The sequence below is a fragment of the Diadema antillarum genome, unplaced genomic scaffold, assembly GCF_040938485.1.
Source record: "Diadema antillarum isolate AM-2024a unplaced genomic scaffold, OU_Dant_1.0 seq00000945_RagTag, whole genome shotgun sequence".
NCBI lineage: Eukaryota > Metazoa > Echinodermata > Echinoidea > Diadematoida > Diadematidae > Diadema > Diadema antillarum.
Window position 1 is genome coordinate 1,068,425 of NW_027271794.1, and position 72,089 is coordinate 1,140,513.

Consider the following 72,089-nt stretch of genomic DNA (forward strand, 5'->3'; position numbering starts at 1 on the left):
TGTTCTTATAGAGGGTGGCATCTCTCATGTCTTGTAGTAGGGTTCCCTCTCTCCAATATTGGCAGAGGATGTCAAGAAAGGGCAGAAGAAATGTATTTTTACAACACTTGATCAGGTCTGGCGGGATGCCATCGTTGCCAGGTGCCTTTCCACAAGTTAAACTGTCGATAGCCTTGCAGAGCTCCTCCTGTGCTGGATCTACATCAAGCTCCTCCATTACAGGCAGAGGTACAATAGAGTCAAGGACGGAATAGACAACAACGTTTTCTTTGGAGTACAGCTCTGATTTAGTGCTCAACCAATCTCTCCATCTGTTTTCTTTGTCAGTAATTACTTCCCCACTAGCAGATTTGAGGGGCGCCGTCTTGGTCTGTGCTGGGCCTAGCGCACACTTGATTCCCTCATACATCCTTTTGATGTTGCCTGTGGCAGCTGCGGTCTGGATGTCATTACTGAGCTGCTGCCAATATTCGTTAGCACATCTTCTAGCTGTCTGCTGTACTTTGCCCCTGGTAACTCTGAGTGCTTGAAGAGATTTCTCGTTTGGCGAGCGCTTGTTTTCAACGAGGGCAGCAAGCTTTGCATCGATGATGGGCATCATCACATTTGACTTGGCTTCAAACCAGTCGCAGTTCTTCGAGGTCTTCCTTCCGAATGAATGAAGAGCTGTTTTCTGAATGGTCTCCCGAAGGTGGTCCCACTTTTCAGAAGCCGAGTTTCGCTGTTTGTCAGCAGACAAAGCATCCACGAGTGACTTGGCAAACCCCTAAACTTTATCCGGACACTGCATCTTTTTGGTGTCGATGCTCGGCTTCCCCGCTGTCTTTGTTCCGTGGAACTTCTTCGGGTGAAGTCTGAGCTTGCTGTACACCAGTGAATGGTCGGTGTCGCAGCACAGTCTTGAGGCTTGTTCGTCTGACAATGACCAGATCCAGATGATGCCAGTGCTTGGAGCGTGGGTGTCTCCATGACACTCTGTGCTGTGGCTTAGTCTGAAAGTAGGAGTTGGTTGCGCAGAGGCCGTGGAAGGAGCAGAGTTCTAGCAGGTGCTACCCGTTCTCGTTGATCTTACCCACACCGAAGTGCCCCAGGCAGGATGACCAAGAGTCGTGGTCAGCACCCACTCTGGCGTTAAATTCACCAAGAAGGACAAGGTGTTCATTGTCTGGAATGTTCCTGATGACATCGCTGAGGTTACTATAGAACTCGTCCTTGGCCTCTGGCGTGGAGGTCAGAGTTGGTGCATAGGCATTGACAAGGGGGACTGGGCCATTAGAGGTTTGGAGTCGGAGAGTCAGAAGTCGTTCACTACCCTTGTCACCTGGCTCAACCATACTCAGCAAGGAGTTCCTGACTGCAAATCCCACTCCGTATTCTCTGCGCTCCTCTGTGCGCTTTCCTTACCAGGAGAAGATGTAGTCTCTCTCTTTCAATGTGCCTGATCCAAGTAGACGTGTTTCTTTCTTGTAGGGCAGCAATATCAACCTGTAGTCTCAGTAGTTCATCATTAATGGTGGCAGTCTTTCTTGCATCGTTGATGCCTTGAAGGTCAGAATCATGTCCGTGTCCAGGGGTCATTGTTCGAACGTTCCATGATCCAAGTTTGAGAGCTAGTCTCTTGGTTTTCTTTTCTTTCTTTTTGTTTTTGCTTGGTGCAGTAGGTAAAGTCCTCATGATATGCTTTTTCAGCACTTGAAAGGCCAAGGGGTCTTTTGAGGGTGATTTAAATGTAATAAATTGTGATAAAATTTGGCGGAAGAGCGCAGCGAGCGAGCCGAAAATTTTTGTATTTCAGCTTACAAAACGAGAGAGTGAGCCGAAATTAGTATATTTCCGCATCTTCATTACGTTTTGTTCTTATCTTGTTTGATTTGGGTTTTTTCCGCCCCCCCCCCCCCCCACCCCCATGTTCGAAACCGTAGGTGCCCTCTTTTGATCCAATCGGCGATCGCTTCAGAACAAAAGAAATTGCATGCTGCTGCTTCGTGTAACATTTTTGCCTGCTAAATATAAAATAACATGTGTGAACACAATAGACATTGTCATTTTGTCCGCGTCATCATCACGTTTTGTTCTTATCGTCTTTTTTTCTAAAAAATTTTGGCCAACGAGCGCTGAGAGGGAGTCGAAAATTTTTGTATTTCAGCTTACAAAACATGGAATTCTTGTGTGAACACAATAAACATTGTCATTTTGTCCGCGGCATCATCATGTTTTGTTTTTATGTTGTTTGATTTGGTTTTCTGCCCCCCTCCCCCCCCCCCCCCATTCTCTAACTCCCTCCCCCGTCCGGGCGAGATTTTTTCCCGTTTTTTTTTTTGTGTGTGTGTTTTGATTTCGTTTTTTGCCCCTAAGGAATGGCGCCCGGGGCACATGCCCCCCTCGTCCCCCCCCCCCCCCATATGCCACTGTTCATAAGTCACCTCTTTCTGTACTAGTACTCCCCACGGTCACAGGGGCAAAGAAATGGTAGGGAAATGGGACCCAACAACCGTGTACATGTAATACGGGGGATTGTTGAAGGTACATAGGAAATGGAAAATGGGGGAAAGTCATCGGTCAGTACACTATAAAGCGATACATGCAGCTAGATTGATAGCAAGGGAAAAATTACACAAATTCACATACTCGTAGTTATAAATGTTATAATACAAATTGACCCTCGAATTAAACAGCATTATGTAATAAGATGGTTCTTTAACCTATAGTGATGAAGTTGTTAAAATAACTAGCAGCTTAAATTGGGGGTGGCAACTCTTCCCAGATTTGGGGACCAGTAAATCTGACACATTGGGCCGAATGCATAAAACAAGCAATTGCTTGTAGTAAGCAATTGCTTCAAGCAAAAGCACAAGATCGTCTAGCAAAAGGTCTAGCTCAAGCAATTGCTTAAATCCATATGCATAACCTTTTGCTTGTGGTTATACCTTTTGCTTGTCCCGCACAAGCAATTGCTTGCGTTTTCAACAAAGGGGACGTCACGCCTGTGCGAACACAAGAACAAAGGCGAGTGTGGCGGCATTTTTGAAAGGGCATGTGTGTGCGGAAACATTTTCTGACATAGCATGCGAAGAGCTATGTCATAATGACACTCATAAATGCACACACAGACAGACACACACAGTACACACACACGTATTACAGGCTGATTCCCATCACTGCTTACAGTAGCCCGGATCTTCCAGATTGCACGCGGAGAGAGGTCTTCTTGCTCTCCACCGAAGTCAGACATCCTACCTGTTTCTCATCACATTTTACTTGCCAACCACTGGACATTCCCGTTGTTGAAACGAAAAAGTTTCTTACACTACTTAAGGAGTAATTTCTTGTAGATTTATACCACTCCTGCACTAGTGTGGTCTTTCTTTTATCAATATGAAAAATGATACTCAAAAGGGAACGTCCCAGATAAGCAAAAGCTCAAGCTTATTTTACAGAGCTTGGAAAATCGTTAGCAATTGCTAGCAAGAACAAGCAGAAGGTATGCTTTATGCATATGTTTTTAAGCTAATGCTTGATCTCTAAGCAATTGCTTGCGGGCATCAAGCAATTGCTTGTGCTTGCTAGTAAAAGCTTCTGCTCGCAAGCAATTGCTTGTTTTTATGCATACGGATTCAAGTAGAAGGCTAGCACAAGCAATTGCTAGCGTTTATGCATTCGGCCCTGTGTTGATATGAAAGCATACTGTGACATTCAGTAACTACGTAGTATGTGCAGGTGCGAAGATAAAGAGGAAAGGGTGCTTTATTGACAATGAGAGTGAATAGATGAAAACAAACTAGAGAATTGAGTCGGCAGAAGGCCATCGACGCACTGAAAAATAAAGATACCCAGTTGATAATGCCTAAGCTCAGTAACATTAACAAATTTCAATTCCTGATGCCGGGACTTGTGGCGTGCGCCTGTAACCCAGCTACTTTGGAGGCAAGAGTGGGAGTATGGCTCAGTCGGCAGTGCGTCTACCTTCACATCCAGAAGCACCTGGTTTGAGCCCCGAGTCTCACTGAGCAATATTGTGTGTAGGCATTCTGTCCCCCTTAATAACGGACAAAACACTGTCCCTCGGATAGGACGCTAAAATTAATGAAGGTCCCGTGAGTGTGTTAGCCACGACACAAGCACGTGAAAGATCCCGCTTAATTCATTTATCGCAATGAACAGGGTGCCAACCCGGTGAAGTGGTCCCCCTTTGCCCCTCCCAAACGAGAAAACGGGCCAATGATACCGAACCCTCGTGTGTGGCGCGCCATTAGCCTGTATTTTTATCGCCGAAAAACTCAATTATATTATTATTCAGTCGATAAACTAAGTTGTTGCTTTTTCAAGAGAAACTGTGTTTATCGAGCTATAAACTTTTTTTTATCAATTGAAAAACGTAGTTTATGGAGCGATAAACTAGGTTTTTCGTTCGATAAACTTAGTTTATCTACTCACAAACTGAGTTTTCGGCGATAAACACATTTTCTCTCTCGGGGAAAAAACAAAACAAAACTTATACTAGTTTACCGATCATCAGAGTTATTCAAGCCTTGTCAGCAGCTCAACTCAATCACGCGCCTTGAATAGCGCAACAGAAGTCATTCAACGCTCATTTTGCTCGCTGTGTTGCCATGGCCGCGGAAGATACAATTAGTGGGCAGCCAGGGGAGCTGTTAGATCCAGAGCCTATAGAGTTTTGTTGGGTTTTTTTCCCCACCAGGGCCCTGTTTCATAAAGCTGTTCGTAAAGTTACGAACAGCTTACGAGCGACTAGCGATCAGTTCTGATGTGCTGTACTTATCAGAATTTCCAGAACTCAGCACAAGAACTGATCACCAGTTGCTCGTAAGTCGTTCGTAACTTTACGAACAGCTTTATGAAACACCCCCCCCCCCCCCGGGGGTGTTTACCGTCGCGATCACTAACTGGTAATGGGTACTACTGTAGCCGGTAGTACTGTACAGTAGTTTATTGAAAAAAAAAATGTTATCGAGCGAAAAGTTTATCGGGCGAAAAACCAGGTTTATCGAGAAACTCTGTTTATCAAAAAACTCTGTTTAGCCAGTGAAAAATATGTTTATCGTGATAAACTCGATAAGCAGAGTTTCTCTCGAAAAACGTAGTTTATAAACAAAGTAGCTAAACAAAGTTGTGTGTGTTTTTTGGGATAAACTCAGTTTATCGGAATTACGTGTTTTTCCGTACTATGTCAGTATATTAGAATGCAGAATGAGAGCACAATATAACATTTGTAAGACGTTATTCGGCAATATAGGGCCTATATGAAATAAAGATAGGGGAATGACTTGCGTACAGACACCACACAAAAAATAAGAAGGAAAGGATGGAAGTAAGTTTCTTAATGCTAAGTTACTAATATTGTAAAACGTTATGTTGAAAATAACATTTTCAGAATTGTGAGTTTCTTTCAACTTAGACTTCACACGATGAAAGCCGTCTGTAAAATCTGTGTTCAAATTTTAGTACCCGTCCATTCTAATGCGATCTCATTTGCTGTGTGATGCTTAACAAAATGTCAGCTGGACAGCTGTAGGGCTATAAGTCACCTCCTTTCTCTTTTCTTCACAGGCAAAACCCAGGGCTATGATGAAGGTAAATATAATGTAATTTAGTTCATTGATACATATATTTCATTTTGAACAAGATGTCAGCCTTGATCTGATTTGACTTGATATGATTAATTAATTATTTTGAATTGGAAGAAGGAGTGACTTCGGATGGAAGTACCTTTATGCTAAATCTTACAAATTATACAACGTCACGTTGAAAAAAAAGAGAGAATTGTGAGTTTCTATTTAACTAGACTTTACCCGATGAAAGCTGTCTGTAAGATAATCATATCCTATGAAAGGCGAGATGGCAGTCTTGATTTGTTTTCATTTGCTATAACTGGTTTCCGCGTATATCATCTTGATTTAAAATCTTGATTTGCCAAATATTGTACTCTTCCGAACGTTCTTCTTCATTGAAACTGTGAAAAGGTGAAATTATAAAACCGGATTGAATGTTTGTGCAGTAAAATTCCACACTGTCTTTTGGATCGTGTGATTTTACAGATTTATTTTGCACTAATTATTTGGCGTGCTTGTGCTGTTAAGCTTGGCTCGGGAACTTATGTAGCTTTATACATACTGTGTACCCTATTCATTATCGAAAATTCGAAGAGGATTACTACCACTCATTAAAGTTGACCAGTCAAGTTACCTTGTAGTGGAAATGAAAGTATTGAGTTTTACAAATATCTTGGTATAAAGTGGAGAAAATTGTTTCTTTTCCATCATGGCGTTGCCAACGTCCGAAGTGGATGCTTCCTCGAAGAAGCTGGTTGGCGTAATCGAGGCAATAAAGGAAGACATCTTGAAGGAACTCACCAAGTTACAAGGTAAGTTGACTGAACAGGGACAGCGATTGAAGGACATGGAGCTGAACAACAAGTCGCAATCCAAAGAGATTGCACGTATATCTACTTCTGTGGCTGATCAGAAGGCGACAATCACCAATCCGCGTCTATCAGCAGGTGATCTGGAACAGTATTCACTCAGGAAATTTCATTACAGTGCACTCACATTACAACGAACCGGATTAAAACAAAATTCTCGTTACAACGAAATGAAAACTCAGGCCCCTAAATTATCGGGTAAATGTCACGCGACCTACACTCATGAGTCATACAGCCCACGTGTTTAAATAGCCCACAAGTCATATAGCCCATACACGAGTCATACAGCTCACAAGTCATACAGCCCACTAGTTATACAGTCCATGAGTTCGACATCAAGTGAAATAAGACATGTAAGAGATGAGATATACAGCTCATGAGTTCGACACCACGCACAAAAGGCTCACGAGATCGACACTACGCAAAGAAAGCCCACGAGACAGAAACTTAAAACTGACAAGACCGACATTACAATGCTCATGAGACCGACACTACGCAAAGAAAGCTCACGAGACCGACATGATGAACAACGCCACCTAGACCAATTAATAGTACATTGTATAGGGTGTCCAGATAATGGTATAAAGAAGATATGAGAAATGGAAAAGGAGATTTGCTGGGTTGTTACCCGTCAGTTGCCCTCCCTCACCCCCTGAAATGTTCAAGATCTTTAATTGTGCCTACGTGTGTGAGTGTTTGTGAAAAAATAAACAAACTTCAGGAAAAGTGTGCATCAGATCTTTTTACATTCATTGCAAAATGCCAAACGCCCTCATTTCCCTTTCCGCAAAACACATAATCAATCCAAAATCTTTGAGTGATCCTTGAGGTCACTCCAAAATGAGTGAAAATGAACATTTTCACTCAAAATTCACTCCAATTACATTCTAAATTCACTCTTTTTTGAATTCACTCCTTTAGGAGTGAATATTTTCACTCGATTTTTTTAGAGAGTACGTTGCGTAGAAAATGAAATAAGTCTCCATTGGATTTACAATGTGTAACAAAGTGTATTATATTGAGAAGCACATACAATGCACTTTAGACAATGGATACTGTTTGAGTACAGCCTGATTTTTTCTCCAGCCCTTATTGATAAATCGTAAAGACAATAAACACTATGGGAGTGACTTGCAATGCGATATCATAGAAATAAAAAGTGAAAGAACGGATGAAAGTAGCTTTCTGGTGAACCATACAAATTATGCAACCTCATGTGGAAAATAACCTTTTTGGAACTAGGATCCTCTTTTAAATTAATTTACCTGATAAAAGCCGCCGGTAAAATATCAGTTCACATTTCAGAAGCTGTTCATTTTTGTGCGATCGCATGAACTACAAACGCTAAACAATATCAGTTGGTCAGCTGTGTAAGTGACATCCTTTCTCTATTGATGATAGACAAAGGGATAGAGCAGCCCGAGAACATTGATCAAGGTAATCATATTATACGAAAGAATTACATTATTTTCAAATATGGTGGAAGCCTTCAGTTGCTTTGAATTTATTTGAATTATATTGGTTACTACATTAACATTGTTATGAATAGCTTGCACACGTTATTGGTAGCTTTATTATAGTTATATAGACGAAGTTGCGTAGAAAGCAAGACTGTCCCCATTGGATTTACAACGTGTAGCAAAAGTGTATAATATTGTGACGCATGCAATAGATAATAGGCAAGGGTTACACTCGGTTTGTTTGGTTTTCTTCCTACATTTATACATACAGGATACAAAAAGAAAACTAACACTAGGCGAGACTTGTGAAAAATAGGATGGGGGAAAAGAAGGCAATTAATATATTTTGCTAAACTTTACAAATTTACAGCGTGATGTTAAAAAAAAACATTTTAGTAACGATAGGATAGGGAAAAAAGTGAAAAGGGATGGAAGTAGCTCTCTGGCTAACTGTACAAATGCAAGGTCACGTTGGAAATAACATTTTCTCACAATTGTGATCCTCTTTCATCGAGACTTTACTCGATAAATGCCGTCTGTAATATGTCAGTTCAGATTTCAGTATTCATTCTTGTGTAATCTCATGAACTGTATATAAGCTAAAGAAAATATCAGTTTGGCAGCTGTATAAGTCACCTCCATTCTCTATTCCTCACAGCCGAGGGGGGACCACAGCAGGAAGGCAACAATCACGGTAATCATGTTCGTCGGAAGAAGTATATTTCAAATGTGATGAACGCCTTAATTTGATTTGATTTGATTTGATTTGATTTGATTTTTTTTTGGGGGGGGGGTTGCTGCATTTAATATTGATATGTATAGTCCACACATATTATTGGTAGCTTTATTATAATTATCCATGTATATAAGTTGCGTAAGAAATAGAATAAGTCTGAATTGGATTTACAATGTGTAACAAAGTGTTTTAATACTGAGAAGCACATGCAATGAATTTTAGGCAGTGGATACTGTTTGAGTACAGCCTAAGATTTGCTCCAGCCCTAACACACAATACATAAAGACAATAAACTCTAGTAGTGACTTGCAAAATGATAGCATAGGAATAAAAATTGAAGGAACGGATGGAAGCACCTTTCTGGTGAACCGTTCAAATTATGCAACGCCATGTCGAAAATAACATTTTCAGAATTGTGATCCTCTTTCATCTAGACCTGTAGACTTTACTCGATAAATGCCTTCTGTAAAATGACAGCTCAGATTTCAGTAGCTGTTCATTCTTGTGCGATCTCATGAAATGTATATAAGCTAAAGAAAATATCAGTTGGGCAGCTGTATAAGTCACCTCCATTCTCTATTCCTCACAGCCGAGGGGGGACCACAGCAGGAAGGCAACAATCACGGTAATCATGTTCGTCGGAAGAAGTATATTTCAAATGTGATGAACGCCTTAATTTGATTTGATTTGATTTGATTTGATTTGATTTTTTTTTTTTGGGGGGGGTTGCTGCATTTAATATTGATATGTATAGTCCACACATATTATTGGTAGCTTTATTATAATTATCCATGTATATAAGTTGCGTAAGAAATAGAATAAGTCTGAATTGGATTTACAATGTGTAACAAAGTGTTTTAATACTGAGAAGCACATGCAATGAATTTTAGGCAGTGGATACTGTTTGAGTACAGCCTAAGATTTGCTCCAGCCCTAACACACAATACATAAAGACAATAAACTCTAGTAGTGACTTGCAAAATGATAGCATAGGAATAAAAATTGAAGGAACGGATGGAAGCACCTTTCTGGTGAACCGTTCAAATTATGCAACGCCATGTCGAAAATAACATTTTCAGAATTGTGATCCTCTTTCATCTAGACCTGTAGACTTTACTCGATAAATGCCTTCTGTAAAATGACAGCTCAGATTTCAGTAGCTGTTCATTCTTGTGCGATCTCATGAAATGTATATAAGCTAAAGAAAATATCAGTTGGGCAGCTGTATAAGTCACCTCCATTCTCTATTCCTCACAGCCGAGGGGGGACCACAGCAGGAAGGCAACAATCACGGTAATCATGTTCGTCGGAAGAAGTATATTTCAAATGTGATGAACGCCTTAATTTGATTTGATTTGATTTGATTTGATTTGATTTTTTTTTTTTTGGGGGGGGTTGCTTCATTTAATATTGATATGTATAGTCCACACATATTATTGGTAGCTTTATTATAATTATCCATGTATATAAGTTGCGTAAGAAATAGAATAAGTCTGAATTGGATTTACAATGTGTAACAAAGTGTTAAATACTGAGAAGCACATGCAATGAATTTTAGGCAGTGGATACTGTTTGAGTACAGCCTAAGATTTGCTCCAGCCCTACCACACAATACATAAAGACAATAAACTCTAGTAGTGACTTGCAAAATGATAGCATAGGAATAAAAATTGAAGGAACGGATGGAAGCACCTTTCTGGTGAACCGTTCAAATTATGCAACGCCATGTCGAAAATAACATTTTCAGAATTGTGATCCTCTTTCATCTAGACCTGTAGACTTTACTCGATAAATGCCTCCTGTAAAATGACAGCTCAGATTTCAGTAGCTGTTCATTCTTGTGCGATCTCATGAAATGTATATAAGCTAAAGAAAATATCAGTTGGGCAGCTGTATAAGTCACCTCCATTCTCTATTCCTCACAGCCGAGGGGGGACCACAGCAGGAAGGCAACAATCACGGTAATCATGTTCGTCGGAAGAAGTATATTTCAAATGTGATGAACGCCTTAATTTGATTTGATTTGATTTGATTTGATTTGATTTTTTTTTTTTGGGGGGGGGGTTGCTGCATTTAATATTGATATGTATAGTCCACACATATTATTGGTAGCTTTATTATAATTATCCATGTATATAAGTTGCGTAAGAAATAGAATAAGTCTGAATTGGATTTACAATGTGTAACAAAGTGTTTTAATACTGAGAAGCACATGCAATGAATTTTAGGCAGTGGATACTGTTTGAGTACAGCCTAAGATTTGCTCCAGCCCTAACACACAATACATAAAGACAATAAACTCTAGTAGTGACTTGCAAAATGATAGCATAGGAATAAAAATTGAAGGAACGGATGGAAGCACCTTTCTGGTGAACCGTTCAAATTATGCAACGCCATGTCGAAAATAACATTTTCAGAATTGTGATCCTCTTTCATCTAGACCTGTAGACTTTACTCGATAAATGCCTTCTGTAAAATGACAGCTCAGATTTCAGTAGCTGTTCATTCTTGTGCGATCTCATGAAATGTATATAAGCTAAAGAAAATATCAGTTGGGCAGCTGTATAAGTCACCTCCATTCTCTATTCCTCACAGCCGAGGGGGGACCACAGCAGGAAGGCAACAATCACGGTAATCATGTTCGTCGGAAGAAGTATATTTCAAATGTGATGAACGCCTTAATTTGATTTGATTTGATTTGATTTGATTTGATTTGATTTTTTTTTGGGGGGGGGGGTTGCTGCATTTAATATTGATATGTATAGTCCACACATATTATTGGTAGCTTTATTATAATTATCCATGTATATAAGTTGCGTAAGAAATAGAATAAGTCTGAATTGGATTTACAATGTGTAACAAAGTGTTTTAATACTGAGAAGCACATGCAATGAATTTTAGGCAGTGGATACTGTTTGAGTACAGCCTAAGATTTGCTCCAGCCCTAACACACAATACATAAAGACAATAAACTCTAGTAGTGACTTGCAAAATGATAGCATAGGAATAAAAATTGAAGGAACGGATGGAAGCACCTTTCTGGTGAACCGTTCAAATTATGCAACGCCATGTCGAAAATAACATTTTCAGAATTGTGATCCTCTTTCATCTAGACCTGTAGACTTTACTCGATAAATGCCTTCTGTAAAATGACAGCTCAGATTTCAGTAGCTGTTCATTCTTGTGCGATCTCATGAAATGTATATAAGCTAAAGAAAATATCAGTTGGGCAGCTGTATAAGTCACCTCCATTCTCTATTCCTCACAGCCGAGGGGGGACCACAGCAGGAAGGCAACAATCACGGTAATCATGTTCGTCGGAAGAAGTATATTTCAAATGTGATGAACGCCTTAATTTGATTTGATTTGATTTGATTTGATTTGATTTTTTTTTGGGGGGGGGGGTTGCTGCATTTAATATTGATATGTATAGTCCACACATATTATTGGTAGCTTTATTATAATTATCCATGTATATAAGTTGCGTAAGAAATAGAATAAGTCTGAATTGGATTTACAATGTGTAACAAAGTGTTTTAATACTGAGAAGCACATGCAATGAATTTTAGGCAGTGGATACTGTTTGAGTACAGCCTAAGATTTGCTCCAGCCCTAACACACAATACATAAAGACAATAAACTCTAGTAGTGACTTGCAAAATGATAGCATAGGAATAAAAATTGAAGGAACGGATGGAAGCACCTTTCTGGTGAACCGTTCAAATTATGCAACGCCATGTCGAAAATAACATTTTCAGAATTGTGATCCTCTTTCATCTAGACCTGTAGACTTTACTCGATAAATGCCTTCTGTAAAATGACAGCTCAGATTTCAGTAGCTGTTCATTCTTGTGCGATCTCATGAAATGTATATAAGCTAAAGAAAATATCAGTTGGGCAGCTGTATAAGTCACCTCCATTCTCTATTCCTCACAGCCGAGGGGGGACCACAGCAGGAAGGCAACAATCACGGTAATCATGTTCGTCGGAAGAAGTATATTTCAAATGTGATGAACGCCTTAATTTGATTTGATTTGATTTGATTTGATTTGATTTTTTTTTTGGGGGGGGGGTTGCTTCATTTAATATTGATATGTATAGTCCACACATATTATTGGTAGCTTTATTATAATTATCCATGTATATAAGTTGCGTAAGAAATAGAATAAGTCTGAATTGGATTTACAATGTGTAACAAAGTGTTAAATACTGAGAAGCACATGCAATGAATTTTAGGCAGTGGATACTGTTTGAGTACAGCCTAAGATTTGCTCCAGCCCTAACACACAATACATAAAGACAATAAACTCTAGTAGTGACTTGCAAAATGATAGCATAGGAATAAAAATTGAAGGAACGGATGGAAGCACCTTTCTGGTGAACCGTTCAAATTATGCAACGCCATGTCGAAAATAACATTTTCAGAATTGTGATCCTCTTTCATCTAGACCTGTAGACTTTACTCGATAAATGCCTCCTGTAAAATGACAGCTCAGATTTCAGTAGCTGTTCATTCTTGTGCGATCTCATGAAATGTATATAAGCTAAAGAAAATATCAGTTGGGCAGCTGTATAAGTCACCTCCATTCTCTATTCCTCACAGCCGAGGGGGGACCACAGCAGGAAGGCAACAATCACGGTAATCATGTTCGTCGGAAGAAGTATATTTCAAATGTGATGAACGCCTTAATTTGATTTGATTTGATTTGATTTGATTTGATTTTTTTTTTTTTTGGGGGGGGGGGTTGCTGCATTTTATATTGATATGTATAGTCCACACATATTATTGGTAGCTTTATTATAATTATCCATGTATATAAGTTGCGTAAGAAATAGAATAAGTCTGAATTGGATTTACAATGTGTAACAAAGTGTTTTAATACTGAGAAGCACATGCAATGAATTTTAGGCAGTGGATACTGTTTGAGTACAGCCTAAGATTTGCTCCAGCCCTAACACACAATACATAAAGACAATAAACTCTAGTAGTGACTTGCAAAATGATAGCATAGGAATAAAAATTGAAGGAACGGATGGAAGCACCTTTCTGGTGAACCGTTCAAATTATGCAACGCCATGTCGAAAATAACATTTTCAGAATTGTGATCCTCTTTCATCTAGACCTGTAGACTTTACTCGATAAATGCCTTCTGTAAAATGACAGCTCAGATTTCAGTAGCTGTTCATTCTTGTGCGATCTCATGAAATGTATATAAGCTAAAGAAAATATCAGTTGGGCAGCTGTATAAGTCACCTCCATTCTCTATTCCTCACAGCCGAGGGGGGACCACAGCAGGAAGGCAACAATCACGGTAATCATGTTCGTCGGAAGAAGTATATTTCAAATGTGATGAACGCCTTAATTTGATTTGATTTGATTTGATTTGATTTGATTTTTTTTTGGGGGGGGGGGTTGCTGCATTTAATATTGATATGTATAGTCCACACATATTATTGGTAGCTTTATTATAATTATCCATGTATATAAGTTGCGTAAGAAATAGAATAAGTCTGAATTGGATTTACAATGTGTAACAAAGTGTTTTAATACTGAGAAGCACATGCAATGAATTTTAGGCAGTGGATACTGTTTGAGTACAGCCTAAGATTTGCTCCAGCCCTAACACACAATACATAAAGACAATAAACTCTAGTAGTGACTTGCAAAATGATAGCATAGGAATAAAAATTGAAGGAACGGATGGAAGCACCTTTCTGGTGAACCGTTCAAATTATGCAACGCCATGTCGAAAATAACATTTTCAGAATTGTGATCCTCTTTCATCTAGACCTGTAGACTTTACTCGATAAATGCCTTCTGTAAAATGACAGCTCAGATTTCAGTAGCTGTTCATTCTTGTGCGATCTCATGAAATGTATATAAGCTAAAGAAAATATCAGTTGGGCAGCTGTATAAGTCACCTCCATTCTCTATTCCTCACAGCCGAGGGGGGACCACAGCAGGAAGGCAACAATCACGGTAATCATGTTCGTCGGAAGAAGTATATTTCAAATGTGATGAACGCCTTAATTTGATTTGATTTGATTTGATTTGATTTGATTTTTTTTTTTTGGGGGGGGGGGTTGCTGCATTTAATATTGATATGTATAGTCCACACATATTATTGGTAGCTTTATTATAATTATCCATGTATATAAGTTGCGTAAGAAATAGAATAAGTCTGAATTGGATTTACAATGTGTAACAAAGTGTTTTAATACTGAGAAGCACATGCAATGAATTTTAGGCAGTGGATACTGTTTGAGTACAGCCTAAGATTTGCTCCAGCCCTAACACACAATACATAAAGACAATAAACTCTAGTAGTGACTTGCAAAATGATAGCATAGGAATAAAAATTGAAGGAACGGATGGAAGCACCTTTCTGGTGAACCGTTCAAATTATGCAACGCCATGTCGAAAATAACATTTTCAGAATTGTGATCCTCTTTCATCTAGACCTGTAGACTTTACTCGATAAATGCCTTCTGTAAAATGACAGCTCAGATTTCAGTAGCTGTTCATTCTTGTGCGATCTCATGAAATGTATATAAGCTAAAGAAAATATCAGTTGGGCAGCTGTATAAGTCACCTCCATTCTCTATTCCTCACAGCCGAGGGGGGACCACAGCAGGAAGGCAACAATCACGGTAATCATGTTCGTCGGAAGAAGTATATTTCAAATGTGATGAACGCCTTAATTTGATTTGATTTGATTTGATTTGATTTGATTTTTTTTTGGGGGGGGGGGTTGCTGCATTTAATATTGATATGTATAGTCCACACATATTATTGGTAGCTTTATTATAATTATCCATGTATATAAGTTGCGTAAGAAATAGAATAAGTCTGAATTGGATTTACAATGTGTAACAAAGTGTTTTAATACTGAGAAGCACATGCAATGAATTTTAGGCAGTGGATACTGTTTGAGTACAGCCTAAGATTTGCTCCAGCCCTAACACACAATACATAAAGACAATAAACTCTAGTAGTGACTTGCAAAATGATAGCATAGGAATAAAAATTGAAGGAACGGATGGAAGCACCTTTCTGGTGAACCGTTCAAATTATGCAACGCCATGTCGAAAATAACATTTTCAGAATTGTGATCCTCTTTCATCTAGACCTGTAGACTTTACTCGATAAATGCCTTCTGTAAAATGACAGCTCAGATTTCAGTAGCTGTTCATTCTTGTGCGATCTCATGAAATGTATATAAGCTAAAGAAAATATCAGTTGGGCAGCTGTATAAGTCACCTCCATTCTCTATTCCTCACAGCCGAGGGGGGACCACAGCAGGAAGGCAACAATCACGGTAATCATGTTCGTCGGAAGAAGTATATTTCAAATGTGATGAACGCCTTAATTTGATTTGATTTGATTTGATTTGATTTGATTTTTTTTTTGGGGGGGGTTGCTTCATTTAATATTGATATGTATAGTCCACACATATTATTGGTAGCTTTATTATAATTATCCATGTATATAAGTTGCGTAAGAAATAGAATAAGTCTGAATTGGATTTACAATGTGTAACAAAGTGTTAAATACTGAGAAGCACATGCAATGAATTTTAGGCAGTGGATACTGTTTGAGTACAGCCTAAGATTTGCTCCAGCCCTAACACACAATACATAAAGACAATAAACTCTAGTAGTGACTTGCAAAATGATAGCATAGGAATAAAAATTGAAGGAACGGATGGAAGCACCTTTCTGGTGAACCGTTCAAATTATGCAACGCCATGTCGAAAATAACATTTTCAGAATTGTGATCCTCTTTCATCTAGACCTGTAGACTTTACTCGATAAATGCCTCCTGTAAAATGACAGCTCAGATTTCAGTAGCTGTTCATTCTTGTGCGATCTCATGAAATGTATATAAGCTAAAGAAAATATCAGTTGGGCAGCTGTATAAGTCACCTCCATTCTCTATTCCTCACAGCCGAGGGGGGACCACAGCAGGAAGGCAACAATCACGGTAATCATGTTCGTCGGAAGAAGTATATTTCAAATGTGATGAACGCCTTAATTTGATTTGATTTGATTTGATTTGATTTGATTTTTTTTTTTTTTTGGGGGGGGTTGCTGCATTTAATATTGATATGTATAGTCCACACATATTATTGGTAGCTTTATTATAATTATCCATGTATATAAGTTGCGTAAGAAATAGAATAAGTCTGAATTGGATTTACAATGTGTAACAAAGTGTTTTAATACTGAGAAGCACATGCAATGAATTTTAGGCAGTGGATACTGTTTGAGTACAGCCTAAGATTTGCTCCAGCCCTAACACACAATACATAAAGACAATAAACTCTAGTAGTGACTTGCAAAATGATAGCATAGGAATAAAAATTGAAGGAACGGATGGAAGCACCTTTCTGGTGAACCGTTCAAATTATGCAACGCCATGTCGAAAATAACATTTTCAGAATTGTGATCCTCTTTCATCTAGACCTGTAGACTTTACTCGATAAATGCCTTCTGTAAAATGACAGCTCAGATTTCAGTAGCTGTTCATTCTTGTGCGATCTCATGAAATGTATATAAGCTAAAGAAAATATCAGTTGGGCAGCTGTATAAGTCACCTCCATTCTCTATTCCTCACAGCCGAGGGGGGACCACAGCAGGAAGGCAACAATCACGGTAATCATGTTCGTCGGAAGAAGTATATTTCAAATGTGATGAACGCCTTAATTTGATTTGATTTGATTTGATTTGATTTGATTTTTTTTTTTTGGGGGGGGGGTTGCTGCATTTAATATTGATATGTATAGTCCACACATATTATTGGTAGCTTTATTATAATTATCCATGTATATAAGTTGCGTAAGAAATAGAATAAGTCTGAATTGGATTTACAATGTGTAACAAAGTGTTTTAATACTGAGAAGCACATGCAATGAATTTTAGGCAGTGGATACTGTTTGAGTACAGCCTAAGATTTGCTCCAGCCCTAACACACAATACATAAAGACAATAAACTCTAGTAGTGACTTGCAAAATGATAGCATAGGAATAAAAATTGAAGGAACGGATGGAAGCACCTTTCTGGTGAACCGTTCAAATTATGCAACGCCATGTCGAAAATAACATTTTCAGAATTGTGATCCTCTTTCATCTAGACCTGTAGACTTTACTCGATAAATGCCTTCTGTAAAATGACAGCTCAGATTTCAGTAGCTGTTCATTCTTGTGCGATCTCATGAAATGTATATAAGCTAAAGAAAATATCAGTTGGGCAGCTGTATAAGTCACCTCCATTCTCTATTCCTCACAGCCGAGGGGGGACCACAGCAGGAAGGCAACAATCACGGTAATCATGTTCGTCGGAAGAAGTATATTTCAAATGTGATGAACGCCTTAATTTGATTTGATTTGATTTGATTTGATTTGATTTTTTTTTTGGGGGGGGGTTGCTGCATTTAATATTGATATGTATAGTCCACACATATTATTGGTAGCTTTATTATAATTATCCATGTATATAAGTTGCGTAAGAAATAGAATAAGTCTGAATTGGATTTACAATGTGTAACAAAGTGTTAAATACTGAGAAGCACATGCAATGAATTTAGGCAGTGGATACTGTTTGAGTACAGCCTAAGATTTGCTCCAGCCCTAACACACAATACATAAAGACAATAAACTCTAGTAGTGACTTGCAAAATGATAGCATAGGAATAAAAATTGAAGGAACGGATGGAAGCACCTTTCTGGTGAACCGTTCAAATTATGCAACGCCATGTCGAAAATAACATTTTCAGAATTGTGATCCTCTTTCATCTAGACCTGTAGACTTTACTCGATAAATGCCTTCTGTAAAATGACAGCTCAGATTTCAGTAGCTGTTCATTCTTGTGCGATCTCATGAAATGTATATAAGCTAAAGAAAATATCAGTTGGGCAGCTGTATAAGTCACCTCCATTCTCTATTCCTCACAGCCGAGGGGGGACCACAGCAGGAAGGCAACAATCACGGTAATCATGTTCGTCGGAAGAAGTATATTTCAAATGTGATGAACGCCTTAATTTGATTTGATTTGATTTGATTTGATTTGATTTTTTTTTTGGGGGGGGGGTTGCTTCATTTAATATTGATATGTATAGTCCACACATATTATTGGTAGCTTTATTATAATTATCCATGTATATAAGTTGCGTAAGAAATAGAATAAGTCTGAATTGGATTTACAATGTGTAACAAAGTGTTTTAATACTGAGAAGCACATGCAATGAATTTTAGGCAGTGGATACTGTTTGAGTACAGCCTAAGATTTGCTCCAGCCCTAACACACAATACATAAAGACAATAAACTCTAGTAGTGACTTGCAAAATGATAGCATAGGAATAAAAATTGAAGGAACGGATGGAAGCACCTTTCTGGTGAACCGTTCAAATTATGCAACGCCATGTCGAAAATAACATTTTCAGAATTGTGATCCTCTTTCATCTAGACCTGTAGACTTTACTCGATAAATGCCTTCTGTAAAATGACAGCTCAGATTTCAGTAGCTGTTCATTCTTGTGCGATCTCATGAAATGTATATAAGCTAAAGAAAATATCAGTTGGGCAGCTGTATAAGTCACCTCCATTCTCTATTCCTCACAGCCGAGGGGGGACCACAGCAGGAAGGCAACAATCACGGTAATCATGTTCGTCGGAAGAAGTATATTTCAAATGTGATGAACGCCTTAATTTGATTTGATTTGATTTGATTTGATTTGATTTTTTTTTGGGGGGGGTTGCTGCATTTAATATTGATATGTATAGTCCACACATATTATTGGTAGCTTTATTATAATTATCCATGTATATAAGTTGCGTAAGAAATAGAATAAGTCTGAATTGGATTTACAATGTGTAACAAAGTGTTTTAATACTGAGAAGCACATGCAATGAATTTTAGGCAGTGGATACTGTTTGAGTACAGCCTAAGATTTGCTCCAGCCCTAACACACAATACATAAAGACAATAAACTCTAGTAGTGACTTGCAAAATGATAGCATAGGAATAAAAATTGAAGGAACGGATGGAAGCACCTTTCTGGTGAACCGTTCAAATTATGCAACGCCATGTCGAAAATAACATTTTCAGAATTGTGATCCTCTTTCATCTAGACCTGTAGACTTTACTCGATAAATGCCTTCTGTAAAATGACAGCTCAGATTTCAGTAGCTGTTCATTCTTGTGCGATCTCATGAAATGTATATAAGCTAAAGAAAATATCAGTTGGGCAGCTGTATAAGTCACCTCCATTCTCTATTCCTCACAGCCGAGGGGGGACCACAGCAGGAAGGCAACAATCAAGGTAATCATGTTCTACGAAAGACGTACATTTCAAATTTGATGGAAGCCTTGATTTGGTTTGATATGGTTAGATTTTTTTTTTTACTGCAATTTACATTGTTTATGCATAACTTACCCCAATATTGGTAGCTTTATTATGGTTATGGAGAAGTTGCGTTAAAACAAGGAAGATTGTCTCAAATGGATTTACAACGTCCAACAGAAGTGTACAATATTGTGAAACACAAGTAGTACACTGTATTTATACTCCCATCAAGTTTTTAGTAAAGAGGAAATATCACCTTCTTTTTCTACAGATAATAAAGAAACGGCTAACAAGAAACCGAATGGAGACCACTATGAAGCAGCCCAGAATCTCACTGCACAAGATGAAGACGAAGTAACCGACAAGACACCTTTTATACAAAACATTCCAATGACTATACGCTAACGAGTCTTTAGAAAAAAAAGAAAAAAATGGAAAAGTGGCGTTCAGACAAGTATCGGAGGAGTATGCGCATACATAACAGTGGCAGCAGGAAGCTGTCAGAGCGAACTACATGAATACAACAGCTCTGATCGTAATGAAAATCGTTTGTTTTGTGGAGGGGAGAGGGCAAAGATAGGACGATCGATGTTGAAGACGTCCGCCTAAAGCATGTAAAGGACTTGAAACTAACAGTTGCGTTTCACATGTCTTGTTTACGTCTTGTCTGCACTTTTCGTGAAAAGGTCAACTCAGGTGGACGAATTTTACGCGACTCAAAATTTGTTACAGTGTAATACCCTATGCAATACACGAAAGCTCACTAGATTTAAGATGGCATCAAAGGAAATATTTATATTAATGTAATTTTTCATTGAGGAATATAGAGGAAAAAAGACTAATCATGCTAATAGCAATACAAGTTGGTTCAGACTGTAGCCGTCATGTAACTCGCACATCACGCATACAGCGTGCTCGACTGATTCAATGAAAGCTTCCTATAACTTTTCCTGAAAATTGTTTTTTTTTTGTAACTATGAGATGATATAAATAAGCTTATATATATATATATATATATATATATATATAAGCTTCCTATAACTTAATTTTGATTTAAAATCAAGGCAATTGGCATTTAATGCATTCCTCTATTGTGACATTATTATTGCTATATATCATATACGCAAAACTTGCACATAGACGTGGCTGGTGTTGGGTTGCACCCCTTTAATCAAGCTTTCGGGGGAAATGCCCTTCTTCAGGATCTACACAATCAATGACAACAACGTATAGACAAAATCAACCTAGATGTAAAATCATACTAAACTTAACTTACCTTCAATATTATACACCCCAAAATATACTCAACATAACAATGAATACAAAATATACAAAATTACAACACATTGTAACAAAAAAAACAACAACAATTACTTAATACAATCTCGGAACAAAACTTACTGTATTGATGCTGAGTGCGGTGTTGTGATTTTTTTATTAATTTGTTTTGCTAAAAAACATAAATAACCGTAACGCTTTTCGAAAATATATACAAAGAAATATGATATATCAAATTGGTATTCAAAATGGGATACTTGCATGTGAAATGTGGAATTCGTAACTAATCCTTGTATTAGTCATGTATCACCGTGTCGTCCTATTGATGTTTTATAATAATTACCAGATCAGCGAAACAAAATTAAAACAGATGGAGCTCTCTTCCTGGCATCTTGAGGAGAACAAGTCAATGCTTTGTAGTGCAGTTGCGGAGTTAAATTTTTCAACCGTCAGGTGCACACTTAGTGAAATAATATATGCGATTTGTTTGTACTTATAACAAAAAAGTAAAGCTAAATTTTCAGAAACAATGAATTGTGCACGCCTATGTGCTGTACATTGTTATGTAAGCTTGTACTTTCCTCCATTTTAAGAATTAAAAGGCCTACTAGTTTATATGTTTATCTTCAGCATCAATGCTCATAACTGTACATATAGATTAAGTTTGCATATCACAGTATATTATGTTAAAAATGTATTGTTTGTTTGTTTGTTTTTTGTGAGTGATCCATGTTTTACAAGCTCCCTGGTAAAAGCTCCGCTTTTCAGTGGATTACCCTCTCCATATTGTAATAGGGCCTGCAATGTATTTGCTTTTCGTCACCATTACGAAGTGTGCGTTATTTTCTCATTCTATATAATACTCCGTACAAGTATTTGTGTTTTACTTTAAGACCAATTCTTCTTTCATATTATTAAGGAATATGAATTGATGAAAATATGTAACATTTTGTATTATGCAGTTGTTTTACTGAAATAAAGTATAATTGAGTTGAAAAAGCATGAGTGGTTGAATAGTGTTAGACCTATTTATCACTTCTTGATCAGCATGTGCTTCTTAATTCATTTTTTTAATTGAAGTTCAACGATTTTAAGTTGGTTTTCATTCAAAACTATGCCATGCAGTACATCCTCATAAACTAGAGCATGTGCTACAAATATGTCTTAAATCCATAAAGTGGGCAGTTCCATTTTCTCTATAAACATAATATAATATGTGCATTCCTATCGAGTGCCTCTCGGGGAACTGTAAATTCGTATAATTCATGCCCGTTCTGAGAACACGCATGGATAGTGCACTCACAGCACGTATTATACTCATATCTACGTCTTAAGTGTTTAAATGGGCAATCGATGCGGATTACACACTCGACTTTTAAATGACAATGATGATAATAATTATAATAAAGTTAATGAGAGCAAGAGATAATCAAACAAGGGGATGAAGATATTGGGATTGAATTTTTATGCCTCCGCCACAAAGTGGTGCCGGAGGCATTATGTTTTCGGGTTGTCCGTCCGTCCGTCCGTCCGTCCGTCCGTCCGTCCTTCCGTCCGTCCGTCCTTCCGTCCGTCCGTAATGAATTTTGTGGACAGTGTAACTAAAAAACCTTTTGAGGTATCCTAATGAAACTTGGAATGTATGTGTATTAGGGGGTGAAGTTGCGCCTATCAACTTTTGGGTGCACATGCTTAAGGTCAAAGGTCAAAAGGTCACGGTCAAATACGTAAAATTTCACTATTTCCACCATATCTATGCAATGCCTGAAGATATTTTCTTGAAACTTAGTGTATACATGTATTACCCAGTTAAGATTCTCTGGTTAAAGTTTGGGGTCATGAGGTCAAAGGTCAAAAGGTCGAGTGAACATATTAAAACTTCACTTTTTTTCTCCGTACCTTGGAAATTGTCCAAGGTATCTTCATGGAACATAGTACTATAGACCGTATACATGTACTGACTGGCAGTGATTATCTAGAGAATTTAGGGTTCATGGGGTCAAAGGTCAGGGAACAAAGGTCAAGGGCAACACTTCAAAATTTTACTATTTCCCTCATATTTATGCAGTGTCAGCAGGATTATTTTTTTGTTACACTTGGTGTATGCATGTATAACCTAATAGAGATTCTCTGGAAACTTTCTTTTTTTTTCTTCTTCTTTTTTTGTTTGCCTCAAAGGTCAAAAGGTCAAAGATCAAGGGAAAGTGCTGAACTAACTTTTTCCTCCATATCTCTGAAGTGGCTCAAGTTATCTTGAAACTTACTACATATTTGTGCATGTTCTGCCTGGCAGTGATTATCCTATGAATTTTAGGGTCAAAGGCCAGATGAAAATGGTAACAAGGTACTTTTCTATACAGAAGTTGCACTTTTTCTCCATACCTTGAAAATTTCTCAATGCATAAACTTATGAATGGATCAAAGTCAAGTTAAAGTCCTTTAATCCCCAAATACATGCTCTCCTATTCATCCAATTAAACCTAGGTCAAGGAAGGTGAACATTCAACACATTTGTGACAAACTTGTCATTTTGATATTTTGCCAATTTTGTGAAAATGTAGTCACACATTGTCCACACGTACTATAGACCTATTAGGAGAATCATGCATTATGGCGGAGGCATACCAGTCGCCTTAGCGACATTTCTAGTCTTCATTCTGTCTCCGTCTGATGTACAAAAGAAATTTGTTTATGATCTACATTTTTAACAAACCATGTCGGAAGAAAGAAACCAGCGGTAATCAAACGTGTCACCTTTTTCTTATGGGGCATTATTTCATCTGTACATAAGGACGCTAATGGAAAAAAAAAATCATAACCAGACAGACAGATATATTTCTAAGTCATGCACAACAGATGAGATATAAATAATTACATGCATCTATACACTTTATTATCGGAGTGGTTGCATAACAGCAAAACCAGTTGGTTTGAGTGCGAAGAGGTGTTGGGGAGATGGAATAAACATAGGTAGTTGTCGGAGAAATGTGAATGGGAAGTAAAATGTGATGGCCATGCAAGAGAATGCGATGGTGTGTGATACTGAATACTGACTGATATAGAGGGATGGTATAGTATTGGTGGAGATGAGGATTGGGCTGTTAACTTCTTCTTTTTTTGCAAGATACAAAGGAACCACTTATGAAATAGCACAGAGCATGCAATTCAAAGAGGGATTTATTTGATAAAATCGGCCTTGGAATGACTGAGACATCAAAAAAAGTAAAACAAAGCAATCCTAATAAAAGGTGGGTCCTAACTTTTCTCAGAATTACTCTGTTTTGGATATTTCAGCCATTTCAAAGATAATTTTCATCAAATAAACTTTCAAAATAAACTTTCAATTCCTTAGGGAATTACATGCTCTTTCTCAACAATATCTCAACAACAACAAAAAAAAAATGTTAGAAGCCTGAAGTTAGGTCTCAACCAAAACTATACATAATCCCTTTAAAAAGTGCAAGGTGGACATTCTCAGGTCCTCTGCATTCATATCCATATTAGATATTCTGTAGTTTCAATGCGGGGTAATAAGTATAAGACCTGATTTTGTTATCAAATGAAGATAATTTTAAAACATTTCACATGTATGATTATGATTAGTCGAGGCCTTTTCTTCATCTTTACGAAATGGAAGGTTGCGCCTTCAAAGTAAGTCTAAAAGTCATAAATGGATTTAGATGAAATTTTCAGAAAAAAAAGTTAATACTGAGACAAGAAACAAATGATAAAATGTTGGCAGAAATTCATATCATCGTCGAGAGCGAGCAATTCATTCAATTTTTGGAAAGATTTTTTTTTTTTTTTAAATCACAGGTGTTGGAGCCAATTGTGAACGCTAGATGGCGCGATAACTTTTTGCGATCCTCATAGCCAGTGCGCTTTAGAAGTTGGCCAGAAAGGACGGCTGCGAAGACAGCCTGCGACACCTCATCGGCAGTGATCATGGTATACTTCGATGGTTAATGAATCTAGTAATGCATAATGATATGAATTTAATAATGACAATGATGTAGGGTGGCGATAATAACCTATGCGTGAAAATGAACTGCTTGGTGGAGGTCTGCGCTCTCCAAGGCTTTTCTTCTTCTTTTTAGTGTATGTTTAAATTGAATCATATCACAAACATAATCAAATTATCTAAAAATGATTTGCAATGATCGGAGAAACAAATGAATAAAGCACAAAAAAAAAAGAAAAAGGGTGACAAAAAAGTTGAAAATAAACTCCAATATTGAGTAAGTAATGCACGTATACCAAGCCACCGAGATAGAAAATAAACTATATAAACATAAACTTAAACAACTAACTATATTATCACAAAAATGGATTCTTCGAATTGACATCATACTGTCAGCCCTAAACTAAAAATTATAGGAAAACAAAACCTCAAACCATCAAGGGTCAATGAAATCAGGGCTCATTCCACGTAGTGAAACGCATATTCCATACATCATGGAAAACTGGACGTTAAAACCAACTCCGAGGCTTTTCTAGTTGGCATAATACAATCATGCTTTTAAGCAATTTGGTCACCTAGGCTGCATCTTCAGTTCCTACCATTAATCCTTTTCCAAACAGTCCAATCCTTACCTCTTACCAATACTATACCATTCCTTTAATGTGAGCTGGAAAATATGATGCTGCATCTAAGGCTCCTTATCGTACCTTAACAGGTGTTTAATCAAAAAAAAAATAAAGAAAAACGATTACAATGTACAATTGTAGTTAGTATGTGCAAGTGAAATAGTCCATATCCATACCAGTTAAAAGCAGTCTCAGTGAAAGAAACTTAAAAAAAAATCCGAAATAAACATAAAATGAATGTATACATCACAATCGAGTATAATACACAATAAGTGTACAGTCATGCATTCTACGATCATTTAGAAATAAATGGTAGACCGCTCCGTAAAATGAATGACAGTCACCTGTATCACAAAAGAGCGCAAAAAGTAATGTGAACGTGATATAGGTGACACGTTGTGAAACGCGACTGTTCGTTACTCTTTGACCTATTCCTACTATTCAACACAAATAATTATGTGAACCTTAACATCTAATCACTTTCTCGTAAAATTTGGTACTTTTTACAGCCAGTGAGACTTCGAAACGAGTCATTCTGTTACATTCTAATTACATCTTATCAAAGTTAACTTTAACATGGTGTGGAATCGAGCTTTGAAATACGACAAATCGCCCATCCTAAATGAAACTTCTGATACCATTCTGTACAACGTAATACCACTCTTTCCTCACTTGAAATAGAATAAAAATCAAGCAGGACCTATACAGTGCAAATGCAAGTTGACTTCTGTTGATTTATGATGTACGTACATTTAACATCCGTGGCGAAGTGATATCTAAATACATTCCATATACTCAGTATCTTATTGCATTTTTCAACAATATATATATATATTTCAGATTACTGAGATAGGCAAACAAACAAACAAACAAAAAAAACAAATAAACCTTTCAAACCAAGATTCCGAACTGCCCACCATTTCTACAAGGCCTAGGCCCTGGATATGTTTAACAAAAGGCATTGGAACGCACCTCCCCATACATCGAGATTTAACTTCCATGTTTCCCTGCAATGCCGGAGTGGAAGTCATACTAGGAACATAATCATGATGAAACATTTTATATCCCTCCACAGGCCCACTTTTTGTGACCTCTTAATTTCTCCGCTTGCTTTTCTATTCACTGTGACATGAACATGTAAGGCAGTAACTAAAGTGTATGTGTACATACAGAAACAAAAAGTAATCTAGACATAATCACGCAGACATCAGACACACGCACTCGCAAGCTTGCATAAGGAGAAGAAAAGGAAAAAAAAAAATACACCGTTCAAGAAGAAAAATATTTCAGGAAAAGCAGAGCCAAGACAAAAAGAAGAGGACGAATAAGAAGAGTGAGCACGCCGAGGAGTAGGAGGAGAAATCTCACATCACGGGGGCGTTTCATGAAGGAACTTGTCGGATAAAATATCTGACAAGTCTCTTTTATCCGACAAGTTTTGAGAAATTCTTTAGTCTGATTGGCTGATTTCTCTGAACTTGTCGGATATAATTGACTTGTCGGACATTTTATCCGACAAGTTCCTTCATGAAATGCCCCCCAGATTACAAGATGGGGGCAAAGGGGGGTTGTGAGTGGCGGGATGCGTCAATGAGTGGTCCCTGGGACGCTCATGACTGTAGCCCCGCCCACTTCACTTACACGCCCACAAGGTCTGAAACTCAACAAAGGAGGTACCTGTGCATAGTACCCAAACCACGTAGTCCCACCTCCCTGGTTGTACGCTCTTTGATTGTACATATGTACCTGTGTACTACAAGGCGAAGCTCATCTTATGCCTCCCTTCCCGATACCAAGCTGCCATATCGCCGTCGCTTTAAATGGTTCTCGAGGGAAAGGCAAAATATGGACTTCAGACTTGACCCCGAACCAAACTGCCAGCCCCATCGCTAAAAAGGCTCGTATGTGCATGAGCTGGCAGAGGTTTATAGGGTCGTCTCATATTGATAGCTTCTTAGCTTCTTCATGAATGAAGACCGCCAGCTAAACTGAGCGTGCATACTACAATCCTATGTAGAGGGTCGTCAGGTCATAGTACGTCGTTTAACCTACCCGCTATGTTTCGCGCAAAGTCTCTCGTAAAATTAGTGGTGGGGGCAAAACAAATTAGCACGAGCAGCCTACGAATGCAGGAACAGGCATCTAAAGTCATGACGTCTTTCGACAAACGTGGAGAAGTCGCCGTTGTGACTCTAAACAACCCACCACTAAACGTCCTGAGGTATAGTATCTCGATATCGGGGTCCAATGTCACTTTCAGTGTGATAAGATTATTGAGTTATCAACGTAAGACTAGAGTGCATTGTTATCGGGTTTTTTTTTGTCTGAGCCCGACCGATCTTTGCAGATCGAGGCGGGTGTCGAGCTGTACGAACAAGTGGTATACTGGTGGTAGTGGAGTTAACTGGGCGCTTTAATTTTTCGCTGCCGTATACTGTAGTTCACGCAATTAGCCCCTGTTGTAGGGTACGTAGCTCTCGGCATGTATTACAACGCATGATGAGAGTCTATAGATATTTAACATTGAATAATTTAAGAGTTTAATTCCAGCCACATATGACACAGCATTGAAATTAATCTAACCGATTTGCAATCTAAATCACACAAGTTGAGGGGTATAAAGTTTGTGCGTTTATTTGCACTGCAACGGAATTCTGTTCTTTCTCAAGGTCAAGCAGACAACATGCAACACTACTATGTTCAAAGTCCTTCAACTTCAGACGGGCATAAATTAATGCCACTCATGTTGATCATCTTGTATTGTGTGTACCATAGGTAGGCCTATCAATATCTGTAGTGCATATGTTATTACTAGTAAACCTGATCTGTCTGTACTCTTCAGTTGTATCAGATCAAAGGTAATTATTTGTTCATTATCCAGAGTAGATTTCTAATCGGAACTAGCTGCTACATATGGAAAACTTTCGCACAATTTCGCGCATTTAGGGTTGACAGACCAGAGTGCACGTAGTCGCCGAGAGCCAACAGCCGAGTGCACTCGAGCATAACATGGGAAGGAGCGGACTCGTCCATTGTACGGGAATCGGGAGAACCGTGCGTGTGCTTACGGGAGGGACAGAATACGTCTTTCAGGACAATAGCAGATCTGTACTACCATTTGTTTTTCGGACTAGTTTGAATGTTGAAATGATATTAGTATTTTTAGTACCGGGAATCTAGATTTCCTACAACGGCATTTCCATTTCACCACACAAGTTGATCATTCACGAGCACACACACCAACGCGTACAGTATCTACATAATGGGTTCACTCGATCACCCCTGTTGATTTAATGGGACTGAACCACCATGGTCTGTTCAAGCACGGCTTGTTGCAACCTCAAGTCATCTCTGCAGAATAAAATACGCATGATGATCCTTGAATTTGGCAATATTTAGCTCTGAAAGAAGTGGTAATACACTCTGCAGGATTGTCAGAATATTAATAAAGACTAATCTGTTATAATGTAGACGAAAGACGATTCAAAAGGCATGATATCCAGCGAAAATTGTGAATAACTTGAACTCTCCCGCCTTCGTTTCACAGCACAAACACAATTGTTTGTTTACGCACACTCGTCCGTTGTCCGGAAGCATTAGGGGATTGTGTACAATGGACAGCACAAAAGCTCGCACGCTTTAGCAAAGTCACAAGCAGTTTTGTAAAACATTCTTTGATTTGACAAGAAAAGTGCCCTAATTTCTCTCTGACCAATCAAAGCAAGTTATACATCACTGAAGAGCCCAAACATTCTACTTCATTTTGAAGTGCGAGGGTAAACAATTCCACTAAGCTTCTGTGGTACAGCCTGTGATTTATATGGGCATGTCCGAAAATTATGGCTTATTTTGGGTACTCCGCCATAGACAACCTCAAGATTTGGTGATTTGAAGCAGAATTTCAGGGGAAAAGTGCCCTAATTTCCCCAAACCTATTTTTTGGGGAAATACACGGAGTAGAAAGAGGGTACATTCTAGTTTCATTTGGAGGGCGAGGGTTTTGAATTCATAGCCATGTTTTTTGTGCAGAGCTATTTTTGTCCCAAAGGAGGGGGATATGACTCGTCTTTTCACGTGTTATGAGCACCGGTGCTCTCGCTCCGGAGCAAATGCGCGCAAGTTTTCCATATGCTGTGGACTTCTTTTCACTTCAGATTTGTCACAATGGACCTAATTTTGAAGGAATATGATCTAGTCTGATAAGCTGTAGAGATATTTAGAGATTAAGTACAGATGTACCTGTAACTTTGGTAGTACAAAGATATTCTGTTATATTAATGTTTAGTCCTCCTGCTCAATCTTCTCTAGCTCTTAAATGCTATCTTCTTTCTCCTATATTGTCCCAGTGTCTACTCCCATGATTTCTTTCCCATCTCTTTCTCTTCTCATAAGCAGAGCTTGTTATCAGGGAGGTGGAAGAGATGTTTTGATATACAGTTTCAGTTTTTAATTCAAACCATGTTACAGGTACAGTCTGTAATATGTTTTGGTTTGTTTCCAATTTTTGTGGGCCTAAGTATAATTTAACTGTACTATAATACTTGTTGTGCTTTTAATTAATTCACCTGTCTCATTTTTGTTCTTATTACTATTTTGTATTACCTTTTTTGTTGCTGAAGTATGTGTTTTGACTATCTTTTATGTCAAGACAATATATTAAAAGTCATTGTATTGTAATAATTGTAATTTGGTTATGTTTGTGTTTTGTGAAAACAAAATGAAAATTAGTTCAAATCAATCAAATCATATCAAGTGTAGTATAACTGCACCATAACACATTACTCCTGTAAAGTCCTGCACATAATGTTACCTATACTATAGTCACTTACAGTAGAAATATGAAATTGTATATTTTATCATTTTGTTAAAATGTCTTGTGTGTGTAAACTATGCCCATTGTCTACCTTGTGTTAAAGATTTACAAGTTTGTATTAATATTGATAGGAGTTAAAAATTTTACAGAAATAAACTTTTGAAACACATTGTTTAGTCCATGTCTTGTTGAAAGAAAGTGCATACTTGCATTTTAAATTGTGCAGTGAATTACATGTACCAGAACTTTATCACAAATGCATAATATTGTAAAAATCAATAATGCACTGTCCAGTCAGAATGAATTGTAAAGTCATCATTTTGTTCTTCCATTTTTCAGTAGCACTAGCATGTTGCAACTTGAATTTATGCCACTTTTACATCGCACATTTCACCCCTTCATTAATATAGTGCATTGATGAATTGGACTTCAAATGCATTGCAGTATACATGTACATAGTCATGTAGATTGATTGTAGGCTATGATAAACATTTAGTTACAAAAGTATAAATATGGGAGACAAAACCCATGTGATCATGTCACACAACTTTCACAAAATCAGAGATACTTGAAGAAATCTTGAGTAATATGTGATTTTATTTTTTTTTTTCAGTTTTTCCTTAAGGGCATCAATTGTACAGTCTATCAGGGTAAGTAGTCTTCAAAATTCTTCTCTTTGTTTTGCCAAGATCAATTCTTATTCAAATATGAATGTGACTCTGGTGTGTGTCCAGAAAATACCAACAATATTGATGAAGTGAGTGGAGAGCAGGGAATGGGGAAGATTTGCAAATTACAGAAAAGATTGTGTGCACTTGTAACTCTAGCTGGTGGTCAGGGAGGTATTCGGCATCTTCGCATCAGAATTTCCTGTTAGTCAATGTGGTTAAAGCCTCAAATTCCAAGTTAACTTGGTTAAAGTTCAAGGACATATTTGCTTTACATACTTGTACAATGTACTGTACACCTAAGCTGTAACCCTTGTGTATTACTGTATCTCTTATACACTTTTGTTACACATTGTAAACGCAACTGAGACAAAATTACATTGTAAGCAACTTTTATTTTATATGCTATCGACAGTATGTGCTCATGTGCAATGATATAAAAACAGAAGCACTAAGTCAAATCAAATTAACAAAAATATATGCTTGCCATTATGCAATGTCCAATTTGAGCATACTCCTATCGAAAAACAAGGAATAGTGAAAGTCTCTGACACAATTTTCTGACTTTTGCTCGACTGCAGGAAGCTGAAAACGATGCATCCATCAAGAGCATCGTCTTGTGCGGGGCGGGGGGTCGAGCGTTCTGCGCCGGCGCGGACATCACAGAATTTGGCAACCCAGATCTGGTCTTAAAAGGTAAACACTCATTCGTGATCTGTTTGCATTCTGCTGTACAGAAGAATTCACTTATGTTGTTAAAAGGCATCAATCACCAGTGCATGTATAGTCCAAAGGGCCAATTGTTACTCCCATTATGACTGGATGGAAACTCTTTGTCCGGAGCAGTGTGGACCAAGTAAAAGGTCACTCCTAGCAATGAAAAGCTTTGTAGAGGCATGGAAAATCATAACATGAGTTACAAGTATTAAAATTTCTAGTGGCCTCGTGTTGTGCTTGTGCCTTTAGGGATATAAAATTGGTGGCATGCTCTCTGTTCCTAAAGAGGGCGAAAATGAGGAATTAGGCAAATCAAAGTCATACCAGCCAACATTTGAATTGATTATGACATAGTTTTTCATTAGGTGAAGTAGCCCATCTAAGAATTACAATGGCACAGTTCTGTCTTATTTACTCTATGTTTCTTTCTATAATAATATATAGTGTATTCACATTTTTGTCTGCTTTACCTATATGGAGAATACACTCCCTCTCCATTTCCATCAACTTTTCCACGAATTTTTAATGTGTTCAAGAGCTGCCAAGACAACATGATAGCTGTAGTGTCCATTTGAAGAATATTGACAGAATGATTGTGTCTATGCAAGTGGAAAAAATATGACAGTACTGTTATAGTGTTTTTTTTTTCTTATTCTTTTTTTTAATTCCCCCCCCCAAAAAAAAAAAATTGTAGGCTCTTATGAAAATGATGTTTTCATTTGCCACCTTAGAGCCAAATCTGATTGACGTCACCAAAATTGTAGAGGCGTGCAGCAAACCAGTGGTTGCAGTCCTTCACGGAACCAGCCTTGGTGGAGGAGTGGAGCTAGCCCTCGGCTGCCACTACCGGCTGCTGGACAAGGCAGGAAAGTAAGTACTATGGCGACGCGGTAATGACCACTTACACGTGTGTATATCATACTTGTTAAATGGGGGGGGGGGGGGTTGCTGGGTGAGTGTAATTCTTGTGTTCTTGAATGCCAGTCAGAATAAATTCACACTGGACACAGAGGCCCGAAATTCACGAAGGTGGTACAATTGAAACCACGATTTACACCATGCAAGGACAATTTGTATGGAGCACCAAGTGTCGCATAGCCTATTTCGTTACAAAATCAGCCATTTCGCATGGCCTATTTTGTTAAGAAATCAGTCATTTCATCAACGAAATGACCATTTTGTTGTTGTTAGTGGTCATTTCGTTGACAAAATGACTGATTTTGTAAAGAATTAGGCCATGCAACACTTGGCGCTCCATACAAATTGTCCACAGGAGGTGAGTTGGCTCAGTCTGTAGCGCGTCTGCCTCATGATCCTAAGGACCCAGGTTTGAAGCCGAGTCTGGACTGAGCAATGTTGTGTGTAATCATACCGTCCCCTCTAGCAAGAGGCAAAACAGTCTGTTCCTCGGACAGGACATAAAATGGAGGTCCCGTGTATGAGAGAGTCCAACTCATGCACGTAAAAGATCACGCTTCATTTATCACAAGAGCAGGGTGTTTAACCCGGTGAAGGGGTCCCCCCTCACATCCAACTGAACCCCGTGGAAGACCAGCTTAACGTAGCTGAATATGGGCTATCCAGCCATCGTCTCAGATTGAAATGAATAAAGAAACAAACAAGACATGGTTTATACCATGGTTTCAATTGTACCAATTTCATTAATTCAGGCCAGAGTGAGTACCAATGGCATATGAAATAATCGAAAGTTTCAAGGAGACACAATTATCTCCCTCATTATGTGTCTCCTTGATAAAGTAATGAGCATATAATGTTTCCATAAAGCTTGATCTATAGTTAAATGAAATAATATATATACATGTATATGTGAAGAAATTATATAATGGTCTGCATATAGCTGATCTGTGATTGGTCATAATGCAATCACGTGACTAATGTAGCAAGGATCAAAATTATTATATTGCAAGCAGTGACATCATGCCAAGTAATATGATGCTAGAATATGACATGCTGCTAGCAGAGGTAGAATGAAGTGATGTGTATTCATGTAGACCATTAAGTATGATATGATTACAAATATTACCTTTGCTATGGTTGAAATAACATGTACTTAACATGCCCTTGAGAATTATTATATCCCAATCATTATATTTCTTCAGTGCTGCGTGCATCAGGAAAATATAATGTCTTAGGGAGAATGAAACTTCTGCAGGGGTGTCAAGTGATATATTACACCTCAGAAAAGGCAATATTTCTATTATAAGTATATATCTGTCATGATAAACCAAAAGACTGAGTGCATTGTTAGTGGTTGGTGTATGCTTGTACCCTCACTGACAGAATGGGCTTACCAGAGGTCCATCTTGGCATCCTGCCCGCAGCGACGGGGACCCAGAAGCTGCCCAGGGTGATGTCCATTCAGAATGCCATCGAGATGATCACCTCTGGACGTCATCTGTCCAGCAAAGAGGCCCTCGACAAGGGACTGGTGGACAAGGTCAGTGTTGTGTGACTTACCACATATTTGTTGTCAGTGTAAGATATGGTATACACCATTTATTTAGTGAGTCTCACAAATCATGACTTCGGACAATTTCACGAGTGGGTACATCTGCGATCAGGGAGTACAGTAACGAATGGTAAAATGCATGCTTGCACATCCCATTTAAAGTTAGGATCAGAGGTAATAATAATTTGTGTGTTAATTTGCATATAGTACCCGACTTGTGAAATTCATAGAATAAACACCTTGCAAAATATATGGCTGATACAGTAGTGGTGCTAATTATGTACATATGGCAGTACTAGTGTCATATCTGTGTGAAAGAGATATTTTGTTTTGGACTCTGCAGGATTTATCAAGAGCTTAAACCCTTTTCTCTGAAGAAGTTTCATGCCATGACACTCACCACCTCACCCATTATTTCCTTTGATGTGATAACTGATATTAACATTGCACTGCTTAGCCACAGCTCTCATGGCCATTATTAAGACTGATTAATCTCTGTCCTTTATCAATGCTGTAAAAGGATTTATTCATCTAGAAGTGAGTGATCTGACACCTCTTGAACTATTCCCTGTCAAATTAGGAAAAAAGATAACAAAAAAGTAATCTATCAGTCATTTCTTTTATTCACATGAAGTGTTTGAAATGGACGATCTGGCAGTCATGTGATCAAGATGGCTGTCATCAGAATACCTGTGAGATATCACATCCGAAGACTGTGTAACATTCAAACTGGTTTGGATGCTCTGACTATTTGTCATTTTGTCAGATTTTGCTCAATCTGTTTTGACAAGTCATGTCATATCAATGACTTATTTGTTTTAAAAGCATTTTTTTTTCATCTTGAAATCAGGGATGCAAGAGTTCAGAGTTTAATCTGACTTCAGACTTTTTTTTGCTCTGCCCAGAATCTTCTTTTAGTTTTAGACTTTTTCCTGTCCATGTGCATTGTAATATTCACAGTATAGTGCACTTGAGACCTTTTTACACATGTTTCATATATTTTGACTTTTTTTCTGCAGGTACTCTCACACCCCTGTGTAATTCATGAACAAAGGAAAGACAGTAGAATGCAAAACAGGGAAAAAAATTATAGTGGTTGGTGGTGTTATCACTTTAAAACATTTGATTTGTACTCAGTATTACATTCAGAGTGACTCTATTTTTTTTTTTTTACCTCTGTAGGTCATTGAAGGTGACCTTGTGGAAGAGGGCGTGGCCTTTGCCCAGAGCATAGCCAATCAGCCAGTAGATGGGCGGAGAGTCAGCCAGATGCCTGTGAAGGTGGATGATTCCACCCCAATGGTCTTCCAAGGTTTGTAGTCTATTCTACTTTACTATCATATTTGTTTCAAGCATTTTTTTAGTATTGCTTTGGTTGATGGTATTTGTGTATGTTGATCTGTGTGCCTGTTTTCTGTTCACTTCATCTGTATCAAAGTCTTTAAAACCTACCTTTGTAATGCCAAGAAGTAAAAAGACCCAGAAGACAAAGACACAAAAAAGAAGAAGAAGGAAGCAAGTCAGGTAGAAAGGCATATAATGCGCCAGCATTGTCCCTGTTGCAATTAATTCTCTGCTATGAATTACACTGACTACACTGTAGTAGGTATTCCCTATTTAGGGGATCTGCTGTAATAAATGTCAAATTGTAGGCCTCATACACCTGCAGAAACTGGAATTTTACTCTAAAATGGAGACACCTGTATAAGAAATGCGTTAAATAGACTTGTGATAAAAGAAAATCAGTTGAGTATCAACAAAAATGTGAGATTTTACCCCAAGAGTTATGCCGGAAGTATTGCAGCCTCTTGAGCATACCAACTAGGGCCCCGTCTTATAAAGACTTGTGATTGATTCAACTTGTGATTGATTCAAATCAATCACAACTTTACGATTGAATGCAAATCCATTTTATAGAAAAGTTTTGATATAAATCAAGATGGAGAACTGCAATCAATCAATCACAGGTTGCGATTGATAGCAGCTTTCAAGAGATTTGTGATTGATTGATTTCTATCACAAGTTTTATAAGACAGGGCCCATATCATTGTTGCTATGTGATGTTTTGTATTAGATGATATCGATTACAATGTATCAGGCCATAGCAGTATCCATATCTTAAGAATAAATCTTGTTAGCTGCATGTGATTTAATACTACTGCTTTGGCATAATGCAATCATCAGGTACTAGTATATTTTCTACCAACCCACTACTGAATGGGGAAGGTGCTTCAGGAATGAAAGTTGTGCACTGTGATCAACATTATTTTACACTTGGATCTCAAGATACTCCAAAACAACTCGTTAGCCTGGCAAATTGCATCCGCCAGACAGGTGTCATGGTAGAGCCTTTTTATGTATTGCAAGCAAATTCCAAAAGGTGGAAGATAAATTTTTAGCTCTTCTGAGAAGTTTGTTTTAGCTTTAACCCTAAAAAGACTGGGCTATTTTGGTAGCTCGAAAGACTGGGGGGGGGGGGGGGGGGGGGGGGGGGGGGGGGGGGGGGGGGGGGCCTAAAGGGCCCCCCCTTAAGATCTCGGCCGTGGATCGCGCGATCGCCGCGGAAATTTGCACAATGGTAGTGTGCGATGTAATCTACAAGATTGTATATTTTAATTGTCCAAAATAGTCTTATTTTATTTTATTATGATTAATTATGCTAATTTATGCGAGAAATCATACTTTTTTTATCTAAATCAGTAAATAAAGCTCCAAAAGTGCTCATTTTTGGTCCAGATATTCTTTGTAGCATTCTCAGCATATGTACTTGAAAAAAAATTCGGTATCAAAATCAATTTTTTTATTCATTTTATTGTTTTATGAATTTCTTATGTATTTCTTTGTTTTTTCGACCTTTTGTTTTTGTTGTTTTTTTCAGCAAAATTTGTGGCAGACCCTTTTTGAAGCATAATACTACTAAAACAAATTGATTTTAGCCATTGAGAGTAAAAATAAGCATATTTATATGAACCATGTGATAAAACTCAATTTGTATTGACTTTGTACACAAAATCACATTTTTGAGCCATTTTTGGTCTCACGTGCATGTACAAAAAGTTATGTAACTTCAGAACCGTACCCCCGGGCGTCACAAATTTGGTGTCAAAATGTGCGGGAAACTCGAAAGAAAAAAGTCATAGAGCATCGCGGCGAGAGCATTGCGTGTTGCCGAGTAATCGTGCGAAATGTCGAGGGGGGGCCTTTTAGGCCCCCCCCCCAGTCTTTTTAGGGTTGAGGTTAAATACTTTTGGCCTGTTGGATAACTCCATCTTCTCCTCCTGCTCTTTCCTCTTTTCTTTTCCAGCTGCCTACCAGAAGGTCGCTGCCAGGGCTAGGGGTCAGTATTCCCCCCTTGTCTGCATCAAGGCCATCGAGGCAGCCACCAAGGCGCCTTCCTTTGAGGAGGGCCTCATGATGTGAGTAGCTGTCAAAAGCAGTAACAAGGACTCTTTGATTAACCCCGTTGAGGACGGACTGATTTTGCTACAACACATATTTCCCATAGACACCTGCCCGAGTATACTCGGGACTCGTCCTCAACGGGTTAAGATTGTTGCACATTATCTAGCCGAAGGAATTCCGCCATTTCTTGTTTCTTTACTTTTTCCATCTGAGAAGATGGCCTGATAGCCTATATATTCAGCTGCACTAGCTGGTCTTCCATGGGGTCCAGCTGGATGTGAAGTGGGACCTCTTCACCAGGCTTTCCACCTTACTCTTTGTGATGAATGAATAAAGCGAGATCTTTTATAAGCATGAGTTGTGACTCTCTCATACACGGCACCTCCATTCATGTCCTACCTTAGGCACAGAGTGTTTTGCCTCTCTTTAGAGGGGACAGTATGATTGCACACAACATTACTCAGTGGGACCAATTTACCAGACTGAAATCACAGGTGATACTGTTCCATCAGCTCTGTAGACTGCCATTTGGGTACATTCAAAGGCTCTCTTAAAGCATACATTGCTGCACTGTAGTACCCATGCCAGACAAGTGCTCAAACCCTCCCAAAGTATACTATACCGTACTGTACCATGCCAAAAGCGGCCTGCTTCCCGATGTGCTCCAAAAACTTACCATGCCATACTGTATGACATGGAGTACTCAAACTCAAAATGGTCCAAAAGTATACCATACCAGCTGTTGACATGAAAAAAAAAAAATGGGCTTTACACACCAGGTCATAACACAAAGAATTGATTCTCTTTGTTGGGGACACCTGCATGTAGCAGAAGTGCACCAGGTTGATGACCCTGTTGCTACAAAATGAGTGACTACCTGACTGGAGTCCCAAAATAGCTCATGAGGTATGCTATCTCCACAGAATGCATAATGTTCCCAGTCTTGTACAGTATGGTACAGTATAGTTCAGTTCTCTTTTGAGCACTCAAACATAATACAGTCATTTTCATTACTTGGAATGTATTGGTAAGGTTTTAATTTCTGTTCTCCACATACACAGGGAGAGAGAGTATGCCAAATTCCTGTCGTTGTCCACCCAAGCTCCGGCCCTTCAGTATGCATTCTTTGCAGAGAGAGCTGTCTCAAAGGTTGGTACAAAGTTACAGTACCAATGTGACCTTCATGCTTCCATACAATAGCTGCGTTTCCACTCAGGCGTTATCTTCTTTTACATCATTCATGATTAGAAATTTATCTTTTTTTTTTCTGCCAAGGTTCACACAGGGCAACATTTCCAGACTGCATGTGCATAAACATTGACTGGAATATGACCCGAGGGCAACAGAACGTGCAGACTTTTCAAGTTGCATATATGGCACTATTAAAGAAGATTGAATTGTGCTTATAGTGTGTCATTCACGCAAGTGACACAGGACAAATTATCGTGAGAAGTTTGAAAAAAGAAAATCTATCTGGATCACTTTTCACATCGCAATGCATAAAGCAAGAGTTAAAATTTTTTGTGTGGCCATACACGATTGATTATTTTTGTGTTGCACTTTTAAAAAAATGTATTTTCAAAAACTGTTAATTTTGGCTGTTTTCAAATGGAACTAAATAGTTGTTTCTCCACTGATTGGAAATGTTTTCCTTTTTTCCTTTTACTTCTTTCTTGTTTATGGTTATCTAGAGTGCCAATGTCACCATGCACAAAGAGTGTACATGATACCACAATCATTCTGTTCATGTACCATGTCAGTGGTATTTTGGGGTGATGTCTCTCAGGGAGGTACAGGAAATTGAGGAAAAGTGTGTGTATGTGGACACATTGTTTATCAAAGGTCTGTCATTGTGCAGACTGAGATAAGAGTACAACCATAAACATACTTTTACCACTTTTTCACATTTTAGTCATCTGAAATTTAACAGAACTGGTTGTATGATGGTTCTTCGGACTTGATTTATGAAGAGCAGGAGCTGCCAGGATATCAATGGTTCATGCTTATTTAATCATGTATTTTCCTGACAATTCAGGATAGTGGGGGACCTTGTACTGCGTGTAAATTTCATCACTGAACAAAGGCAAAAAAAAAAAGTTCACATATCTGATTCATGAAGTGAGACACACATATAAAATATTGCAATTCCACACATGTCTTGAGATAACAATCAAATAACTAGGGTTGGCAAAAATATGGGCAATAGATATTCACTATTACTAATCCTGTTTTTACCTATCCTTAATTTTCCTCAATTTCTTTGTTCCTTTCCACCGCCCCCCCCCCCCCCCAAATAGTGGAGTGTCCCAGATGGCTCAGCCAGTTACAAGACAGCCAGGGGGCAAGACGTGAAATCTGCAGCCGTGATTGGTGCTGGCACCATGGGTGTGGGCATCACCATGTCTCTCATCACCAGTGGGATCCCAACTTACCTCACGGAACAAAACCAAGAGGTGCCCAAGAAAAGAATTCTGCCTTCTTTTTTTGTCTCCTTTGCTAGCTTTTTCTCTCTTCTGTTTCCTTGTCCTTACCTCTATATATTTCTTGCTTTGTCCTCTCTTCATGTTTCTCTATTCTTCATCTCTTCATATCTATTTTTTTCTCTGTCTTTTCTCTTTTCATTATGTATTTCTCTCTTCTTGCCCTTGTCATATATTTCTTTTAAATGATTATATTTCTCTCCCTGTCCTCTCTTTATATATATATATATATATATATATATATATATATATATATATACATATATATACATATATATATATATATATATATGTCACCGACGGGACAAATAGGCGTCCACTCGGTATTTAAGTAAATACAAAAGAAATATAAATATCAAAGTGGGAGAGCAATTTTCTAAATCTGTTGTTCAAATAAGAAGACTGGGGGAGAAAGAACGACGCATTATTAGCAATTCTTTTAAATTGAATAGTGAATTTATTTATTCATTTATTTTTTAGATCTGAATAACAATTACAAAACAATACATTTTTTTGGAATACAAGAATACAAAGAATGAAATTACAATTTAAACCTAAAACAATGCAACACTGTGTTCAAGGTAGAGAGCTAAACCATCTCCATCGTGATCCAGGCGTTAAAACAGGAGACAGACAACAAAGTCCTGACAAACTCCGTGATGGCGAGAGTATGCCTCAGCCACCGATATTAACTGGTGTTAAATGTGGATAAATTATCCACAAAACAAGCGAGAGTGCGGGGTGTCCGGTAACGTTGGACTCGGATCAGCTCAGTGGATGAAAGCGTTCTTTTGTTATGATTTCTTCTATGACAACAACAAACAATTGCGCATGCGCATTAACAAAAATACACAGAAATAAGCAGTAGTAAAGGGGGCACACGTGTTGAAATATTTTGTATCATAACACTCACCCGCGCTTTAAAATCATTGTTGTCCTCAACAATAAGTGAAATTAGACCAATATGAATTAGATGAACAAAGTTATTACATTAATGCATGTGACAAACATACTAGCCTGCATTAGACACTGAGGTGGAGTGCTCGCTTCCATAGCGTTGTGGTTTCCTCCTCGTTCTTGTTGAGCCTCGACATTTTTCTAGAGTCTGTGCCGCTTCCTCGACCACAAGTTCCTCTTCCTCGTCATCACTTGAGAACGTGCAGGCAGTAAGTAGATTTCGATGGACCGTTTTGCAATTGCCTTCGTCTTTACGTATGACATAAACGTCCTGTTGTGGCATTCTACTTTCTACAGTCCATGGAGTTGCCAGCCACCTGTCTGCGAGTTTCTGCCTACCAATAATGGCTTTATTGGCTAATAAAACTCTGTCGCCTTTGCAAAACGGTGCTTCTCTCGCTGCAGTGTCGTAGATCCCTTTCATTTTCTTGCGGGCAGTGTCCGCTTGTTTCTCGGCAGTGCGATAAGCTTCCCGTAGCGTGTTGTGTAGATCGCCAACATAGGCTGATACTTCCTGGGGCTCGTCTTCATCAACATCGTCGTTTCCAGCCATGAGATGCGAGGCTCACGCCCAAACATCAGGAAGAATGGCGAGTAACCGGTACATGAATGCCTTGTGGAATTGTAGGCATGTGTCATTGACTCCACATATTCTTTCCAGTTAGACTTCTGTGAAGGTTCTAGTGTTCCAAGCATGTTTAGGAGAGTTCCGTTGAACCTCTCAGTCATTCCATTCCCCTGGGGATGATATGGAGTGGTTCTGCTCTTCTCCATGCCAAGGACTTCGCAAAGTTCCTTAATTACAGCTGCCTCGAAACACCTGCCCTGGTCGCTGTGAATGCGTTCTGGTATGCCATAATGTACAATGTATCTACTCCAAAGTGTCTTTGCAACAGTTGATGCCGTCTGATCCCTGGTGGGGAAGGCTTGTGCGTGTCGGGTGAAGTGATCAGTTATCACCAAGATGTTTTCTAGTCCACCTCTTGACGACTCCACGCTTAGGAAATCAAGGCAAACCAGTTCAAGTGGTCTCGTACTCTTGATCGGCATCAGTGGGGCTCTCGATTTGCATTCCTTAGTCTTCCTGACAGTGCATCGTCGACATCGTGAGATATATTGTTGGACAACAGATTTCATACCTGGATAGAAGAATCTGTCTTGCATGAGAGCCAGTGTCCGCTCAACACCAAGGTGGCCCATATCTCGGTGTGCTCTATGCAGTGTCTTCTTCCTCATGCCCTTCGGCAGAACCAACAGCTTGCGGTCATCCGGCCTGACATACCATAGTACTCCCTCTTCACAAATCTCTAGACGATTCCAATGACGAACCAGCATCCTCACAGGGACCTTTTCCTCCTTCAGTTCCCGTGATTTGGGTTTGTTGCGCGTCTGAAGCAGCTCAATGACGCGCTGTATAGTCGTATCTTGTCTTTGACATTGGGCGATTTCACAGAGGGACAAGCCTGGAACCACCGTTGAAGCCTCTTCCTCTGCATCACGCACTTCCATGGCATTGACTTGAACAACTTTTACTGGCGACGGGTCCTCTTCTGTGTGAGTGGTTCCTGAACAAGAGAGATCCAGCGTCCTTCTAACATCCTCTGACGAGAGTCTTGAAAGACTGTCAGCATTATCATTCGACTTTCCTGGTCGGTACTTGATATCGAGGTTACATTGAGCCAGATCATTCACCCAGCGTTGACCGTGCGCATCGAGGTGTGCCTTTCCGAGCACATACGTTAGAGGATTATTGTCTGTCACTGCAGTCACCTTCCTACCAAGAACGTAGTCTCGAAACTTCACGGTTGCTGCCCAATGTAGCGCTTTGAATTCCAGCTTGTGTGCTGGATACCTTGCCTCTCCGGGTGATAAGCTTCTGCTGGCGTAAGCAATCACTCGCTCCTTCCCGTCCTGTTCCTGCGCTAAGACTGCTCCTAGACCAGATATGGATGCATCAGTCTGTAGAATAAAAGGCAGTTCAAAGTCAGGGTATGCAAGAATTGGAGCCGATATCAAAGTCTCCTTCAGACATTGAAACGCTTCTTGACATTGCGGGGTCCAGACATCTGCTACGGCTGATCGTTTGCCTGGTTTCACCTTGCTTCCAACCAGAGCGAACAATGGATTAGCCTTCTTTGCATAATCTCGAATGAAGCGTCTATAGTATCCTGTAAAGCCGAGGAAACTTCTGACTTCCTTCTTCGTCTTGGGAATAGGCCAGTCTTTCACGGCTGCGATCTTTTCCGGGTCGGTAGCTACGCCTTCCTCTGAAACGACATGCCAGAGGTACTTCACTTCTTTCCTTAGAAAGTGACATTTACTTGGTTTCAGTTTTAGGCCATGCTGCCGCAACCGGGTGAAGACGTGCTCCAGTCTTTTCAAATGTTCCTCCAGAGTAGAACTAAAGATGATTACATCATCTAGGTATATCAATAACTCGCTGAGATGCATGTCACCGAATACCGTATTCATCAAACGCTGAAAAGTCGCTGGGGCGTTCATCAGTCCAAAAGGCATTCTTGTGTATTCATACAGTCCCATTGGAGTAGTAAAGGCCGTCTTCTGCCGGTCCTTTTGTGCCACTTGGACTTGGAGATATCCTGACATCAGATCAAGGCTTGTGAAGTATTTAGCTTTGTGCAGCGCATCCAGGGATTCATCAATTCTGGGGAGGGGAAAGGCATCGCGAACTGTTCGGGTATTCAACTTCCTGTAATCCACACAGAGCCGAATTCTACCGTCTTTCTTCCTGACGATAATGATCGGCGATGCAAAGGGACTTTTACTTGGTTTGATGATCCCGGCTGCTTGAAGCTCCTTCAAATGGTCCTTCACTTCACTGAAGTCAGATGGGGAAATTCGTCTGTAAGGCATACGAAAGGGGGTCGGATCAATAAGAGGGATGTCATGGACTATTGTGTCAGTACATCCAAAGTCTTCCGGGCCCTTGGAAAAGACATCTTCGTTTCTCTGCAACAGTTCCTCCAGTGCCTTCATTTCGGGAGGCGTCAGCTCACCAGTCGGTAGGTTCAAATCAGGAATCTGTGTCTTGACTTCTTGACTGAAAATATTCACCAATATCTCTTGAGGGGAGGCATAGTCTTCCAACTCAATTTCTTTGCCATCAGCTTCATTTTGGATCTCCGGCATTTGAGTTACAATTTCTAACTTCCCAAGTGGTGTATTTCTGTTCAAAGTCATTGTGTTTGCAGACATGTTAGACACTGTTACCGTCACCTTCTCGTTTTCGACAGGAGAGAATGTAGCATCTACTTTGATACCGTGCGAATCATAGCCCTCGACCAGAGCCATAAAACTGCGCCCACGTGTGCACTCTGGAGTACTGGCCCTGATTTCCATGCGCTGTCCTGGATTTATTGTTAGCGGTTTCTTTCCCTCAAACCGTATATCTCCAACGTATCCAGTCTCGTCAGCAAGATCAAGGCCATCACAGTTCAATACCTGGAACGCCAAGAAGTAGGGAGTCGACATCTCCTTTACTTTTCCCATGAAGTCCTTTCCGTACATCGTGTGAATTCTGTCACGGGATGCACGTAGAGCATTGGTGCCTAACAAGCAAGATACTTGTCCATCCTGTCCAATTCCTGGGACTACCAAAGCCGGCACTGATTTCACTTCAGTCCCGAGCATTTGAATGTCTAAAAGGATGATACCGTCATGAGGAATGTCTTGACCTCCGGCTCCTTCTATTCTTACAGGACTTAACTGGATTTCTTGCTTCTGGAGGTGGGGGTTGCTTAAGACAAAGTCTTTTGTGATCGTCGTTACCTGAGAACCAGTGTCTAAGATAGCCATACACGGTTGACCACAAATTATCACCGTAGTGCTGTTCACTGGTCCTATTAACGATTCACCATGGCCATGCTTCACCTCTCCTCCTTTAGGGCTGCGTTGCTCATATACTCCTACACCCACAGATCGCCCTTCATCTGCGGGTCGTCCTAGTTTGACTGCGTACGAAGGGTTGGGCAGGAGCTGGCGATGTGCCCAGGTTGTCTGCATCGGTAACAGATCAACAGTTGTCGGCGGGTCTGTCTTTCTCCTTTGTTAACCTGTTCCTTTTCTTGAAGCCGCTGTTCAAGACTCTCGATGTGACGGTGCTGTTTCTCTATCGTTTGATGGAACAGGTCCATCTGTCTCTCCTGAGTAACGGCCAGCTCGTTCACCATCTTCACAACTGTATCCAGATCTTGGGTGTTTCCCTCTTTCCCTTCCTTCGGCCTGGTCTGCTGTCTGTACACTTGGGCTGAGGCAAGTTTCTCTTCCGCACCGATGACCCGTAATTCTTTCCGAAGCTCCCGGAATGACATGTCTCTTGGCCTCATTGGTGCCAGACGGGCTCTCACCTTCTGATCGCGTAAGCCGTACATGAACTGTGTGGTCAGCATAGCGTCACGGACCGACTCTCCACAGAGGGCTGCCTGGTCACCACGATCTCGTGCAGTCCTTAGTTTAGCCTCTAAAGCCACTGCATACTCCGACGGCGTCTCATTGGCTTGTTGCGTGCGTGAGTAGAAGTTTGCCATGGGTGATGATGTGACATCACTATCCCCATACTCATCGAGCAGTCCTCTGAATGCCCTCTCGGCCGACAGTTCTCCTCCCTGAAGCTCTAGATTCAGGACCAGGTCACGAGCCCTACCACCTGTGTGTCTGACGACTTCGTTAAAACTCGCGCGGGAAGAAATGTTTCCTCTAGAATCAAGGAGGTAACGCATGTCACGCACCCAGTCATCAACACTCATACCCCCTTTACCTGTGAACACATTAACATTTTTCAACTGCTGTGATACAAGGAGCGTCGGGGTAGAGCTGGAGTAGCGTCCATGATGAACTTCTGGGGCAGGCATCGGGTCGAATCCGGCCAGCTGTAGGGGTGATAGACTTGCTGTCGTCATGCTGGGTGTACGTTGAGAAACGGGGGTGTCACATGGTGATCCATTCGGCGTGATGGGAGACAGATGCGGTGGTCCTGGTGTATCCATCGTGGTCAGGTAGTCCTCGGTCCACAGTCCACAGTGTTGCGTTGGTTTTGTTTAAATCTTTATGAATTTAGTTATAATATCGCTAAAACACAAATTGCAATGATCGTTCTTTCATTCAATCTTCGCGGGTTTCGGCACCAAAAATTATGTCACCGACGGGACAAATAGGCGTCCACTCGGTATTTAAGTAAATACAAAAGAAATATAAATATCAAAGTGGGAGAGCAATTTTCTAAATCTGTTGTTCAAATAAGAAGACTGGGGGATCGAGAAAGAACGACGCATTATTAGCAATTCTTTTAAATTGAATAGTGAATTTATTTATTCATTTATTTTTTAGATCTGAATAACAATTACAAAACAATACATTTTTTTGGAATACAAGAATACAAAGAATGAAATTAAAATTTAAACCTAAAACAACGCAACACTGTGTTCAAGGTAGAGAGCTAAACCATCTCCATCGTGATCCAGGCGTTAAAACAGGAGACAGACAACAAAGTCCTGACAAACTCCGTGATGGCGAGAGTATGCCTCAGCCACCGATATTAACTGGTGTTAAATGTGGATAAATTATCCACAAAACAAGCGAGAGTGCAGGGTGTCCGGTAACGTTGGACTCGGATCAGCTCAGTGGATGAAAGCGTTCTTTTGTTATGATTTCTTCTATGACAACAACAAACAATTGCGCATGCGCATTAACAAAAATACACAGAAATAAGCAGTAGTAAAGGGGGCACACGTGTTGAAATATTTTGTATCATAACATATATATATACATATATATCCATATATATATATATATATATATATGTAAGTCTTTTTCTCTCTTTTGCCCTCTCAACATATATATTTCTCTAATTTTATTGGCTCTTCATATTTATATCTCTCTCATGTTGTGTTTTGTTTCCTTTTGATATTCATATGACATTGTAGAAAATGATATCGCACTGCGAAATACGAATTTGATTCATGTATTTGTTATTGACAATGCATTTGCAGCCTGGTCATGGAAAAATCTTCATCCAGCAGTAATTATAGTCCATGATTGAAATGTTGACAAAGATTAACAGAATTAGTTATCACAGTCAAAAAGTGCGAAAAAGAAGTGTGGTTAGTGACAGCATGTGTGAAAACTTTTGCCTTCTCTCCAGTTCTTGGACAGGGGACTCAAGATGGTCCAAGGCTTTCTAGCTCATGGGGTCAAACAGGGGCGCATGAGCCAGCAGAAAGCCGAGAAAATCTTCTCCCTGGTGCATCCGACGCTGAGCTACGATGACCTGAATGACGTTGACGTGGCGATCGAGGCCGTCTTCGAGAACATGGCCCTGAAGAAGGAGATTTTTGGCAAGCTGGACAGAGTTTGCAAGCCCAGTGCCGTCCTGGCCAGTAACACATCGACACTGGACATCGATCAGGTAACCACAGGATCATTCAAGTTAAGGCTACATACTGTATGAGCTGTTATTTTCGCAAGGGTTTAATTTTCGTGAATTTCGCGAATCACAGTTGGATCGTGAATTTAACCACACCCGAAAATGTCTCCTTATGCTAGGGTAATAGTGCATAATTTACGTTAGCGTCGGCGTCAGTTCACGAAAACATCTCGCAAAAATGTCTATGATCTCTTCATTCGCAAAAATATCTGTTCACAAAAGTATCTGTATGCGAAAATAACAGCGTATACAGTAGAGTACCAAATTGTTGATGTCACAGTCCTTTGCTATAGCTTAGTGCTGGTTCCAAGCGAGATATTCTCTGTACAAGACTTCGGGCAGTCGGGTAGAAACAGGTATGAGCATGTTTAGCAACCATTGTATTCACAGATTTTTGGCCGACATCAAGTTGCTCAGAACTGGTTTTCTACTCAGTGTTCTGTCAGTATGTTGGGAGTTTGTGATTGGCCAGTTGACTTCAAAGTTTTTGTTGGTTTAATGCAAACAAAAGGAACCAAGCTGAATAAACATTTCAAATAGCAAATGTCAAACTTTCCCAATCAGACTTCCCACATATTTTTTCTTTTTCTTTCGTATTGATTTTTTTTTCAAGAGTGTATTACATTCAGACTTTTGAATTACTTTACGACTGTTGTAGCCATGTACAGTAGTCTCCAAACAAGCTAGTAGTTTGTGGGTAACATTTACTCACACTGCTTTCATTTCTTCCTCTCTCTGTTTTTCTTTCTTTTCCCCTTCTTCCTTATCTGTCTTGCTGTAATCTCTCCATCCCTTCTTTCATTCACTTTCTTCTATCTTTCTCTCTTTCTCATTTCCTCTTTCTCTCATGCAATCCATCCACAGATGGCGTCAGCTACCTCCAGGCCAGACAAGGTGGTCGGGATGCACTTCTTTTCTCCCGCTCACATCATGAGGCTGCTGGAGAATGTGAGGGGCAAAGCAACCTCCCCCGAAACCATGGCAACGGCTATGGACTTGGGCAAGCGTATGAAGAAGGTGTGTTTCTCTTGCTACATATCTGTCAGTCCAACTAAAAAACAGAGCAGAATTCATCTGACATCCTTTCACCCTTTATATACCCATGTGTTTAGAAGTAACTTGCTAAGTCTTTTTTCCCCTTTTCTTTTGGGTTGGGAGTAGGATTTTTCGTAATATTCTTCAGTGTCATTATTTTTATAGCTGCAGATGTTAATGGTAAGTTCTTAACCTATGCATTGCAATTTGACTTATGTTTTCTCTATTTCAAAGATCATTTCAACTTGATATTTGATTGAATTATTTGTCTAATTGTGTCATATTTGCTGTCACTTTAACAAACTTCCACATTGTCAAATCAAAGTTATCAATTTGTTCTGTATCTTTAAATAGCAGATTCTTGAAATGCTGTTTTGTATTCTGTCGTGCAAAATATCAAGTGAATCTCATTTTATGTTGGAATATGAGTGTTTTTATCAATTTGTGGTAGAAAATCTTGGCAAGAATGTTAACCTCATTTCTATGCAAGCAGATTTGTTATAAAAGAATAATGATTACCAGTTGATTTCACTATATTGTTATCTCATTTGCATGTGCTGTTTATTTGTATTTTGTTAAAGTGTGAAAAGAAGTTTGAATTAAATTGGATTCGGTTGAATCATATCAACTGTTTTCATTCTGCCTCTGTAATAAGGTGGCCGTTCTCGTCGGGAACTGCCCTGCTTTTCTTGGCAACCGAATGCTGGCACCCTATTCCAGGGAGGTAAGAACTTATTTGGTGTCATATCAACTTTTGCTATAAAGGAATCAAGTACTGAGTAGTATTGGCATGCAGGTTATTCTCTGAGCTTTTAATGACTCAGAGATGAAAGACAAAGAATTTATGTGTCGTAAATATACTACAGTGGACTCTCATCAGAATCAAGTCCTTGGGACCAGCAGTTTTTGTTCATTATATCAAAATTTCTTTACAACTGAACAAATAAACAATGAAAAACATGGAGCAGATAATGTTTTCAGTCAGTCCGCAGCGCGTGCGATAATGAGGCACGAACGACAATTTTATTCAGAATCATGTTTGCGCAATTTGTGCACTTGAGACTGACGAGATTTCGCGATACTTTGCGAAAGTTTTTGCAGAGGTCGCAACAACAGCTTTCATAGCTTTCGCAGTGCATTGTTTGACCCAGGATGGTTGGGTAGGTAATAGAGCTGATTATGCTCATTAATTTGATACCTAATTTCCCTATTTTTGATCTCAATATAGTAGTCCTTAGCATCAAAGTAAACGATTATTTTGCCAGTGTTCAAGAAGCTTTTAGATCATAGTTTGATGTTTTGCTAGTTCCTGACTGGTATTGAAAATAGATCTCCGTAATTTCTTCGATTTCACAATCGTGAAACGTGAGCGAGTATGATCAATTAAAAAACGAAGAGGGGCACCATTTTTAAGGTTGTGAATTTTCCTTTTGAAAACAAGGCAAATTATGTTTTCTTACCGGAAGTGGGGTAGTGAATGAACATGCGTGGAGAGTTGTTGATACCCACAGACAATGATCGTGGACAATGACCAGGATTGGAATGCTTCATGAGGAATTCCAGTATCGCAGCTAGTCTTTGTTCATTCTGAAATGTGGTGTGTGCAAGCACATGGAAACATGTGCTTAGTTCTTTCATGTGCATGCATTTCACCCTGTGTCAAGAATTCAGACTAGCAGTGCTCAGGGCAATCCACATGAATAAGTGATAAAGCATTCATGTGCCTTGCAGCAGAGCTCGGAACAGGTGGTAGCCAGGTCGCGCATTGTTCGGGGTCATTGTAAGTGCACACTCACATACACATCATTGGTTCCTTATGTGTAAAGTTCAAGTTTTGTATAGAGAGTGAAAATTCGATCACAATCTGGAACCTAACATTTTAAAAAAATCATGGATTTCATGAAACTAATATAGGCTTTCATTTTCAAATTACCTCCAACTCAATTGCACACTATTCAGCTATTACTCATATCAATGACACTTATATCTGATACATAGTTTTTGAACTCACAGCATTGAGTCAGTAGCCAATGGACTACGCAATGCGACACGCCACGTCTTGCGACAGATTTCGGCCAATCACAGACCCGGAATTACGGTGCGAACGCGAGGATAATCTTTTTAAACTCGACGCTAGACATGCCTCTGAATTTTGCTAGTTCCTGACCCGTATTGAAATGAAGATGAGAAAACCTGCCCTTATTGTGATACTATATACTTTAGCGGACATAGTCTTCACCATATTTTAGAGGGGCATGAAAGATTTTAGGTTAATTTTTGGGCGTCAAACGTGAAGGAATATTCTTGAATACAATACCAAACTTTGAGAGAGATTTTGATATTTTATATTCTTTTTTTCGTTTAATTTTGATCATGAGCATATTTGCTAATGTTTTCTCTTTCAGTCGATATTAAAAGTGTCGAAAACTGACAAGAAATACTCGTTCTACACGGATTTATTCATGACCATGTATCTGCTCATTACGTATGCAAGCACTGCTCAGCCGTGCATACGACTTGAGTAAATACGTGCGTTTTCGCTCGCGCTGCGGACTGACTGTTTTGGCCTTGATTTATTCTTTTTAAGCAGAATTTTGTTATAACCTTGTTCATTATAATGGAAGTGGACTGTATGTTCTTTTGTCTGCACGCTTGTTATGTGCATAAATAGCTGTTCTGAGATCTTTCAAGTAGTCTGTGTGAACACCTACTTGGCAAGAAGGGTTTTTGTTTTTTATGTCCGTCAATGTGATGTATACCTCACTTTACCATGTGCAGTGGCGGATCCAGAGGGAGTGCACCGGGCGAGCGTTCCTTCTTTATTTTTAGAGAAATAAAAAGGAAAAAATGGAGGTGGGGCGCCTCCCCTTTATGGAATTGCTGGATCCAAACCTGATGTGCCCTCATTACCGGTATGTCTTTCTTGCAGGCAGTGTTCCTGATTGAGGAGGGTGCTCTACCAAATGAGGTAGACAAGGTCCTGGAGGACTTTGGTCTTGCCATGGGTCTCTTCCGCATGGGAGATTTGGCAGGTAAGTAAGATCTCAAACCAACCTACAACCAACCAACAAAAGCATTTGCTTCTGATGTGCATAAATACAAGTTTAAATATATCTTTCATTTCAATTCCTTCATTTCCAACAGTGCAAAACATTTACATACACAAAATAACACAATATCAATACCGTGTAGTAACGAAGAAAACATTCATGAAATTGAAAATACTTCTGGTACGCATCACTTTGAGATGATATTGAATGAAAATTTAAGTTGCAGGAAATGGAGGAGATGTGCTAAAAAGCCAAGCTTGTATTTTGCAGTCTCCTCGTGGACAATATAACTAGAAACTGAACAAAGCTAATAACATCATGCAAGGAAGCAAGTCACCAGACAAGAATGGCTTTGTGAGAGTTTTGCTTTTTTTTTGTATATAACATAAAATGAAACTTGATATGTGATGGGTCAAGTAATACTTTGGCATGCAAAATGGCTTTATTATATGCATGGGAATACTGAATGACTATGTGTTGTGGCAAGAAACATGAAAATGGTATTATCAACAAAAATTTTGTTCAGGGAACTTTTCAAGGATGATAACTGCTTTAGCGAGTCTAAATTTTTGCGAATTGGGACTTCTCAACGATGTGGCCAATGGTAAAATTTGCGATCGTGGAGTACTGTACTGAACGGAGAAATATGTATGTGTGCGTCATATTCATATCATTACAGAGACATTATTTTTGCTTGTCTTTAATTTCGCGAATAGCACCTGACTCACGAAATTCGCGAAACTAAAACCTCATGAAATATTCGGCATATACAGTAGTTCACAAGCTGTCGGTAAATGTTTTTCTTTGTAATATTTTGTTTTGTTTTACATGTTTGACCAGTTTAATCATTTGATACACCTGAATCCATGCACCTGCCACCCGCCCTCAATCTCCCCCTTCCCCTCCTTCCGCTGTTTGTAGGTCTTGATGTGGGCTACAAGAGTCGGAAGGAGTTTGGCCTGATTCAGAGGGAGGGGCAAACAGACCGGATTAGACAGGGGGAGCGCTACAGCCCCCTCGCCGACTGGCTGGTCGAGAAGGGTCGTCTAGGCCAGAAGACAGGTGCGTTCAGAGAGAAAGGGGAATCCATGATGGTAGGGAGACCTAGGGGAGCAAAGTGGCCTAGTCAGTGACATGTCCGCATCGCAATCAAACAGCTTGGATGCAAGTCCCAGGTTAACCCGTTGAATACCAGTCTCGAGTACACCTGGGCAAGTGTCTATGGTAAATGCGTGTTGTAGCAAAATCAGCCTCGTCTCAACAGGTTCAAATGTTGCATTATTGCATGTTTGGTAAATTATGGTACACAATACACAAAGGGGGATGATACAAGAAGGAGAAATATGGAGATCATTAAATTAGAGTTGAGGTGCATCATGTGTGTGAATGTGGCACCTAACCTGAGTTAAACCCTTTTAGCACCCTCTGTAGCCTCTCTCCCCAGAAAAGTCATTGCTATGATAGGTAGCCACAAGACTACACTAATTTGATTAAAGAGATCACCGGATGTATCCTATTTATATCAAATTTAAGTCAAAAACAGGAATTTAGTGAAAACTTGTGTACAGTTCAGTGGAAGACTTGGGACGTGATGACATCGCACCTCTACCGATTAACATACAACATGAGAATATTCCATAATTAACTTTCTAATTTTATGAGGAATTCTGTTATTTGATCTTACTTTGTGAGGGGCTATGAGCATGATGTGGCATTGCACATTTTCATGTACAGTTTTGGCAAACAGCCAGATCACAAAAGAGGTGGTTTGTTCACGCAAGTTTATAGCCTGACAACCAGTCAACCCCAAAACCTTTGCAGGCAAGGGCTATTACAACTACGGCAAACCAGGAGGTCGAAAGCCAGAGGTCGATCCAGAGGTCACGCAGATGATTCTTGACTTCTCAGAGAAAGCCGGAGTGAAGAGGAGACATATTCCAGCTCAGGTAACAAACATCATGTTATTGGAGACTTTTGAGTGTTTCATAGATAGGTAAAAGATCCCATCATATTTTTCTGCTGAGGAGGAGGATGAAATTGATGATCCGCATGAGAACATTGATGATAACAGTGACAACATCAAAAACAATATTGCAGCCACAGCTCATAATCAATGAATGAATTGTAGTTTGTATTTTAAAGGAATAATGTATCACCTATGGGCATGTAGCTATGTTCTGAGATGTATAATGTGTAGATCTAGATTCTGACTGGTGAGATGGTGGTGCACCTTTGAGAAAATACTTATCTGAATTCATATACACCAGTGGTTGTTTGATGCAGCTAAACCTCTATTATTCAAATTCAAGTGCCCTTATGTCTGTTGGAGACATTATACATTGTACATCTTTGAGTAATGATTTGATAATGAAATTATTGCATGAAAGATCATGCCAAAAGAGGTTATTGTTTGGATGAATATATGAATGTGACGAGGATTTGAACAGCTCTTACCTCATTCAGTGATGGATTCTGTTTTGCCGCGTTGTAGGAAATCTTGGAGCGATGCCTGTATGGTCTGATCAACGAGGGTTTCAAGTGCTTAGAAGAACAGATCGCCTCATCTGATCAGGACGTTGATATGGTGTGGTAAGTTCATTGTGAAAAAGAAGTAGGAAGAGGAAGAAGAAAAATTATATAGTATTCATGATGGTTGATGATAAGGCAGTTCTGAAACTTTTATATTGCTTTGGCAGTGAAAACTCTCCCGAGTTTCCTTCTGCATGGTACAATTTGGCGAGTTTTCATGTAACCTGTATGAAATAAGCTTACAGAATAGAGGAACGCTTTTAAAACTTTCACATGGTAGTAGGTGGAAGAATGGTTAAGATTGCGGATATGGGTATAGACAGTGGAGTGACTATGTGTAGTAACTATAATTACAAATAACTTTAATCATTTGCATGTCAATGTCTTAATCTGAGAGAGGTGTTCCCGCTAAAGATAGGCCTATGCATGTTATTTGGAATAATTCCTCTTTCTTGTAATTTGAAAAAAGAACCCTTCCAGTGTTGAACTCACTCTGAATGCACTGTCCAGATGTGTGGGTAAAGTGCAGGAATGGATGACTCTGAACAAGCTGAAACTCAATGAAGAGAAAACAGAGTTTCTTGTTCTCACCTCCCAACGCCATCTTAAGCTTGTACAGGACATCAAACTTGCTCTTGGTACAACTCTCATCTCTCCATCTGATCATGTACGCAATCTTGGAGTTATCTTTTCCTCTGATGCAAAGATGAGCATGCATGTTTCACACATCTGTAAGTTAGCTAACTACTACATCAGAAATCTGTGGAGGATCAGAAAATTTATTGATGCTTCTACTTGTCACGCAGCTGTCCGTGCGTTGGTCTTATCACGACTCGATTACTGTAATGCTCTTCTTGGCGGAATCAGTCAGGCTGATGTGGATTGCTTACAGAGAGTACAGAATGCTGCCTCTAGACTTGTGTACCATGTTCGTTCGCATTCTCATGCCACTCCTCTTATACGTCAACTCCACTGGCTGCCAGTCAAAGCAAGAATATCCTTCAAGCTTCTCCTACTGGTCTACAAAGTAGTCAACAATAGAGCTCCACAGTACATTGGGGAGTGTCTGGTACGACACTCTCACTCTAGGCGCATCATCCGTTACCTTCACTCAACCACACACGAAAAAACTAGCTGGTGATGCAGCTTTCTCTTCTTCTGCTCCTAAGTCCTAGGCTGTGGAATAAGCTCCCTCCTCCTCTGAAATCCTCACCAACACTTGATCATTTCAAACAAAACTTGAAGACTTATTTATTTTGATGTCCCTATATGTGCACTGGACTTGTACTGTCACTGCCTGGTGTTTTGTATATATTTCATCTCCTATGGTGACCAGGGATGACATCTCATAGTGCTTTGTATCCAGTGGAAAAGGCACTCTAGAAATGTCTACTATTATTATTATTATTATTGTTATTATTATTATTTGCAATGCTTGTACCATGGCAATATACCTACACTATTTTTCTTTTAGGCACACACCATGCTTAATGGGGTTAAATATTGATCTGAGTGAAAGATCCATAGAATGATCTGTATAAAGAATATAAAAATGTGTATATCTTGAAGTTCTTGAGCAAACGGACCCAAGACTTCATAAGAGATGAAATAACTTTCGATACTACGACTTCCTTTTCGCAGGCTGTATGGATACGGCTGGCCCCGCCACACTGGGGGGCCTATGTATTACGCCAAGAACATCGTCGGCTTACCCAAGGTGTACGAACGTATCTGCTTCTATCACATGCAGCATCGTAAGTCGTCTTTCCTCTTTTCACTCCCGGGGGCTGGATGATTAGTTTTAGCTGGATGATTTGTTCAGGACTATATCTAGAACATGAATCTGTGAATTATTAGAGAAATATTATGAGAAGTGCTCCTACATCATGTATTGTGTGAATCGAACACAGCCTTACCGATAAATTATCATGAGCTGCCTTTGTATTTCAAACAATTTTTTTCTTCGTATTGGCTTTGCTTTTTATGTAATTGCTTTTGATATTTTCATTTGTTACACTTCCTTTGGGGCACTGGGTTATGTTGACCCCTCTTGGTACATTGTGATTAATTAAACCCTACATCTTGTCTTCAAAAATAGCAATACTTTTTAAAGAGTCCGAATGTGGAGAGTGTTCAGACAATTCACTCCAGTGATGACCAGTACTTTTCATGACAAAACCTCATATCTCAAAAGGGTCAAGTGTTTGGGAGGGTGAAAAAACATGGCAGCCAAAGCACCCAAAAAAAATGGGAATGCCTTTTCTTTGATATGCCTTAGTCGCTACATTTTTTTAGTAAAACAGCTATGATTTGGACAGGACATCACTTAACCAATTATCTGACAAGGATTTTCTGTTCTATTTTTAATAGTGATTTTCACACACAAAAAAATGAGATAGAAGGTTATGTCACGCCATCAATGTTAAGATTTTTCCACTATTTTTTTCTTCCCTCCATCAGCTAACAGTCCTCACTGGAAACCCAGCCAGCTTCTGGAGAGCCAAGCCATGGAGGCCATCCAGCAAAGTAGACTGTAACGGTCTTGTAAATCTCAGACAACCAAGCGGACAAGCTTCCAAATGCAGATCTGCCAAACCTCCCCGTTCTGCAAGAAGGTCACTGAGAAAGGGGAAAAAATGACTCAAATGTTACAGGCCACTTCTATTTACACTGTATCTCTAACGCAGTCCTTCGGTCTGGCAGTTTTCTTTCGTTATATCAAAATTTTGTCACAGCAGAACAATAGGATGTACAAAGATATATAGACAATAATTTGGGGACTTGGACTTTTACTTTGTTGTAGCAAGAGTTTTGTTATAGCTGCATTCGTTTTAACGAGAGTGCACCGTATGTGGTCTTTACATCTTAACAAGAAATTATAATCTTCCCTGATTCAGTAATCACTATGTCTTCCCACTGAGGTGCATGAATTTCATGGATATCTCTCAGAGTACTCTTTGGAATCTCACTAATATTTGATGTGGGGATGTTGGCAGCCCTGCAACTGGATTGACAGCCCAAGATATGTTCCCTTGGTGTTTGTAAACAAATGCTGGAAAGATTGAAAGTCTGCCCTCTGTATGCTATCGTTGAAAACGATAGCAAAAATTATTCTCAGACATCAGGGATAGAAAGGTTGTAGGGACCAAATACAGTGCACTCCCGTTACAACGAACACGGTTATAACGAAATTTCGTTATAACGATGTGAAACTTATGGTCCCAAAAGTATCGCCATTAGAGTCTATGGTACAAAATTCGCTTATAACGAACACAGTTATAGCGAAATTTCGTCATAACGAAGTCTTTTCCGAGCGCCACTGACAAAAAAAAACAAAAGAAATGTGCTCCGTTATAATGAATTGAGGATCTTTTTCGAAAATACGTAGCGAAACAAGCATTTATAACGTCTCTGCATGGGCGAACTGTGTGTTTGCTTGGTGTGTCACGCACAGTTTCCGAGGGGAACTTGCGTTATTGTAATACAATAATCTAAAATTGAATAACTATTTGTTTAGCTTTCCAGTGTATGAGTATTCAACAAACAGAATATCATTTATGCGTGGCTTCCTTGTTTTCGTTATATATTGTATTTGTTCGGTTATAACGAAATTTCGTTATAACGAAAGAAAACTGCCGGTCCCGAGCATTTCGTTATAATGGGAGTGCACTGTATTCATGAAGCAAGAATTGAAATTATCACAGTACTATTTGAATAGTGATGATGTGTAATCCATCTTATCTTTATTATTTTCAGTCATGGATGCTTGTGTCAGCTTTCACCAGCCTGCTTGTGATTTTATATGCTGTTGCACTTTTGTGGACTGCTTATGGCATGTCACATTCTCCTCTTTGCTAAAATATCCCTAATCCCTGTCAAATTCAAGATAAATATAATAATAGAAAATCAAATTCTATGCTGAAGTAAACAATAGAACGTTTTCGTATAAGCTACTTCTTTAGAGGAAGTAAGTAACCCTATATTTTATGACAAGTTTAATAATGGCTCTCATTAATTCTGTATTGTTATGTCAATATGTTTGCTGTTTAAGATTAAAATCTTTCTGTAGATGTATATGAAGAGTTTGTTTGCAAAAAGCGATAAGTCCATATTTGTCAAATGGAGATATTTGTGATTAAAGGTCAAGAAAAATAAAGAGAATAATAAGAAAAATTTTTCTTCTTTTGACCATAACTTCAAAAATGTACCTTTATATGTAGTGACCAATATATCATTTAAAAGGTATTATTTTGTACTTTATGACAGAGACCGTACTTCAAAATCTTCAAAAATGGACTTATTGTTTTTTGGAAACAAACTCTTCATATTTTCAAAAGACTTTGTTAAATGTTCAGTGCAGCATCACTATTCAATGGCATGGAAAACACAAACAAATCTCCAGATTGGTGTGTGTGGTTGTGTAGTTAGCAGAGTAAAGTCATTCAACTGAATTACGCATAACAAATGTAATGTGTGAGCATGATTTGAAGAAAAGCTATTCGTTATGAATGTTAAATGCTGCAAAGTTTATGTTGAAATATTTTATACTTTACAGGATGTGCAATTTTGATTATCCAGAAAATGAATATATTGGAACAATGAGAAAGATAGATGCACAATTTTTTATCTCCTGCAGGTTATGGTGAAGCTGTGATTATTTCATTGGAATATTTTATACTGTTTCAAGGGATGGAAAATAAATGGATTACTATACATAGAAAAGAAGATCAAACTGATTCCATGCCATATCTTTTTAGTTGGTTCTCGTACTTATGGTAACTATTGATTTTTCTGCAAAATTATTTCACAGAACAGAAATATAAACTATTAAGATACTTCTTGTTCTCATGGAAAGTCCTTAGTTCCTGTTGTTAGGAGAAAAATTGTCATAGCTATCAACCATAGTCATTAAAAAAAATTATAATCTATCAATAACAAACTTTAGGGTAATTCTGCATCACTTCAGTGATAAAGATGATAGTTAATGTTTGAAATATATGTATATATATACATGTATGTCTGTATGTATGCAGGGCTCGACACTAACTTTATTTTTCGGTGGCCCGATGGGGCCACCAAAATCATCAATTTCAAATTTTTGGTGGCCCGAGAGAAAAATTTGGTGGCCCGAAAAAAAAAACATTGATAAAAGTCCATTTTTTTTAATAAGTCGCACCTCACTGCGTGCATTTATGCATTTCCGGCGCAAAAAGTTACGAATTTATTGACACACTTTTCAAAAAATTTTGGTGGCCCGAGGTGGGCCACCAAATTTGCCCTTTTCTAAAATTTGGTGGCCCGACTTTCATTTTTGGTGGCCCCGGGCCACCGGGCCACCGTTAGTGTCGAGCCCTGATGTATGTATATATATATTTGTGATAAGATCCAAACAAACTTTTGCCGTTACCCTCACACATTAATGATAATGTCAAAAATTATTATTGATCAATGTCGGACTTTAGGGGAACTGCATCATTTCAGTGAAAAAGATAATTGCAGTTAATGTATATGTATATATATATATATATATATATATATATATATATAGATTCACAACAGTAGGTCAATATAAACTCCGTTGGAGACGTAAATTTGACGAATTTTCGCCCATAGGGCTTTGTCAAGTCAATACATTTGACACTTTATTTTGAAGCAGATCAAAATAAAAGATGCGTCGTCACTGTGATGGTAGCGCGTCCATAACAAGATGCGCACAAACACAAAAAGCGCACAAAGTGTCAAATGTATTGACTTGACAAAGCCCTATGGGCGAAAATTCGTCAAATTTACGTCTCCAACGAAGTTTATATTGACCTACTGTTGTGAATCTATACTTTCTTAGGACTCCGAGCAGAAACTATTTATAACTGTTATTTATATATATATATATATATATATATATATATATATATACACACATATATATATATATATATATTTGTTACAAGATTCAAACAAACTTGCTACACTGTATTACCCTCACACAATGATGATAATGTCAACAAAAATTATAATTTATCAATGTCAGACTTTGGGTAACTGTACATCACTTCAGTGTAAAGATATTGTAGTTTTTATATATATATATACATACATATATATATATATATGTATATATATATATATATATATATATATATATATATATATATATATATATGATGAAGGAATGACTTGCAGACGTTGCAGTAGTGTTCACTATGGTCTTTATTTCTCAAGCTTTCGGCTGTGTCACGAGCCTTTTTCAAGGGCTTTTAAGGCGTTGGGATATACTTGCTGTGTGTGGTGTGGAGACACTCATCCCTCTGACACCACACCACAAACAACCACAACAAACAACCACCCTGATGAGATTTCCCGTGATGAAGACGATACTATATCATATGTTTCAGGTTTAAAGGCCGGGTGACGTACAACACAATGTCCGCCATCTAGGTATAGAGAGCGTCGAATCCACAATTAATAGATATACTGATACCGATGCATTCCAAAAAACTGTTCCATTAGATAAGAATCATAGTTACTTGCTCATTGTATGATAATAAATGCAGGAAACATTTCAGAACAAGACAGGTAATGTTCACTTACGGGAAAATTCGGAGCATACACTGTTGTATGTTGAAGGGCAGCGTTTGAAATCACAGCACGTATATGTGGGACTAACCAGTGACTTGGTCAGTAGGGTGGTCATCAGGCGACACTTCATTGGCTCAGAATTACAATCAAAATGTTCTGTATATCCCATCCAAGTACCATGTAGCTCTCCTCAAAGGTGTATTTACATAGTAAACTGGCTAAAGATGACCAGAAGTGTGCTGCAAATTGTCACAAAAACGAGAATTTATCTCGTCACCGATCGTCACTCGGACGAGCGTCACAGGTCACAGGTCAGTGCACCTAATAACATAACGAAGTCCTCGAGACTGGCAGTTTTCTTTCGCTATATCGAAATTCCATTATAACCGAACAAATAAACAAAAATAAAAAAACAGAGATCTGATAGTGTCGCCGTCTGAATTTTCACTTCGTTGTAACCGGAATTTCATTATAACCGTGTTCGTTATAACGGGAGTACAATGTATCTCCGTTGCGTACTCCCTACCAAGGGATTGCCGAGACTTCATTCTCATGTTCACTTTTCGTACAAGCATTCATTGCTTCCTTAATGGCGGCATTGATCAAAATCACGATTCAGAATATCAAACATTGATCTCCAAAATAAATCAAGCATCTTACTTTTCATGAAGTAGTGTGGGAACAGCATGTGCTAACCAAACCTGCCAAAACAGAATGGCTGCATTAGCTGCCACAGCAGTATATGTGTTTTCATTGTTTTATTTATTCAGAAATTCGATCCCAGGGGATGTGAGTTTGGCTCAGCAGCCACTGTTTATTCAGGACTTGAATAAATACAGGAATATATCGAAAGGCATGTTTCTTGAAGGCAATTTCTTGAAACATAACGAGATAATGGACCCATGTATTCAACGGAACATTTGTGTGTGTGTGTGTGTGTGTGTGTGTGTGTGTTTCAAATTTCCGTGCAAACTATGTAGAAGCCTTGTACTGCTTTCTACTGGAAAATTCGAATAATGCATGATGGAGGGTATTCCCCCCCCCCCCCCCCCCGTGGGAAATTGGGATAAGGAAGAAATGCTCGATATAGGATCACTGGACTATCACACACACATCACACAAATGAGCAGAAGTTGTGGTGTATACTGCAAAAAGTCTGGTGCTAAATATGAAACACCGAACTGGTATTAAATTTCCGGTGCTCGTTTATGGTGTTAGATTAACACATCCGGGTGTCACTTCAAAATACTAGTATAAAATTGTTTTTTGAATAGTTTTTTAATTACTGCTCTTCTTGTTGATTTTGAACTTCAACAAGACGATCAAGAATTTTCCTATAAAGTACTCGATTTTTTGAGAAAAAAAAAGGTGTGAACACATTTACACCACAGTAACAACAGTTGGTGAGGTCTCCTATTGAAGCTGGGCAGGTGTTATACCATTAACATTAACACCAGCAATATCAAATCAGCATCATGCGGTGTCATTGTTGAATTAACATCAGCGCATTGTCAAAAAAGTATCACCAGCTACTGTACAGTGTCAAATTAACACCACAAAGTGCCAGGTGAACACTTTTCAACACAACATACTTTCTACACCTGTGGGTGTGGTCCTCTGTTGACACTTGATCGGTGTTAACACCCATGGTGTTAAATCTAACACCGATTTTTTAAGTCTCTAACTTCCTACAGTGTAAAGGATGACGCTGAGCTTTCTGATCCTCGACAGCCACCAAAGTTGGCGTAGCGCAAGACACTAGTCTATCATTGCCAACCTGCGGACCTGGTGGGTACAGTAGGCCTACCACACTTCCTTATGTGTTGTTTTTACGATGTTTTGTTTTGTTTTGTTTTGTCTTGGTTTTTGCTTGGGGAGGTAGTCGCAGAGACTCCAACCCCAAGCACCTTCTGATCTGGAGATTCTCCCGCCTGAAACCCCTAGCAAACGGGAGACTCCAACTTGATGTGCGCGAAGTGCAAAGTTCCTTGCTGCAGGGGTCCAACTCTAGGGTCCTAGATGTTATCTCGTGCCATCTAAGGCTTATTTTACGACATACGATGACACGGAGTAAGAAATCATTTCAAGCGGGAGAACAGGAGATTTTGTAAAAACGTGCTTTCGGCGGGAGATCTCCCGTCGAAAGCGGGAGAGTTGGAGTCTCTGTAGTCGACTATGGATTTATGTTTATTCAGGGATCACCATGTGTTGAAACTAGTCACGAAACAGGATCGTTTTGTATTTCTTCCTGGCTGAGCTCTTCCTCCATTTACTCCAACTACCCTGGGAGCAGCGTGTCATATCCTGGCAAAACACGATTTCATATACAAGTGTACATGGTAGTGGTTCATATTGCGCTCCACCAATTTGGAAGTATAAATCATTCCTATGGTTCGCTGCATGGATATACCAGAGTGTTATTCTTTCTTATTTTGCGATGATTAATCAGATGGAGAAGAAGTATGCGGGTTGCAATGTGTGTGTGTGTGTGTGTGTGTGTGTGTGCGTGTGTGTGGTTTACCCGGGCGCCCCCTTATTTTATCTTCAATATAAGAAATAAAAAAGAAAAAGGGGGCCTACCGGGTGGGTGCACCCCCCGCCCTCCCGTTTAATTTTTTGTTCCTTTTTTAATAGAAGTATGCATGAAATCGGACGATGACCAATATAAAAAAAAATAAATAAAAACCCACCTTGTCAGCCGATTGTGACGGCACAAGAAAATAGCGCTTAAGCCTTTTTTTTTTCTTCTCAGCTGATTAAACCCGGAAGTAGCAGCAGAAATATAATTGCCCCCCCCCCCCTTTTACGGAATTCCTGGATCTTCCCCTTACAGCTCAGACACGACACGTCAACCCAAATGGATCGACATAGATATCATACCATGATGTGCTTGAACATAAAACTGCATAATGTTGTCTTATTCCATAGTGTAGTGTTGTGTTTGGCAGTGAGAGCTTTATCAAAGGTAATGTATACGTGCGCCCACTCGGCGATGACTCGGTATATCTCTAACTCACACGCGTCCAGACGCTTTAATTGTTCAGGGTAGAAATTTGACTTTTCAAAAATGGCTTCATAGGCGCCTCATTGGACGGGCAGACGAGGAATCGTCCTACTTTTACAACTTGTATCAGCGCGCCTTGTGAGAAGCCCAAATGCAACTTATAAGACACAAACGACTTTAACCCTAACTAGGCCGGGGGTGGGGAGGGGGGGGGGGGGGGCCTCCGAGGCCCCTCATCTCATCTTGGCTGTCATAGCAGCAGGTCACTGTCCTCAGTCTACAAACCCCTCGACGTTCCGCGCGATGTATCGCAATCGCAAAAAGCTATCGTCGCGACGTTTCATGACTTTTTTCTTTCAAGTCTCCCGCATCGTTTGACACCAAATTTGCGACGCCCGGGCGCGCAGTATCGAAGTTACGCATAAATATGTACATGCATGTCACACCAAAAATTGCTCAAAAACGTGAATTCGTGTACAATTTCAATGCAAACTGTGCTTACAGGCAAATTTCATAAAAGCATGATTATTTTGGTGTTTTATAGATTAAAATCAATGAATAACATAATTATGTTCTTGTTCGGAGCGATGTCGCGGACAAATTTCATCGAAAAAACAATGAAAAACATAAAGTCGAAAAAAAACAAAGAAATACATAAGAAATTCAAAAAACAATGAAATACTTAAGAATCTTTTCTGATATCACAATTTTTTTAAATTACATTTGCTAAGGACACTAAAAAGAATATTTACACAAAAAATGTGCCTGTTTTGAGCTTTATTTTGTGATTTATACCAAATAGTCTGATTTCATGCATCATTATGCATATATTAGCATAATTTAGCATAAATGAATTTTTTTTTTTAAATTTGACTTCAAGGTATTTTAGATTACATCATAGGCAACGTGTGTGCCAATTTTCGTCGCGATCGCGCGGTCGACGGCCGAGATCTGGAGGGGGGGGGGGGGGGCCTGGGAGCCCCCCGGCTCTATCAACTACCTAAATAGCCCGGCCTAGTTAGGGTTAAGTCACTTTCTGCGATAAATAAGGTACATTTTAATTTAACTCTCAGACAGACAGGTGTTTTAGGCGTTTTATCTTAGAGGCTCATCTCCACTAAAATAATTTTCTTTTAGCTTTATTGCGGTGCTACCGCATAGTGCTTTCTCAGATGTCATCCCATAATTTAATCATTATACAAAGAATAATGTTCATTGTCAGAATCAATAGAAGACAATAATGTCTTGATCGCATATTACTCAGTTTGGGGAGCTGGTAGCAACTATAGCGGAACTCGTCCAGTCACAAAGTAAACCTGCTTCGGAAAATCGAACTGTCGATCTTTCAACAAGTCGCACATGAAGTCGTCTTACAGACAAAATATTATTCGTTTATGCACATGTGTAAAGTACACATTATATCACTATGAGTTGTCGTCCTTCATTATGGAGGACTTTTCCCCCTTTGCTAAAAAAAAAAATAAAAAGATCAATGAAAACAAAAAACACCTTGAGAGTGCAGCTGAAGATGAAGGTCTCTTACTTCCCTTCCATCAACGAGACTTAAAACTTTCTTCTTTCCCTCTGATCTCTAGCTCCGAGTCCATGCAAACTGTGATGACGACGATTCATTCTTCCTGATTACGTTAATTAGTCACGGTGATGACGATGTTGATGGTGATTATAAGTGCTTCTATCGATCGACGAACACGTTGATGATTGCATCACAATGTATACTGTATATGCACTTCATTCTCAGGCAAGCCAAATTTAACCTCTGTTTCGCAGACTGGTTTTCTACCGAATTCAAATTCCATGCATACAGTTGTTGTTTTAGCTGTTATTTTAAACGAAGGCTGTCCTCAGTCACCAGAAAGCATGTCCGATCGAGGCTTGCCCAACATAGCAACAACTGAGGGATGCAATTTGCCCGCCGTGAATCGGTAAGGCAGGTTGCAGACACGGATGTCTCGGAAAGCTCTAAGTAAAACTTGTATACAATATCAAACCTCGCTTTATCTTACTGAGATTTACTCTCCCTTCAACCCCCTCCCCCCCCCCCTCCGCCTCTCTCTCTCTCTCTCTCTCTCTCTCTACTATAATATTTCAATAAATATACCAATTGTTGTTTTCATTCCTATGCAGCTTCGGTATCTTTTTCCACCTTCCGTTATGAGTCTAAATATAGAGTCGGGTACCGCTGCGTGATCTCTCTTCCGGCTTGGACGATGCAAGCGAAAACAGACCGATGTTTCGCAGCACTTGAAAATATTATAGAAAAGTCACTTGCGCCGCCATTTGTATTTCCAGCTCTCAAAGCTAGCTCGCGTATCCTGTCTTTTGGAATCCAAGGTAATATTCTCTCGCTCACAGGGTGTTCTCAGTGTTATTCAGTGTACCACGTCATAATTATGCCAAAAACTGTAGAATACACTGCTTTGGTTGGTGACGAAGAAGCTGCTTTTGAGGAAAATGTTGATGAGTACAGTTATTATATTTCTTCATATGATATCTTTTGGCTACCACTGAAGGAGAGAGAGCGTTTGGCTCTCTCGCTCTTCATCGCCGTGATCTTTGTCATCCTGATCGGCCTCCTGGCCAATGCCGTACTCATCTACGCTCTCGTGGCCTTCGGACACGTTCGACGGAGGATACACTACGTGCTCGTCGTCAACCTCGCTGTCGTCAACGAGCTGTTCATGCTTTCGTGGGGCGTCGAGAATGTGGAGTGGGAGGCCGAGATCGCATACACGGGGAGTTTGACGTGGAACCAAGCCAAATATTCCGCAGGCCTGGTCGCTCGGGTGGTAGGTGTGATGACCGGAGGAGGGGTGAAAGGGGAGGGGAGGGGGACGCTGATTCAAAATTGTGAATACTTATGGAAAGTGTATATAAAGGGGGTATTTCACTGAGCTGCGAATGATAGTGAGCGCAGCGAATTCTAGGGTATTTCAGGGTTCTATACAGTTATAATCAAATTCGTAAACAGTTTTCATTGTTGTAAACAGTTTTCCTTCTCGCAAAGAAATTGTGAACATGTTCACAATTTCTTTGCGACAAGGGAAACTGTTTACAGTTTGTTCAACATTTCTTTGCGAGAAGATTTCAAACTTTCTTTGAGACAAGAAAAACTGTTTACAACAATGAAAACTGTTTGAGAATTTGATTGCAACTGTTAACGAACCCTTGTTGGCGAAACCTAAAATTCCCTAGAATTCGCTACGCTCGCAAACATTCGCCGGTCAGTGAGATACCAATGTCATTGCGATGGGTTCCTGTGGTAGATTTGTGAGGAATAACTGGAGCTATAAATAAGTGCATTGCTCAGCATTCTCATCTTGGCTGTCATAGTAACAGGTCACTCTCCTTAGTCTACAAACTATCTCCCCGTAATTAGTACTTTTTATAAACATAATAATAACGTTTACTTTTCGAGAATAAGTCATGTCCGTAATATTCCGGATATGATTGTCAATGTGTTATTGCTGTACAAGCGCATGTGTCTGCATGTTGGTGTGTGTGTGCCTGTGTGTGTTTGTGGGGGAGATTCTTATTAATCATTGTGCTCTTTTATGAGGAAAGAAACGCAGTAATCAATAATTGCTTCACATTTTCAACAGCCACTGGTGCAACCAAAGTATCTCACCGGGCATTCACACGTACCGAGATTGTTTAATTAGAAATGATTTTGTAAATATTAAAGCAAACTCCAGTCAAGTTTGTAATCAAGCAAATTTGCCATGTGGATGGAAACTGGAATCGCGGAGGTGATTTGAAAATTAATTGCAAACACGTTTGCAACCAAGTTTCAAATTAAACAACTCTGTACGTGTAAAAAGGCCCATTATGCTCCTTGTCTTGAACCTGTATAGTTGGTTCAATTCAGTTTTCAGTTCATCTGTGCTTTTATTTCCATCCAACAAAGAGGTGATACAAATGCAACTTTTGTATAAATAAATCATATATTGTAAAGAGGTTTTTTTTTAGCTGTTTGTAAAAAGAAAAAAATCTAGCTGTGCAGATCATAAAGTTTAATGCCGTCAATATATCTAATGAACGAATGAATAAAAACAGTGCATACTCTGAAGTGGTAACAAAAGGTATAGGTAACAATATCGATTGAAAAGAGTGATCAGCACTGAAATGGTTACATTAGAACATGCTGAGTAGACAGAAAACGAACTTGCATACCTTACATAAAGTCTCAAGCGACATGATTTCATTATCATCAATGTACATAAAGCATGCAAGAGATAATTTGTGATTGGCTGAATTTTGGGTTACGTGACATTCGCTGTTTGAGTCATGGTGCATGATTGTGCAAAATGATTACCAAGAATTCGTTCAATCGTAATGCTAGAATGGCACGTTATTGGTATTATTTTATCATTTAAAATAATAATAATAATAATAATAATAATAATAATAATAATGATAATAATAATAATAATGATAATAATAAATAATAGTAGTGATAATGATAATGATAATAACAATAATAATGAATAAATGAATAAGTAATAATAATAATAATAATAATAATAATAATAATAATAATAATAATAATAATTACATCTTATTTAGTGCATAAAATGTTCTCCCATGCCCCATTATACATACATGGTGGATATACACAGCATGCCTGCATGCAGTCATTTCAGTTTATACATGTATTGGTATTTGACCTCGGTGAAATAAAAATTCGGAGCAATAACTATATTATGCCTCTGCCACGCATAGATAATGTCTTATATTTTATTCGAATCCATCTACCTCTTTGAGTAATACCTTCATTGTCTGCAAACGAAATGACTTGTTGCTAGTTGTAAACCAAACCAGGTATGTGGCTCACCTCCCTGACCAAATTTGAATCAAATTATTGTTGTAATTGTAGCGTTTTGCTGTTGATTTTTTTTTTCTCTACAGACTGTAATGACAGCGATGGCTATAACTATCACTGCGCTTACCGTGGACCAGTACCTTGTTATCAGGCAGCCCGCCTTTGCACTGAAATGGAGAAGTAAGAAGGGCACCCTCATTGTATGCTGCTTTATATGGGCAGGTAAGCTTTTCCTACACCAGTGTGACCCGCTGCAACAAAAGGATCCGAAAGTCGAGGAGGGTTGATTTTCTGAAAATGACATGACATTATTCCCTTGGTCTTCCGCTTTAATTTCATATATATATAACAGGACTACTCGGTTGCGGAGATATTGATAATTTTATGAGACCATGTTGAGCGGTGAAGGAAATCAGCGTTTCGAGAAAACCGCCTTCAGTTTTCTTTTCGACGCATATGTGATCAAGGGGAAATAAGACAGTTTCACCTGTTGACAATAGCCTTTCCTTTGATTATTCGGCTTCAAAATTTCGGCAGATTATAGACAATACATTAGATTACAACATTTTTCCATAAACAGAAATTCGATGGTTTTGACCGATTTTGATGATCTGACTTAAAACTCCATTTTCTGGTCTCAGCCGTCAGCGACTTTCGTATCCTTTTGTCATGGCGGGCCACCAAGTAGAGTCGTATTAAACGGAGAGGATGCAGTACACATAAAATACTATTACTTTTCGGGACTGAAATGGCCCATTATCATCCCTACCATGGGTGTTTTGACGCTAATGTGCAGTAGCATGTTCCGTGATATTGTCCTAGTCGTTTATGGCTTACTAATCGACATAAGAGTAATAACATCTGGCGATAGGAGACGATTAATCCCGAAGTCATTACTTATTATTTTAGTGAGCACCACAGCAGGAAATACACCGCGATACGTATTAATACAATTAAGACCCACTCCATTTCTGCATCAGAAACAAGAATACCAAGTTTAGGAGCATTACCAAGCACTAGAGAATCACGGAATCGGAATTGTTATTACTATATAACGGAAATCATAATGACGACATTGGCAACATTTCAAATCATAAGTGGATGTGAGAATATAAAGTGAAAACAAGGAAGTGGTCTCTACAGACGTTCTGAACTGAATAAGAGGTGGTGGACTCTCCCTATTGAGTATATTTTTGTTATCTGCTAAATAACAAGATATGACTCACAGCAAAAATATCATCACAACTCTCGACTTGTTTTACCTTTTTTTAAACAACTCAAGAAGGTTATAAACATGGTTGAAGTGCTTTCATTTTTTTTTCATATTTCACAATATACAATGCCAATCAATTCTAGACTAAAGAGTAATAAAATCACAATAATACTGTTCAAAGCATTAATAGATGACTGCATGAACAGGTAACACAAGGCTTATTTTGAAATCAATAGGTAAACCAAAGTTTTTAGTCCCTATAACGATGAAATAATGACGAAACCGATTTAAGACAACACATCTGAATACAGTGTGCTAATTAGTTCCTACATGCAGTTGAGTGTGTCTTTATCAAGAATTTTATAAAAAATTTGTTTTTTTATAGACATAATTATGAAGATGAAAATGATATATATTATCATAAATTGCTGATAAATCATGATAAGCAAAAACATGGTCAAAAAGTTCTACCATTACTTTAATCCGGTAAACACCTCTATCCGTTCAGAGTTAAAGAAAAACAATAAGAAGAAGAACAATAAGAACAATAAGAATAAGAACAATTAGATAGTATCATAAATTTATTAAAAAGCACTCGTTTTGTTAATAAGTGTATTTATATAATGGGTGATTTTAATATTGATTTGATTAAGAGTGATGATAATACGTCAGAAGAATTTCTTGAATTATTTTTATCATCCTCTTTTTTGCCATTAATTTCCAAACCTACACGTGTTACAAATCATTCCGCCACCTTCCTTGATAATATTTTTACTAATTCTTTACAAGTTTTGAATTCTTCTATAACTTTATCCGATATGACTGATCACTTTCCAATTATGACATGTTGTGATCTCAAGCATTCGGTTAATAAGTCTTATTTTCCTTCATTTAGACGTAGAGCCACACCGGAAAATTTAGCTAGTCTTGGTGCTAGCTTAGATAGGGTTGATTGGTCAAGTGTTTGTGATAATGATGATGTTAATGTATCATTTGATAATTCTATGGAGATAATCAATAAACATTTAGATGATTATATTCCCAAATTAAAAGATAAGTCAGTTAATTATAAAACATCCCCTAAACTTCCATGGATTTCGAAATCTCTCCTCCGTTCAATTAATAGGAAAAATAGGTTATATCATAAATTCAAAATAAAAAAAAAAACTGAGGAGTCAAAGAATAAATGAAGAGTTTGTTCGCAAAAACCGATAAGTCCAAAATTGTCAAATGGAGATATTTGCGATTAAAGGTCAAGAAAAATAGAGAGAATAATAAGAAAATTTTGCTTCTTTTGACAATAACTTCAAAAATGTACCTTTACATGTAGTGACCAATATATCATTTAAAAGGTATTATTTTGTACTTTATGACAGAGACCGTACTTCAAAATCTTCAAAAATGGACTTTTTTTTGCAAACAAACTCTTCAAATATACATCATATGAGAATATTTTGACTAAGGTTATAAGATCGGAAAAGCGGAAATATTATATGATTCCGATAGAAAAATATAAACATGATGTAAAGAATACATGGAAGATATTAAAGCGCCCATGAATATATCAAAAAAGAAATTGAATATTACAAAAATAAGATTTGATAACAAAATTTTTGAAGATTCTGGTGATATAGCAAATATCTTTAATTCTCATTTTTCAATGATTGGAGAGAATCTGGCAAAAGAAGTGCCCCAGTCTGATACGCATTTTGCAAAATTTTTAGGTCAATCCAATCCCAGTTCTATTTTCTTTGTTCCAACTACGAAATATGAAATAATAGACATTGTTACTGCAATGAATAATAAACGAAGTGCCGGTAATGATGATATAAGTAATTTTATTATAAAGGGAATTATATTTTCTATTGCAGATCCACTTTCTCATATTTTTGATAAATCCATATTACATGGTGTTTTTCCTGATTGTATGAAGATTGCTAAGGTCTTTCCTTTATTTAAAAAAGGAGACAGTTTTGATATAAGTAATTATAGACCTATTTCTTCACTTCCATCTTTATCTAAAGTTTTGGAAAAAGTGATATTCAT

General features: G+C 38.8%; 3 protein-coding genes across 3 annotated transcripts in view; 1 reads left to right on the top strand and 2 right to left on the bottom strand.

The window, feature by feature from the left end:
• Positions 1-598, bottom strand: part of LOC139741676 (uncharacterized) — a 2,594-nt gene extending 1,996 nt beyond the window's left edge. Inside the window, exon 1 of the mRNA XM_071652256.1 lies at positions 103-598. Within this exon, the coding sequence (XP_071508357.1) occupies positions 103-598 (496 nt within the window). The remainder of the gene's footprint in view (positions 1-102) is intronic.
• A 168-nt stretch (positions 599-766) lies between these two features.
• Positions 767-1,334, bottom strand: LOC139741677 (craniofacial development protein 2-like). Its single transcript, XM_071652257.1, has 2 exons — positions 1,054-1,334; positions 767-992 (listed from the first exon to the last, which is right to left on the bottom strand). Exons 1-2 carry the CDS (start codon positions 1,332-1,334, stop codon positions 767-769), a joined length of 507 nt encoding a protein of 168 aa, XP_071508358.1.
• Positions 1,335-27,859: 26,525 nt separating this feature from the next.
• Positions 27,860-57,034, top strand: LOC139741670 (peroxisomal bifunctional enzyme-like). The gene is made up of 18 exons (XM_071652249.1): positions 27,860-28,068; positions 31,274-31,310; positions 31,910-32,024; positions 32,777-32,915; positions 34,347-34,503; positions 35,698-35,827; positions 37,820-37,931; positions 38,979-39,066; positions 40,215-40,370; positions 47,515-47,778; positions 48,661-48,813; positions 49,487-49,555; positions 51,761-51,863; positions 52,803-52,943; positions 53,703-53,827; positions 54,373-54,470; positions 56,052-56,164; positions 56,871-57,034. The coding sequence occupies exons 1-18, from the start codon at positions 27,905-27,907 to the stop codon at positions 56,945-56,947; spliced, it is 2,241 nt and encodes a 746-aa protein (XP_071508350.1). The 5' UTR covers positions 27,860-27,904; the 3' UTR covers positions 56,948-57,034.
• Positions 57,035-72,089: the final 15,055 nt, after the last annotated feature.

Bases quoted from the DNA above. Each gene is read 5' to 3' on its own strand.
- LOC139741677 (XM_071652257.1), bottom strand. From the start codon at position 1,334: ATGGTTGAGCCAGGTGACAAGGGTAGTGAACGACTTCTGACTCTCCGA. The intron at 993-1,053 runs GTAGCACCTGCT...TCCTACTTTCAG, and splicing joins GGTAAGATCAACGAGAACGG to ACTAAGCCACAGCACAGAGT.
- LOC139741670 (XM_071652249.1), top strand. From the start codon at position 27,905: ATGTTTCGCGCAAAGTCTCTCGTAAAATTAGTGGTGGGGGCAAAACAA. The intron at 47,779-48,660 runs GTAACCACAGGA...ATCCATCCACAG, and splicing joins CGACACTGGACATCGATCAG to ATGGCGTCAGCTACCTCCAG. The intron at 48,814-49,486 runs GTGTGTTTCTCT...CTCTGTAATAAG, and splicing joins TGGGCAAGCGTATGAAGAAG to GTGGCCGTTCTCGTCGGGAA.